At 35.5% G+C, this 72,089-nt stretch overlaps 3 protein-coding genes across 7 annotated transcripts; 1 reads left to right on the top strand and 2 right to left on the bottom strand.

The window, feature by feature from the left end:
- Positions 1-16,716: 16,716 nt before the first annotated feature.
- Positions 16,717-34,984, top strand: LOC114370295 (titin-like). 4 transcript variants are annotated; one of them, XM_028327599.1, is made up of 5 exons: positions 16,717-16,960; positions 17,411-17,649; positions 18,787-18,878; positions 20,093-22,283; positions 34,116-34,984. In XM_028327599.1, the coding sequence occupies exons 2-5, from the start codon at positions 17,622-17,624 to the stop codon at positions 34,667-34,669; spliced, it is 2,865 nt and encodes a 954-aa protein (XP_028183400.1). In that variant the 5' UTR covers positions 16,717-16,960; positions 17,411-17,621; the 3' UTR covers positions 34,670-34,984. The 4 variants fall into 4 exon arrangements, with proteins under 4 accessions (XP_028183400.1, XP_028183401.1, XP_028183403.1 ...); XM_028327600.1 differs by having other exon boundaries at positions 18,790-18,878; XM_028327602.1 differs by lacking the exon at positions 17,411-17,649.
- On the bottom strand, positions 27,429-28,001 carry LOC114370050 (coatomer subunit zeta-2-like). Its single transcript, XM_028327341.1, has one exon. The coding sequence runs from the start codon at positions 27,936-27,938 to the stop codon at positions 27,429-27,431; it is 510 nt and encodes a 169-aa protein (XP_028183142.1). The 5' UTR covers positions 27,939-28,001.
- A 1,677-nt stretch (positions 34,985-36,661) lies between the features above and the next one.
- Positions 36,662-41,524, bottom strand: LOC114372651 (transcription factor PIF3-like). 2 transcript variants are annotated; one of them, XM_028330333.1, is made up of 9 exons: positions 40,956-41,524; positions 40,453-40,654; positions 39,113-40,334; positions 38,913-39,017; positions 38,719-38,784; positions 38,269-38,334; positions 37,746-38,168; positions 37,076-37,196; positions 36,965-36,994 (listed from the first exon to the last, which is right to left on the bottom strand). In XM_028330333.1, exons 2-8 carry the CDS (start codon positions 40,536-40,538, stop codon positions 37,089-37,091), a joined length of 2,076 nt encoding a protein of 691 aa, XP_028186134.1. In that variant the 5' UTR covers positions 40,539-40,654; positions 40,956-41,524; the 3' UTR covers positions 36,965-36,994; positions 37,076-37,088. The 2 variants fall into 2 exon arrangements, with proteins under 2 accessions (XP_028186133.1, XP_028186134.1); XM_028330332.1 differs by having other exon boundaries at positions 36,662-36,994; positions 40,453-41,524.
- Positions 41,525-72,089: the final 30,565 nt, after the last annotated feature.

The raw sequence follows: 72,089 nt of genomic DNA on the forward strand, positions 1-72,089 counted from the left end.
CACCCTAGAAACTTCTCTTCCACCATCCACGACCACCGATGGCCACAACGAGTCGCCGTTGCTTGCCGTTAAACCACCACACGGAGAGGAAACGTCTTAATTGAAGCAGAATCCTCAAAATCCACCTCAAGGATTTGATATAGAAACAAGCTCTCAATCATCTCTTTTGTAGTTTCTTTGAGGTAATCTTGAATTCTATGTCTTTCTCCTAGTTATTTTGAGCTTCTCTTTGTATATATTGTGTTTTAGGTATCGTAATAGGATATTTTTACACTTCATTTGAAAAAGCCTTGAAAATGAGACTTGTAAAAGTTATCTTTTTATAAAATTGATGTTATTTTCATGACCATTGTCGAACCCTATCACATTAGCATGATCGAAATTTCAAAATGACACCTTCTTGTAGTAGAACCCAAAACACCATTTAGCCCCTTTTATTTTGACTGGGGTATTTGACCTTGAATGTTATTATTAATCTTATTTTTGAAATCTATACTAAATTTTCTTCAATTTGGTATATAGAACTCTGTGTTTGGACCAACAAACGTGAACGAGAGAGGTCTGACAGAGAGCTTACGATAGGTGAGAGAAGTTTATTTTGGTTTACCGCTTTGATAGCGTAGTTGGGGTCAGGGAACCCAACTACGAGGATGTATGGTTGTCCCTGTTGCATGAAGGTTTTCAAGAAGAAAAAAAATTTGACTAATGGAATGTGATATATTTGTTATTGATGAATGAAATTGTGAATGATGTTGTTGTGTAACGATTGAATTTTTTGGGAAAAGTCTTAATTACAAAGGAGACTCTGTCCAAAATTTTATATTTGTCCTTCTATTTACTTCTTTATTAAACTTTAAATGGGCATACGAGTTTGTTTTGTAAACCATAGTTCTCCTCTTCAATTTTGAATTTTCCCTAAAATACCAGTCTCATAATATTATGGATTGTTGTTGTGTTAGACTTATGTTGTTTGAAGACCTGGGAAGTGTGAATCTCAAGCATGAAATTTATATGTATGTATTTGTGGGATGTGATTACTGATGATGTTGTTATCAATGATAATGTTTATATGAGGTGATGTTGTTATTGATGATAATATTGATAAAGAATGATATTGTTATTGGTGATAATATTGATATGAAAATGTTGTTGTTATTGATGATAATGTGACATGAGGTGATGTTATTATTGATAATAATATAGAAATGATATGATGTTGATGTTGGTAATGTCATTGAGATGAGATGATGTTGAAAATGACATTAAGATAAGATAATGTTGATGTTGATAATGACATTGAGATGAGAAGTTGTTGATGTTGAAAATGTCATTATGATTATGTATGTTGTGTATGTATATGGGGGGTGCAATGGCCATAATGAATATCCCTGGTGGGGGAAATAGAGTGGTTTTAAGTATCTCTAGAGGGGGATGACTTAGAATCTTTAATTATCTACAGTCAGTGCATTGATGGTGCCCATATTTCATACTTCATATTTCATGAAAATAGTATAAACATTGTCAATAAGTACTTGTAGTTTTTCATGAGGGAAAATACTTGTACTTGGGGGCATGTCACTCAGTTTGAAACTCCCTTAAGACTCAGGCTGATCACCATTAGGGGGGAGCTATCTATGCACAACAGGATGACCTTGACACTTACTGCCTAGTTTTCCTAAGTGAGAGTGTCGTGTGGACATGCGTAGGCTATTTTCTGACGAATGATACTACATTGCATTTGAGAATTGAGGTCAGGTGCATGCATCATATTGAACATGATTGATTGGAACTATGGAAAAGTTGGTGGATGGTTATTACGTGTATGTTGTATTGATCAATAATTGTGTATAAGCATAGTACTTGTTATTGTTTCTCTTGCTAATTATGGTTATTTGATCATTGTTGGTTTCTTTTGTAACAAACTCACCCTTGCAATTTTTGTACTGTGTGGTTGGTATCTGTGATGATCGTAAACCTTCGTTCATCGAGTAAATGGACAACAGTAAATTATATGGAGTGAGACTTTTTTGTTAAAGCCGCCAAGTCGATGTGATGATGTTGGGATCATTTTGGGAGAGAGTTGTGCTTTGTTAATCAATTCCTCTGTAGTTGGTTCTATAATTCTTTTGAATTAAGGATGTAAATTACAGATTTAATTATATGTATGAACTAGTTAAGTTGCAGCTCGGACCATACCCAGGCAGTAAATTAAATTGCTGAAAATTAAATCAAACAAGAAAAAGAATTAAACATGAATTTTAATTAATTAATTAAAGACAAAAAAGATGACAAAATCCAATAATATTGTAGAAGGAAATTCAAAAGATGAGAATGTTGAGAACGTAGCCTACCAGAGCTACTCTTTGATGTAATGTTAATGATTTTTCTCTATTTATAATTATTTCAATTTACACCTGCATCTACTAGTATACTCTAACTTTGGTCTCACGTACGAAAGATCTTAATTTATCTATTTTCTCTCCCAAATCCCTTTGTAGAGCTAAAATAGTAAATTGCATTAAGAACAAAGATGTATAACAGGCTAAACAAATATCAACCTATCCTTGATGATGACTTTATTTTGATACCCTTTTCCCAGTTCTATTAGAAAATAACGTTTCTCAACACTACCCCTAAAACCTACCATGCAAATGGGTGATCAAGCCACAAACAATAATATTAAGCACAATAAAGGATAATGCAAATGTAATATTATAAATAGATAGGAAGAAAAATTACATCAAGAGTAGTTGGCTGCCAAGTTCCCAACAAAGGGGGTTTACCCTCTCATTGTCATGGAAACTTTACAATTACAAGAGGGGAATATTTAGTCAAGGGGGCAAAGATAAGAAAGGGAAGGGAGGGAATGAATGACTCTCATTGCTTGCTTCTCCTTCTTCTAGTCTTTGCCTTCTATAAGGAATTGTATTCTCATGGAATTTATGTGTGTCTTCTCCTTCTTCTCTCTTCTTCTTTTATAGGTGCAGATTAACGGGCTTCTAAATTAATCTGATTTCCTTAATTAGTCATTCTTTTCTTAATTAGCCTCATTTGCTTAATTATTTTGCTTTCCTTAATTAGTCTTCTTTCCTTAATTAGTCATTCTTTCTTCAATTAGTTTTCTTTCCTTAATTAGCCATTCTTTTCTCAATTAGCTTGCTTTCCTTAATTATTCTTGCATATCTGGGCTTTATTTTACTCACTAAGCTTCATAAATCCATCACTTTTAATATTATCTACACTAAACTTAAATTATGTTAATTTAACCCCAAAATATACTCATAATTAGCAGTTATCAAACTCCCCCAAATTTAAATCTTTGCTTGTCCTTAAGCAAAAGGAAAAAGTTCAGAGTTTACCGATCACAGTCATAAGATAATTTCATACATTCCAAAAAGCTTCATTGGCCAATTCTCAAGTTCACAGTTGTCATAAGTTCATGAAAGGAGCAGAACAAGATGCACTTCAAATGAAATAGTTAGTAAGAATGACAGATCATAAGGAATAATCACCAAACTTTAGTTCTCGCAAGGCTAGTGTTTCTCTCAATCCCACAAGTATCTCGGTAAAAGTGTTTGAATTATAACAATTGAATAGTAAAATTCCCAACTTTGCACATCATCTCAGTCAATGCTATCATACATGCATAATGTGGATCGCTAAGGACTTTATTAGGCTTGTAACGTGGCTGGGCTAACAAAGAAATCATGGTTTTTCTAGGAATGAAAGCTTAGGATCTAAGAGAGCATTCATTCCCCCAAATTATTTACAAACCACAACTTAGATTTTTTCACAACACCAACCTTATTGCTTTGCTACTCTTTTCAACACCTTTATTTTCTTTGATGATGGTTTACCCCAACTTTTATTCTTTAAAATAACAGAACTTTTTTTTTTCTTTTTTTTTTGCAAATGTAAAAAATTCATACTGGGCTGGAGTAATACCATATTTTGTAACTCAATTTCACTTGTGTTGTATATTTATTTTCTTGCAATAGAAAATCATCCAAAAACATTTCCCCAAATTTGGAACAAATTTTTATGGATCCATGAGTACTCTCATACAACCTAAGAAAGGGTAGTTACTAAATATCACATTTTGTGCTTGGGTTCCAATGACAAAAAATTTACATTAGGCTCAAAAAGGGTGCAAGGGATGCATTCATTCACAAGATGACTTTTTGGCTAAGTAACTGAATAAAATAAGAAACAAGGTCTTGATCATCTCCACATCATACATGCATTTCAAGCAATCCAAGCATCATGCAAAATCATGAAATTAAAACCAGTCATTCTATCACAGTTGAAATTTCACACAACTTATCGGTTTTCATTGAAGTATGAAGGTTCTCATTACATGCTTTTCTATCAAAAATACTAACATTTTCACTCTTGTATTGTTAGTTCACACTCTATCACTTACACTGATGCCTGCTATCACTAGAATAAACCATTCACAAAAGTACTCATTAGTACACAGTTAGTCTCACTCATGCAATCAGTTCACTCAAAATGTGTTGCAACCAATCAATAAGTATCTATTTTTCTATCATGCATCAAACTAAACTAAAACTATTAAATGATTGAATTTAAACTACTGAAATTAAACTATCCTAAATGAAAGAATTTAAAATGATAATAAAAGAAAAAGAAACCAAAACAAAATAAATAAAGACAAATAAAGAGAATTAAAGAAAAATCTTGATCAAAATGAGTCTCAATCATGTGTGGGCCCTGGATCCCAAACTTCCTGTACAACAGTGATGCCCACAATGTAATCATCATCAACTCCATTGTTACCCCCGCCAAAGGTGTCACCTTCCTCTACAGAAGAGGGTTGGACTCTTAGCCAGGCAATCTACTGTAGAAAAGCGTCTGGCGTCATTAGTGGAGTCTCCATAGAAAGGTGAATGGATAGCTGGTGTAGGTTCTAGATGACGAGGCGATGGCCATGATGGAGGCTCTACATCATCTGGACTAGATGCTCTTACTGGGAAGAGGAGGAAAAAGGCTTGCCGGCTGTAGAAGAGGTGGTTGGAGGAGGGATTACCGGAGGTGGAGCTGGTGAAGCGTCTGGAATGGTTCAGGCCTTGACTCGCCTTGGCCCCGGGAGGAGAATGGAAGAGGCTGCTTGATTCACAACTGGCTTGACTTCATCTTTTTCTAGAAACATAAACTTTAGGTGCCGCCCAACAAGGTCAGCTTCTTGCTCAATTGCCTTCACCTTAAAGCAGGTCTTGTTATCACTAGGATGCTTTATTGCCTCAAACAAGTTGAAAGTGACTTTCAGGTCCTCTACACTCATCTCCAAGTTGTCATTCCCCATGCCCACAACACATTTTGTAGTAAGCATGAATGGACGGTCCAATATTAAAGGAATATTCAAATCCTCTTCTATATCCATTATCACAAAGTCCAACGGAAAAGTAAATTGGCGAACCTTGATAAAGACGTCTTCAACTACACCATATGGTCTGTTGATCGAACGCTCTACTAGCTAAAGCGTCATTCTGGTGGGAGCAATCTTCAGATTCTCAATTCTCTAGCACATAGATAAGGGCATTAGATTGATGCTTGCCCCCAAATCAAGGAGAACTTTACCCACTGACACATCCCCAATAGAGCATGTGATTGTTACACTTCCTAGGTATTTGAATTTCTATGGTGAGTTCTTCTGGATCACAACACTGCAATTTCCTTCCACCGAGATGCTCTCATTATTGATATATTTCCCTTTCTTTGTGAAGAGGTTCTTCAGAAATTTGGTATACAGAGGCATTTATTGTAAGGCCTCTCTAAAGGGAATGGTGATCTCCAACTTATTAAAGATGTTTAGAAACCAAGCAAAATATCACTACTTGTCTTTCTTTGATGGCACCAAAGGATATGGGATGTCCTCACTAGGATTGAAGGTATCTCTTTTCTAGTCTCCCTTGCTAAATGACTCTTGGTCTTAGTGGGTAAGACCTTTTCACCCTTTTCCTTGCTCTATTTTTTCTCTTCATCACCCTCTTCTCTCTTATTATTCTCTCCTTCCTCATTACTCACATCCTCCAATACTCCCTCAGCTTTCTTTTCTTTCTCTACATTCTCCCTCCTCTGACTCCTAGTGAAAATTACATTGCACTCCTCCTTGGGATTCTTCTCCGTGTTGGCCCCAAAATTGTTCGTGGACATTTCAGCCAATTGCTTGGCTAATTGGCCCACTTGTACCTCTAGATTTCTGATGGCAGACTCAGTGCTCTTATGATTTGATAGAGAAACCTACATAAACTGATTCAAAGTGTCTTCTAGCTTAGTGGTTATCTCATATAAATCAGGCCCTTGATTGGGAGGCTGATTAGATGAAACTCCATGATTTTTGTTGAAGCTATTCCCGGGGTGGGATCTCCAACCTTGGCCCTGAGAGAATTTTCCCCCCTGATTGTATCCTGGAGGTCGTCCTTGATGGAACCCTTGATGGTGTGGAATGATCATACAGTTGACTTCTTTGGATACATCATCTTGGACCATGCACATGCTTGACTCATGGGCCTCACCACAGATATTGCATCCCTCAATGTGCATGACTAAAAAATGGGTAGGTTGCACTACCTGCAATTGTTGAGGAAGCTTGCTTAACGTCTCTGTGAGGGTCTCTAGTGGTTAGGCTAGAAGCTTATTCTAGGCTAGTAGTGCATCTTGTGATGTGAGCTCGAGAAGACTCTTCTTTGTAGAGGCATCAAGTAACTGCTTTGATTGGGTCGGAAGCCATCAATGAAGATATTGAGTTGAACCGGCTCATTGATCCCGTGGGTGAGAGTCTTTCGGAGTAAACCATGGAAGCGGTCAAGATCTTCACTCAGTGATTCATTGGGAAATTGGTGGAATAAAGAGATCTCCACCTTTCCCTCAGCAGTCTTGGACTCTAGAAAATATTTCTTCAAAAATTTCTCCACCACCTCCTCCCATGTCCGCAAGCTATTTCCTTTGAACAAGTGCAACCATCTTTTTGCTTCACCAACCAAGGAGAAGGAAAACAGGTTGAGGCAGATGGCATTTTCAGGAACTCCTGCCATCTTCACCATGTTGCAAATCTCTATGTATGTAGAAAGATGGGCATATGGATCTTCATTGGGTAGCCCATGAAAGAGTGCCTTGAATCAACTGGAAGAGAGAATGTGGATAAGTGATGTTGGCAGCTTGAACTTTGGGTCGAGCTATGCTTGTGAAGTATTGAGGTATAGAGGTACTAGAGTAGTCCTCTAGAGTGGTCCTCTGTGGCCAGTCCTCTGCCATGATGTGTTCTTCAAAGTTAGGATGTGAAAAGAAGATGATATTGAGGATAATGGTTCTTGATTCCCTTGTTGTTATCTGTTTCTTCTTGCAACGTTATTTCTTCTACACGTTGCATCAATCTATATATCCAATGGAACAAGATTGTTTCCTCGCATACAAGAAAGAAAAACAGTACTGTGTATGTTATCACAGAAAAATAAAGATTAAAATTAAGAGTGAAAAAAAATTGAAAATTGAATTTTTATTTTATTTTTTTGAAAAGTTAAGGAAAAATAAAAATTAAAAATAGAATATCCAAAATACCAATTACAAAGAACAAAGTCCCCGGCAGCAACGCCAAAAACTTGTTGATGGATTGACAAGTACACCAATTCGTTCAAAGTAGTAAAGTTAAAACGGAAGTCCGAGTGTCAAATTCACAAGAACTTTGTTTGTACTTAGGTAGATGAATATTTAATTAAGAAAAAGATTTGGAAAGGTTGTAGAAGACAGTAAATTAAATTTCTGAAAATTAAATCAAACAAGAAAAAGAATTAAACATGAATTTAAATTAATTAATTAAAGACAGAAAAGATGAGAAAATCCAATAATATTGTAGAAAAAAATTCAGAATATAAGAATGTTAGGAACTTATCCTACCAGAGCTATTCTTTGATGTAATGTTAATGATTTTTCTCTATTTATAATTATTCTAATTTACTCAAGAAAGGACTAATTATCAACTTATCCCTAGTGATGACTTTATTTTGATATCCTTTTCCAGTTTTATTAGAAAATAACATTTCCCAACGCTATCCCTAAAACTTACCATGCAAATGGGTGATCAAGCCACAAGCAATAATATTAAGCACAAGAAAGAATAATGCAAATGTAATATTATAAATAGATAGGAAGAGAAATTACATCAAGAGTAGTTGGTTGCCAAGTTCCCAACATAGGAGGTTTAGCCTTTCATTGTCATGGAAACTTTACAATTGCAAGAGGGGAATATTTAGTAAAGGAGGAAAAGATAATAAAGGGAATGGGGGAAAGGAATGACTCCCATTGTTTGCTTTTCCTTCTTCTAGCCTTTGCCTTCTATAAGGAATTATATTCTCTTAGAATTTATGTGTGTCTTCCCCTTCTTCTCTCTTCTTTTATAGGTGCAGATTAGCAAACTTCTCAATTAGTTTGATTTCCTTAATTAGTTATTCTTTTCTTAATTAGCCTCATTTCCTTAATTAGTCATTCTTTCCTTAATTAGCCATTCTTTCCTCAATTAGCTTGCTTTCCTTAATTATTATTGCATTTCTGGGCTTTGTTTTACTCACTAAGTTTCATAAATGCATCACTTTTAATATTCTCTACACAAAACTTAAATAATATTAATTTAACAATTATTTGCTCAAAAAGGAAAAATTAGAAGAGAAAAATTATAAATTCTTATATAATTTAACCCCAAAATATACTCATTATCAAAAGAAGAAGAACAAATTGTCATAATTACAAGGCCTATGCGGCCAAAATCCAACAACGAAGAAAAGAAGAAAATAAACAAAGGAAGCCTAAATGGTGGCATCATTGCCTTGCTCCTCAGCACCCTGCTCCTCGCCAGCCTCCTCCTCAGCAGCAATATCTTCCTCGTCAAGCAGAACACCATCCTTGAATGGGTGAAAAAGACCCAAGTCAAGGTCCTTGACAAAGAATCTGACCTGCCTGATGACCTTGTTGAAGCCCTTTTCATGCTACTCCATAACCTCCTTCTTGTACATCAGAAGCTCCTCTTCAACATCCTTGTCGGCCTCCCTCTCCATAGCCGCCCACAACTCAAACTCCTCCAGCATGGACTTTGACACTTTTAATCACCCTTCAGGTTTGCCACCACCTTAGCAAGCTCGTTCATCTTCCCCGCAATGCCCTCCACCTTGCCAGCCAAGTCTTTTTTCTCTTCCTGCAAAACCTTGCAGTGTTCGAACAATTCATAACCATCCAACATGGTAAGCAGTAACTTGGCAAGGGCACTGCCACCCGAGGTCTTTTGCTTTGCCTTGTAACTTGCACCCTATTGTGAATCAGCATCACTGGAGGTGTACAAGTGGTTCAAAGAAATATGAGGACGAAATAACGAGAAAGGCAATGCCACCGCCAACACAATAGAGGGTGGAAATGGTGGAGTAGAAGAAGGAGGCAGCATCACAGGAGCACTGGTGGTCGCCACACCAGCACTCAACAAGGGTGTAGGGACGATGGACTAAGGCGCCACAACAGGACCGGTTGAAGTGGTCAGAGCACTAACTTCAACAGTAGTAGGAGCGGCCTCCTAAACAGGCATAGCAGGAGGAGGAGGAGCAGGAGTAACAGTAACAATAGCAGTAGGAGTAGAAGCCTCGATGGTTGACGGAGCCGAAGGCTAATCTTGCAAACTCGAAGGGCGACCCGAACCAGGCATCAACCCTGCAGCTTGCCTCAATGCACGAAGGCTCAAAAGGGCCTTCGACTTCTTGCGGCCCAATGTCCCAACACCATCATCTCGCTTCCTCTTAGTCAAAATAGAGGAAGGGGCACTGGAAGCAATCTTAGCAGCACCAATAATAAGGCCAACCTCAACAATAGGTTGATCCTCTTCTTTAGTAGTAGGAGCAGTAGCAGCAGCAGACGGTGGCACAGTCCCACTAGTAGGTTCGATCTAGTTCAGAAGTGGCCTCCAAGGGAAGCCACCCATAATTCCTGCAAAACAAGAAACAATAGCACAATAAATGTCAATTCAAGTCACAATACAGTTCAGACACAAAGAAGGAAGACAAAACAAGATAAAATGTTTACCATCTAAGACAACAAGAGGATCACTGGCCTGTCGAGGGAAAAGACAGAATGGCCCGCATGTTCGACGAGGCCGACAGCTGCTCTAAAATAGCTTTGTCGACCTTCTCCACAAGGGTCAACAAATCCTCATCAAACAACTTGAACCTGATGGGATCAGACTGCCAATAGAACGAGAAGCGGGGCTCCCCGTCCCTATTAAACATTAGTGGCAAATCATTAGCCGTGACATCAGTAGCCAAGACCTTGAAGAAACGGTCCTTGAAGCGGTGAAAGACATTTTAGTCAAACTCAAACAACTTCTTAGACACGTTGTTCAAGGAGACCCAAATAATTTTGCCAATTAGCTTCATCTAGAAGGAAAAACAAGAAGATCGGCACACCAGGCCGGATGTTGAAGAAATGGCACAAAATTTCAAAGGCCCTCACCATGGCCCAACTGTTTGGGTGGAGTTGGAAAGAGGTCATGTTCAAGTTCTCAAGAAGAGCACATTGGAAAGTGTTCAAGGGGAGAACGAGACCCCTGACCTCAAACAGACACCACTACATAAAAAAGAAGGGTGGACTGCTCGACACTGCCCTCAAGAAAAGGAAGTTGTCACTCCCGCAAGCCTGGACGACTATCTTGCAGGAGTCCTCAGGATTTGCCAGCTTCACCTGGTGTTATAGAGCAGCGACACTCACTGCAAAGGTGAGAGAGGACTTATATTTCAGAACATCATCCCTCACCCACTCATAGCCAACAATGACAAGTGAGGATGATGGTGACCCACCGCTATGGCTACATCGCATGCAGGGAAACGCCCTAACCTCCCCACCACTTCTCCTTGCTCCCCCAGAAGCAGAAGAGGGGATGATCACAGTGACTGGGATAGGCTCCCTAGCTGGGGAAGCAGGGAAAGGCTACGTCAGCCTGTGAATGTATGTATACATGATTTTGATGATGTCAAAGAAGAATCTAACAAGGCTGCTTCAAATGATAAGCATTTGCTTCAAGAATAATTCAAGATTGCTTCAACAAACAAAGCCTTGTTTCAAGATTCACTAAAGACCAAGCCTTGCCTTAAAACAAAGTGCTTTCAAGACATGCAAGGCTCTGGTAATCGATTACTAGGAAGTGTAATCGATTACCAGAAGACAGGGTTGAGAAATAGCTGTTGAAAAAGGTTTTGAATTTGAATTTTCAACATGTAATCGATTACCATATGTTTGTAATCGATTACCAGCAATGAAACTTTGGAAATTCAAATTCAAAAGTCATAACCCTTCAAATTATAACTGTGTAATCGATTACACAAACATTGTAATCGATTACCAGTGGAAAGTTTTCAGAAAATCTGCCAACAGTCACATCTTTTCATTAGATTTGTCAATGGTCGTCAAAGGCCTATAAATAGGTGACTTGGGCACGAATTTTATGCAGAGAGAGAGTTTTGCTGGTCCAAAATGTCTTATCCTCTCAAAAGAAAATGAGAGAGATTCCAAGAGAACTTCATTGTCAAATGCTCTCTCAAAGAACTCTTGGGCAAACACTTGCAAATCCATTAAGAGTTCATCCATGGATCTTCATTGTAATATTCTTCTCTTGAAGAGAGAATTCTTCTTCCATTCTTCTTATTCAATGAGATTGGTTAAGAGACTGTGAGTCTCTTGTTGTAAAGGATTCCTGAACACAAGGGATGGGTTGTCCCTGTGTGGTTCAGACTTTGTAATGGATTTTACAAAGATAGTGGAAATCTCAAGTGGGTTGCTTGAGTACTGGACGTAGGCACGGGTTGTGGCCGAACCAGTATAAAACTGTGTTTGCATTCTCTCTTCCCTTATCTCATTTATGTTATTGCAATCAATTTTTCCTTTCATGTTTAAAGAAAATTATTAAATTGATTGTTGTTGCTTCTTCTACATTCTAAGCCTATCCCTCTTATGTTATTGAGGCCACAAGGTCCAACACAGCCTATGGAAACAAGAGGTGTCTCCACTAGCACTACGTGAAACCCTCAACCTCTTTGAGGAAGAGAATTCGTAGTCGGAGGCAACATGGCAAGTATCATCCGAGGAGGAACCACCAATGGAAATGACCTCCTGGTTCATGAGGGGTTGTTGAATCGAACCCCCATAATCACTGCCACCCATGTCGATGACGAAGTCAAACATAAACGAAGACATTGTCAAAAGAAGGAATGCCTTGAAGAATGAAAAAGAAAAGGAATCACAAGCACGAAAGCAAAAAAGATTTAGGAGGCAAGAAATCAAAGTGACGATGACTTGAAATCAAAAGTCCCTTCCATTTTAAGAGGGGACAGATTCTTCGATAACTAGTGGGAGCCGAAGTGGTGCCCTAATTTTTTGCACCACAATGCAACCCCACTCACCCACACATCACGTCTCAAGTACGTGCCCACTCCACGAGTGACATGTACGCAAGAGTATTGTGTGTGCGCCACACACACCTGTAGCATCAGAAAGAACATAACACTTGTCTTCAATTCACTTTCCAACGGTTAAAAAAGGGTAAAGTTGTCAAATACAGAGACTTCCCTCATGTAACATGTCAGACCTCGCCTGCAAAACCAAAAGCATGTCCACCCCAGACAACCTAACAGAAGCAGCCCAAACATCACTTGTCCAGGCTCGAGGCCTTGACAAGCTTAATAAACCTGCAATTCTCACATCGATCGAGGATACCACTCTCGACACCGAACAATACTTGTCCATGCTCGGGGGCTTGACAAACTCATCACCCCCCTACTTGTCAAGGCTACTACCCCGAATATCAGACAATCTTCAACACTGGATAACCTCTTTCACCTTCAATCTAGCTCAGAGCTTGGGGGGCTTATGTACTGTCCAGGGTCCGCAAAATACATGTAGCATCCTACATGGCACTCTGAAACTTGTGTCATCCCTCCATGTCAACCCAGGAACAGGAGCACTAACATTCGATCCTTATTAGCTAGGCTCCCCCAACCAACAGGTTATCCCTAACCTCTTAATATTTGAATATATTGTTACCATTTTATCTCTTAGCAGGTATTCAATTATTTACAACACTACACATTATTTGTAAGTAACAATTATCTACTAGCTTTTATCTCTAAGCTATACATTATCTTTAACTTTATTTATAAGCTACTGGTGATTATCTGCAAGGGTTATAACATCCCTTACAAACAAGGACCCATAGTTCCCACTCACTCCTATAAGTACCAGGTTCTCTCATACTCTCGACACTCGAACACACTACGCACACCTGCTTGCATACCCTATTATACATTCTTGCTTATTCTCCAAACTCATATACTTACTTGAGCGTCGAAATCCTTTATTTTGCAAGTCTCCTCTCTTGTCCTCTTAACAAAAGTCACTCTCAGTTCGACATGTGAAGTTCAGGAGTCCACCTTAACCATGTTCACCTTGATGTATGTCAGCTCCGAATTTTGGTAAGTACAATTCTAAAACACAATTTTGTTTTAAGTAAAGAAGAATCTAATACACGAACTTTGTTAGTTTGAATTTTTATACATATAAAATCCAAGTTTGAGACCGTACTGAAAAAATAAGTAGTTAAGTATTCGCTAATAAAATTCATTTATAAATTATTATATGAAATATTGTGAGTTTAAATTAAATGTACAAAAATATATAACTTGAATAAAATTAAATTCAAAATATTAAAAATTTATTTAAAAGTTTCAAAAAATATAATCATATAAAAAATATTAAAAATTATCGAATCATCATTAATTTTATTTATATTAGAAAGAATTAGAAAAAAATTAACATTAAAACTAAGGATCCATCTGAAGTAGTTTTATATATTTTAAATTTTAAAAAATTATAACTATTTTTTAGTCTATAGTTTCAGTTATTTTTGTTTTTAGTTTTAAAAATATGTTATCAATCTATATATTTTCATTAAAAAAATCTACTAAAAAATGCAAGATTCTTCACACAAGATTATGATGAATGGGAATGGAATGAGACTTGGAGCATAATAGAAAAGATTCAATTTTTTTAACGATTTTGCATGGCAAAGTCCAAATCATGCCATGATTGAATTACATTAAAAAGATTCAAACTAAATTTGTGTTTGAAATTTAAAGTTGAAATCCAACATTTCATTGGGTGGGTTTGGGTAGGACAAATCAGAGGATCGATGCAGGTTGTGATTAGTTATAAAAGATTGGATAAAATAATAATCCATAATTAATTTAGACTTCTAAAATGAAATCCAATGAAACATTAATTTGTATCAGCGTTTTGTAGGTTAAGGTTGGATTCAATTTGTGCTTAAAGCTTAGAGCCTAAGTCCTGCTTTTCATAGAGTTAGTTATGAATGGCTTGTGTCAATTGCAAGCCAAATGTAGATTGTAAGTCAAGAAAATTCAAAATCAATTTAGACTTTTAAAATGAAGTTCAAGGCTACTAAAAGGCCTCGTTTGCATGAGATTTTACTGGCTACGGTAATATCAAGCTAAAAAGACTCAATTTAATTTGTGCTAAAATTTTAAAGTTCAAATCCAACATTTTATCAAGAGGATTATGGGTGGGACAAATCACAAGCTCAATGTAGATTGAGACAAAAAAAAAAAACTAAAATTTAATTTTAACTTCTAAAATGAGGTACAAGTTCAATAAAAGCCTAATTTGTACAAACTTTTGTGGACTAAGCATAGATTAGGACTTGATTGGATTGGACTAAAATGCTCAAATTTTAAAGTCTAAATCCTACATTTTAGCAAGCCAGTTTATATTTGTTTAGTTGTGGGCTATAAACTATAAGAGGTTAAGCCCAAAAAACTTAAATTTATTTCAATTTTCTAAAATAAGACCCGAGCTCAAAGAAAACTAAATTTTGTATAAATTTTTGTTATTGTCTAAGTCCAAATCGAAACACAATTGAATTACTCTAAAAAAGAGGTGTAGACTTAACTTATGCTTAAAATTAAAGCTCAAGTTCAGATTTTATTCGAAGTGGAGTTTGTATATATTTATGATAAAACTTCAATTCTAATTGAAGAATAATATAAAAAACATCTAAATCTAAATTTTGTCCTAAAATAAAACTTAACATACATTGTAACATGAACTTAACAACTTGTACCATTAACAATGATGGTCAAAATGACCATACCACGTCCTTCAAACTCCACAAATAACCACATGGACCCAAACTCAAACCTCTCCATAGGTTTTGGAAGGAAAAAAAGAAAGATATGAATTAAAACGAATGGCAAACGACAGAAGACCAAGTTGGGGGCAATAATACAAAAAGCAGTGGTTTGTGTTTGGAGTTGGAGCAAGAATATGATTTAATGCGGCCTTATCGGTGTTGTACGTAGCTGACATCATGCAAAATTGTAATGGACTGCGCAAGAAGACAAAGGTGCAGGTGCGGCAAATTCATCATTCTTCTGTGTGCAGAAATATGTTGTGTAAGCACTCACATGCATGTAACTTATCTTATACAATTTTTTTAAAAAAATAATATAAGAAAGAAAATGAAAATAAAAATAAAGTAATGTATTTTCTTTTTAATAATTATCAGTGAAAATAGACTTTAATATACAAACATCACGAAAACATGATTTTTCTGCTGAGATTAATTTTTAATAAAATTAGTAAATATTTTACATTAATATCATAATATCCCGCACCACCCATTGCCTATACTCCATTAGTTACCACTAACATTGACAAGCCATTAGTTTCTTTAACTAAATATTATCTTGAATGCTGGAGCACATGACACAACCTTTTTCAGCAAATTAAAGAAGGATCTACTTCTTCAGCTGTCTCACAAAGCTGTGGATCCAAGTGAACCTTTCCAAGTAAGAGTGACCCCATTTCGTTGCACATCTTCACTTCTCCACCACACTTATCAAATAATTTACTGCAAACAATTTGATCTCTCATCTATGCCCTAACTAATTTTGAACATCGTTTTCGTTCTGCTCCACCTTTATCTGTCAACTTCGCGTACAAAACTGAAATCGATCTATGAGGGATTGTCACAAGCCACTCATACTCATATAGAATCAAATTGAGCTAGTCCAAAAGGAAAAAGGGAAAGAAAATGTACATACACATACGCTCGTTGGCATTCTGGGGGATCATATGTCCATTCTCCATGGAAAAAGATCTTTTGTGTTGAAGAAAAAAGAGAAAAGTTTAATTGTTTGAGGGAAGCAAGATGAGAGGTGGTGGGGGAAGGTTTTAGTTTTAGTGTTGACGAACACCAAACTTGTGATGACATGCAAAGAGTACACTAACATCATAAAATCAAAGCTAGCTAACACATGTTATAGTTCAAGTGATCATAGATTAGCCAACTTAATTAGTTTTCCCTAACTAAGATCTTGTGAATGGAAAAATAAAAAATAAGGAGTATTTTATCCTCATAAATGAGTCTACCCTATTCAACTTAGATTAACAAAAATAAAATAAATAAATAAAAAATAGATTAATTAATTGTGGCTTCTAGATGCCGAAAATATCAAAACGAAAAAACATTATACTATACTCGAAGGAAAGGCCAAACACCAAACTTCTCTCTACTTTAAAGCATGGAAGAGGTATTTTTCTTTTGGAGACAACTAATGGTCAAGTTGGGTCTATATATAAATTTCCAACTAATCAATACCTTTCAAGCATGAATGTTCAAGCCCATAGTGTCCTCTATATACTAGGACAAAGAAAAAACAGCATCCTTCACTATAAGAAAGCATTTTTTTTCCTCTCTTCTTATTTAAGAAAATTACAGGCTTAAGTATTGAAGGACCACCTTGAATCTTACACAGCTTGAGTTCACCAATGGGGTTGATGGAAGATTCCAAAGATGAGGGGACATGTGAAGGGTGAACCAACTCAATAAATAAAGAAGGTGGGCTTCTTTGCATTTTTGTGCTAATGAGACGTCATAATTTTTCAACAAATCTCAGTGTACACTAGTCTTTTATCTTTAAAAAGAGAGCTGTGGCAGCTGTCATGACTATTGACTCATGATACTTGAGAATACTCATTTTCCTTTAGGGATTTAAAAGATGATTAGGTTAAGGCTTAAAGAACGAAAAACAGATCATGGAAAGGTTGAACTCGTTGGCTAAAAGTTTTAAAATGTTAAACAAACAAAACGGACAGTATTTTATGGTTTTCAGCTTCATAACATTGATCAAGCCCGAAAAGTATTGCATTGTTGTTGTTTTTTTGTTAAGAAAAAAAGTATTGCATTGTTAATCCAAAACAATTTGTTTAGTTTAAAATGCATTTAGCCTTGTTATGCATTTTTCTTTCAATTTTTTGTCTTCTTAATTCTCAATATTTTTCTTGGCAGGGAATGTTGCTCAATCTGCATTTATTGGATATAATGTAACAATTAATACATCATGCCATCGGAAAGTAGCGTAACATCACACGCATAAAGTTAATCAAAATTATTTAATATTTTTATACCAAAATAAAAAAAGGGGAGAAAAATTCGAACAAAAAGAGGGGGGAGGGGGGGTACCCTATTATGCCCAAAATGCGAACATCAATAAAGTGACATGAGGCAGCATCATTTTCATCGAAGTGGTATGTCTTAATCCAAGTTTGAAAACTCAAACAAATTCTATCATCCTACCGTGGAAAAAAACACCACCTTCAAATCATAAACTTATCTATTTTATCTTTTTTTAAGTGAATTATAATAATTTTCCTAACCGTTGATCTTGGTACAGATATAAAAACTCCAATAATAATAATGACCAAAGTGAACATAATTATTTAGCAAATATCATTATATTTGTATGTTACAATATATATATATATATTCATGATATTTGTATATTATATATTTGTCTATGTCACTCTAATTTTTGTATGATTTTATTTTCTTTACAAGATCCCTTACAAGTCTGTAGATCTTAGACAGAAATTAAATATGATATATAATATTTTGTGTATAAAAATGACGTAATAACTAAGAAATAATTAATGTGTAGAATATAATTTCTCGCACAATAATTATGATAATTTCTGGACTTTTTAGTTACAACAAGCAAATGATGTACACAATTATGAATAATTAAGAAATTGGCTCAACAAAACTGACAAAAAAGAAAGTTTAATTTAAAAGAAACAAGTTGCATAATATTATAAATTACTACAAGTGGAAGATACCTTAGTTTTTGCCTACTAGATATATCAGCATTCATTTATTGTTTCCATATATAATTTGGCGAGATGATGAAATTTAATTAGAATTATTAATTATAAGCTTAATGACGTAGAGGAATCTTATGAACCGCAAGGTTAGATATAGAAGAGGAGAGGGCCCAAACAATTTCAACCGTTAAATGTATGAGTTTCTTGCCGCTGATCGATGATCTGGTCCCCAATAAAGCTAGTCACTTTGCCACAGTTCACAGCTATACACATGATCAACTTTTTTTTTTTAATTTTTATTACATACTTTTTTGTTTTTAATGGGAAAACTTTAGTGGCACCTTAATCCTAATAATAATCCTCCTAAATCATTGAGACCACCATACCAGCTCATGTGATACAGTCTGTCAAACATCTATGTTTCTGCTTTTTTGTGTGGAAAACTAGTTGTTCTGATCTTCCTAAAAGTTGAACTGGCTTTTCTTCTTTTCCTGGAGTTGTTGCCAACCAAATTATTCCTCTCTTCACTTACTACTACTTTCTTCTTTCTTTCTCCACCTGAAGTAGTTCTCCACAACTTGGAAGGTGATCATCTCCAATTTTCCATCATGGCTACTGAGACTTCTGCATCTGATCATGCTTCTACTACTGATGAGGTTTGTTCATTTTAATTTCCCCACTTTCAAAGCTCTTGTATATGATCTTTAATTTCTTTCTGTAGTATGTGTGTGAGTGTGACTGTGTGCTCAATTCTATGCAAGTTTTTTTTATGTTTCTTTCTTGGAATCAAGCTTACCTATCTTTACCCAGTGGATAAGTATGAACATATTACCTATCTTTATTTAATTTGATAAAAAAAAAATCATGAATATAGAAAAAAGTAAAAAAAAAAAAAATTGTTCTGTTTTGTCACTTCATTTTTCAACTTTTTTTTCATCACCAACCATAATTGGTTATTAAGAATTCGTAATAACTTTGTGTAATCAATAAAATTACTCATTTATTTTTCTTTTTTAATTTGGAGAGGACCTAGTGAGGATACATATATTCAAATATTGTAAAAATGATAAATGAGATGAATTTGATCATCATCGGTCCTCTTCAAGAAAAATATACCTGTAGTCTACTAAAGACGGATCTAGAAAATAAGTACTGTGAGGCCAAAATAAATAATTAAAAATTATTTATTTATTCTTAATTTGATTTTCCTCAATTAAATGTATAACTCTGTTAGTAATTTATTGCTATGTATAAAAGATTTAGAATTCTTACGTAAAACTAAACAAGTTTGAGACCAAAATGTCATAAAGTTGCGTGTTAATAATGTTTCCTTAGTAATAAGTCTCACAAATAATAATAAGTTAATCTTGCACTTATTATTTTTTTAAAATCTTGCACTTCTTAAATAATGCAAAAGTTTTGTTAATTTATAGTATAACCTAGAGGGACAAACTGGATTCAAAATTTTATTTTTGTATATAAAAAATTGTCAATCCAACACATTCTTTATCTATATGAAAAAATGTAAGGGGAAGATAAGAAAAAATGAAGAGTATCAAACCTAAATCAAATAAAATTTGGTCTGCTATAAAAGAAAATCTGCAACGTGTCTCCCCCTCTTTTTCCGTCAATGCCTGTAGTAGAGTGTTATGCAAGATAAATAGATACCCTTTTGATAAGGAGATGCAAGATCAAGGTACCCCCACTGTTTTCATTGCATTTGTGACAGAAAAAGTTGTGATTTCTGTGCTTTAGTCTTGCCATGTCTTTCCAACGTACCCTACTAGTTTCAAATTCTACCGTGTTTCGTACTTTGTTTTTTGTTCTTACATTCATTGTTTGTTAATGTTCTTTCGTCTTTAATATATAGCATTATGTGAAGAAGGAAAAGGACGAGTCCATTGCACAAAAGATCGCTTCTTTAGCAAATGAAGATGAAGTCAAACATGACAATACTCCTTCATCTAAGACAGAAGAAGATGTGGTGAAGGCAGAGCTTGCTGCAGCTGAGGTCGAAAAATCCGACGATTCTCTGGCGTTAGAGGCTTCTGCTGAAGATAGTGTGAAACATGACAGGGTTGAGGAAGCACAAAGTGCAACACCACCCCCAACAGAAGGAGATGATCACAAGGTTGAGCCTGCTGTTGCAGTAGAAAAGATTGAAGATTCTGTGCCATCAGATGAATCTGTCGTTGCAGTTGAAGATAGTGTAAAGGAGGAGAAGGAAGTGGTTCCTGACTCACACACTATCAGTGACATTGAACCAGTTCATCAGGCACCATCCACAGAACAAGCTGTGGAGAAAACACTATCACAGGAGCTAGAAAAGGAACCTGTGGAAACAGATGAAGAGAAACAAGTACAACCGAAGGCAGAAGACGTTCCAGAAGCATCGGCTTCAGCCGTTGAAAAACCAAGCAACACAGATGAGACTAGTCCTCTGACAGAATCAGAAGGAGAGGTGGTGAAAGAGGCTCAAGTTTTGGAAACAAGTGCCCAAGTGGAAGAGCAGCCTGAGACTGAGGCTGCACCAGTGCAGGAAAAACCAGAAAAAGAGCAACCGAGCACGGTTGTTGCGGTATCTGAGCCGGTGGCTACAGAAGTAGAGGAAAAAACAGAAGAACCAGAAAAAGAATTGCAAGAAGCTGAGAAACCAAGCATAGTTGCAGTTCCTGAGCCTGTGGTTACATTAGTTGAGGAAAAAACAGAAGAACCAGAAAAAGAATCGCAAGAGGCTGAGAAACCGACCACAGTTGCGGTTCCTGAGCCTGTGGCTACACAAGTGGAGGAAATAACAGAAGAATCAAGTGCAGTTGGGGTTCCTGAACCATCAGCTGAAAAGAAATCGAGTGATACCATAGAGGAAAAAGCAACAGGACCCTCAGAAGATGTGGTGGAAGAGACCAAGAACAGTGAAACAGGGCCTTTGGAAACAGTGGAAGCAGAACATGTGGTTCCTGAAGTTGATGAAAGCCAGACAGAACCAGAAAAGCAATCATTGGAACAAAAGGAAGAAGAGGAGAAACAAGACACATCTGCAGTTCCTGAATCCTCAGAAGAAAGTGGTGATGCCATAGAGGTAAAAACAAGAGAACTAGAATTTGAGGCAGAGGTATTGAAAGAGACTAACAACTCTCAAACAGAGAAAGCAGAACCTGTGGAAGCTAAAGTTGATGAAAACCAGAGTCAAACAGAGAAAGCAGAGCCCGTGGCCGCCAAAGTTGATGAGAACCAAAGTGTAATAGAGAAAACAGAGCTTGTGGCTGCTAAAGTTGATGAAAACCAAAGTGAACCAGAAAAACAAGAGGAAGAAGAGCAGCCTAAGACAGTTGTTCCTGAAATTGAAGCTGAAAGTGAAGAGCAACTAGAAAATATAGTGGAGGCTTACCCTCCCAAAGACTCAGTGATTGAGGAGGTAAAAGACACAGACAATGGCAACTCAGAGCCCAAAGCAGTTCCTGAAAAAACAGAGAAACCAGTACTTCTGTCAACTGAAGTGGAGGAAAAGCCAAGAGAGCAACTACAAGTAGATGAGGAAGTAGCAGAAGCTGGTAAGGAAGTGGAGACTAAGCAAGAAATTGTGCTTGAGACTGCCAAGAGTGAAGAAACTTCGGCTGGCACGGTCACAGAAGAGAAAACTGATAAAGACGAGGAAACTAGCCTCACTGAAAATGCTGAGCAAGTTTTATCAAATGTGGAACCTCAACAAAATCCTGGGGAAACTTCTCCAGAAGTTGTGCTTGAGACTTCCAAGAGTGAAGAAACTTCAGCTGACACGGTCACAGAAGAGGAAACTAGTTTGACTGTAAATGCTGCACAATTTTCATCAAATGAGGAACCTCAAGCAAGTATTGTGGAACCTTCTCCTGAAGCAGCAGAAAAGGTTGTTGAAGAGGTTGATGACAAGAAAGAATCAAGCATCACTGACGTGATTGAAGCAGTATTAAACGAAGCGGCTGACATCAAGAAAACTCCAGAACAAGCCTCCATTGATGAGGAAGCCAAAACTGAGCTAAAAGAAGAAAGAGAGATTTCTGTTCCTGCTGCTGTGGAGGAAAAGGTTGTTGTTGAGTTGGTTAGGATTCAGTTACAGAGGAGAGAAAAATAGAGAATGAAGATGAAAGAAGAAAAAAATATTATGATTGATTTGTAAAGTGTGTGTTACAAAGTATTTATATTCTCAGATACAAGCTACTACTAAACAAGACTACAACTAACTAGTTATAATCTCAACACCCTCCCTCAAGCTTATCATGGTAGATGTTGATCATGCTAAGCTTGGAGACAAAATCATGAAATTTGGGTGGTGCCAATGCTTTGGTGAGAAAATCTGCCACTTGATCACTTGTTGAAACTGGTAGTAGCTTTAGAGTGCCCTTCAAAAGCTTCTCTCGCACAAGATGGCAATCAATTTCCAAGTGTTTTGTGCGTTCGTGAAAAACCGGATTTGAGGCAATGTGGACTGCGCTTTGGTTGTCACAGTAAAGAGTTGGAGTTCTGGTAAGCTGAACTCTCAAATCTGCAAAAAGATACAACAGCCATTGCAACTCACAAGCAGCTGAAGACAGAGCCCTGTACTCTGCTTCTGAAGATGATCTGGACACAGTTGCTTGCTTTTTAGCACGCCATGACACTAAAGATTTGCCTATGAAGAAACAATATCCAGATATGGATTTTCTAGAATCCATACAGCCTGCCCAATCAGCATCTGAATAACCTATAAGTTGCATTTCTGAAGTTCTGCTAAAGAAAATACCTTGGCCTGGGTTGTTCTTCAAATACCTCAATACTCTACATGCTGCATTGAAATGAACATTTGTGGGTGCTTGCATGAACTGGCTAAGTTGTTGTGTTGCAAAAGCAATGTCTGGCCTAGTTGTGTTTAAATACAACAACTTCCCAACTATGCGCCTGTAACCTGAAATATCAGCATAAGGAGTGCCTGCAGCACTGTGCAACTTTATGGATGTGTCAAGAGGTGTGCTAGCAGGTTTGCACCCAAGTAATCCTGAATCCTTAAGCAGATCCAGACAATATTTCCTCTGTGAGATGGTAATACCCAGTCTAGAATGAGCAACTTCAAGCCCAAGAAAGTATTTCAACTTACCCAGATTTTTAATTTTGAAAGCTAAATCAAGAACATTCTTGATCCTGTCAAATTCATCAATTGAATCACCTGCAAGAATGATGTCATCTACATATACCAACAGTGCAGTGAAAGTATTTCCTTTGGTGAGAGTAAATAGGGAGTAATCTGAAATTGATTGTATGTAACCTTCTTTGAGAAGCAAATTAGTCAGCTTTTCATACCACTTCCTACTTGCTTGCTTCAACCCATACAAGCTCTTTTGTAGCTTGCAAACAGAATTAGGCTTGGCACAAGTTACCCCATCTGGTATTTTCATGTAAACATCTTCTTGAAGATCTCCATGAAGAAAAGCATTATTGACATCCAGTTGATGAAGGTGCCAATTCTTTATGGCAGCTACTGCCAAAAGAGTCCTAACAGTGGTAATCTTAGCCACAGGGGAGAAGGTCTCAAAATAGTCAATCCCTTCTACTTGATTGTAGCCTTTGGCTACTAATCTGGCTTTGTATCTCTCTATTTGGCCATTTGCTTTGTGTTTGACTTTATAAACCCATTTACATCCTATGGGTTTAGTATGAGGTGGGAGTTCAACAATTTTCCAGGTACAATTTTTAGCCAAAGCATTTAATTCTTCCTTCATGGCTGTTACCCAGTGTTCATGCTTACTAGCTTCCTCATAAGATTGAGGCTCAGTGCAGTGTGTGATTGACATACTAAATGCCTTGTGTGAAGGAGACAAAAGTGTAAGTGAATGAAAAGAAGACAAGGGATATTTAGACTTTGTACCTATTAGGAGATAAAGATGAGTGTTGAGGTAGAGGTGTCAGAAATGACAGTGTCATTTGAAATATTAGGAGATAAAGATGAGTTGAAAACCTCTCTCTTCTAATCTTTTCTCTGTAATTCCTATGGCGACGTCCTCGTTCAACATCAATGAACTGGTAGCCTCCCACGGCGATAAAGGACTACTCGCGACCGCCCTCGTTGATAAGACAGCTCATGAGCAGCTCGAGGAGCAATTACAGCATCAACGTAGAGGCCGTAAGGTCTACATTCGGAATGTTCTGAGTGTAAAGGATTCCGAGATCATTCGGAATCGGTATGGAGGAAAGTACGACCTCCATCTTACCCAGCAGGAGTTTGCTCCCCACGGCCTAGCTGGTGCCCTCCGCTTGTGTGAAACTCTCGATTGTCTGGACTCTTTCCCTTCTTCAGGTCTGCGGCAGGACCTCGTCTTAGACTTCGGAGGAAGTTGGGTCACACATTACCTCCGCGGACATAACGTACACTGTTGTTCCCCTTGTTTGGGTATCCGTGATAAAATGCGCCACGCGGAACGTTTAATGAACATGCGCAAGATCATCTTGAACGATCCACAACAGTTCGATGGTCGGCAGCCGGATTTCTGCACTCAATCCGCTGCGGATTGCAAAGTACAAGCCCACTTTGCTATATCCATTCATGGAGGTTATGATATGGGCTTCAGAGGATTATGTGAAGCAATGAACGCTCATGGAACCACTTTTTTGAAGGGAACGATGATGTTCGATGGTGCGATGATGTTTGACGACCAAGGCGTAATACCTGAACTTAATTGCCAGTGGAGGAAGATTAGGAGTGCTTTCTCCGAAACTGAAGACGTCACACCGGTGTCTGGTAAGCTTAACACCGTATTCTCTCATGTTCGTAAGTTTAAGACTATGGTAGCTTTCGATTTTATCAACGAGTCTACCATGTCTTATGTTCATGATTGGGAGAATATAAAATCTTTTCTTACCGACCAGACTTATTCTTATAAAGGAATGACCTACGGCATCGAACGTTGTGTCATTAATGCCGGTATTATGACGTATAAGATCATCGGTGTGCCTGGGATGTGTCCACCCGAACTCATTCGACATTGTATTTGGTTCCCCTCGATTAAAGACTATGTTGGTCTAAAGATTCCCACGTCGCAGGACTTGGTTGAGTGGAAAACAGTGCGTATTTTAACGTCAACATTGCGTGAAACTGAAGAGATTGCCATGAGATGTTACAATGATAAGAAGGCGTGGATGGAACAATTTAAGGTTATCTTAGGTGTTCTATCTGCTAAATCATCTACCATTGTTATCAATGGTATGTCCATGCAATCTGGTGAACGGATAGATATCAACGACTATCATTACATTGGTTTCGCCATTCTTCTTCACACAAAAATGAAGTACGAACACCTAGGGAAAATGTATGATATGTGGAACGCTTCGAGCATCTCGAAGTGGTTTGCAGCGTTGACTCGTCCGCTGCGTGTGTTTTTCTCTGGTGTTGTTCGTGTGCTGTTCCCGACTTTAAGACCCCGCGAGGAAAAAGAATTTTTGATTAAACTCTCCACCTTTGTGACTTTCAATGAAGAGTGCTCATTTGACGGTGGAGAGGAATGGGACGTGATATCATCCGCTGCATTCGTTGCTACGCAGGCTGTTACTGATGGGAAGATTTTGGCTGCGCAGAAAGCCGAGAAGCTCGCTGAGAAGCTTGCACAACCCGTGAGTGAGGTATCAGACAGCTCTGAGGCGTCATCTACAACGCCTGATGATACTGCTGATGTTTGTGGAGAGGAGCAAGAGATTTCGGAACTTGACTCCTTATCAGCTCAGACACGTTCCCCCATCACTAGAGTTGCTGAAAGGGCTACTGCTATGCTAGAGTATGCCGCTTATGAGAAACAATTACATGACACTACGGTGTCTAATTTGAAACGTATCTGGAATATGGCGGGTGGTGATGACAAGAGAAATTCTCTCGAAGGTAATTTGAAATTTGTTTTCGATACGTATTTTACCGTTGATCCCATGGTGAATATTCATTTCTCCACGGGTCGGTGGATGCGTCCTGTACCCGAGGGAATTACCTATTCTGTTGGTTATAACGAACGCGGTTTGGGTCCGAAGTCTGATGGAGAGCTTTACATTGTCAATAGCGAGTGCGTGATTTGTAACAGTGAATCACTATCTACCGTTACGCGCTCGCTTCAAGCTCCAACCGGAACCATTAGTCAGGTCGACGGAGTCGCTGGTTGTGGGAAAACCACAGCAATTAAATCCATTTTTGAACCGTCCACTGACATGATTGTTACCGCGAACAAGAAATCCGCCCAAGATGTACGTATGGCACTTTTCAAATCGTCAGATTCCAAAGAAGCCTGCACTTTCGTTCGAACAGCTGATTCCGTCCTACTTAATGAATGTCCGACTGTTAGTAGGGTTTTGGTTGATGAGGTTGTATTGCTGCACTTTGGTCAATTATGTGCCGTCATGTCTAAGCTGAAGGCTGTGCGAGCTATATGTTTTGGGGATTCGGAGCAAATTGCTTTTTCTTCTCGAGATGCCTCGTTTGACATGCGTTTCTCTAAGATCATTCCTGATGAGACTAGTGATGCGGACACTACATTCCGTAGCCCACAAGACGTTGTGCCGCTTGTGCGTTTAATGGCTACGAAGGCCCTTCCGAAAGGAACCCATTCAAAATACATGAAATGGGTTTCTCAATCTAAAGTGAAGAGATCTGTTACATCTCGTGCTATCGCTAGTGTAACATTGGTCGATTTGGATCCGACTAGGTTTTACATTACGATGACCCAAGCTGATAAGGCTTCACTGATTTCAAGGGCGAAAGAGATGAATCTACCAAAGACTTTCTGGAACGAAAGGATCAAAACTGTGCATGAGTCTCAAGGCATTTCTGAGGACCATGTTACTTTGGTAAGATTAAAGAGCACAAAGTGTGACCTGTTTAAACAGTTTTCTTATTGTCTTGTTGCTTTGACTAGACACAAGGTCACCTTCCGCTACGAGTATTGTGGTATATTGAACGGCGATTTAATCGCCGAATGTATTGCTCGTGCTTAGCGGTTTCCCACCTTTGAGCGGGATCTGAGTTGGCAGTATTGCTATAAACTGCCTGAAGTCACTAAACGTTTTACGGTGAACGGGTTGTCCATCCAGCTTACGGCTAAAATGGTCAGTCGTGGAGAGATCCACGCCGGAGATTTACAAATCTCTGAGGCGCCTTTGAAACCATCTCCTAGGTTTCTTCGGAAGGACTTCGGTCCGTGTACTTCTAGCACAAGATGCTAGTTTTAGAGTACGGGTGCCCCCCCCACTCTGTGGGGGGCCTCCAAAAGGAGACCAGAATCTATACTATTACTAGCAACTTTCCCAGCTATAACATTTGGATCAGTTTCAAGTATGATACCGCCATCAACAATTTCATCAATGCACAATAGAATGAGATCCAAGTTCTCTAGTGCTTCCTTCTTGTCTACATTGCCTCTGAGCAGAAGGCCCACAGAATCAAAAAATGCCTGCAGAACTGTGGCTAAGATAAGCTCATTTTCATAATCACCACCGGTAACAAAGAAGTGAAGATCTTGGACAAACTTGTAAAGAACAATGTTATTCTCAAACATTGCTATTTCTGCTTCCGTGCGGGCATTGGTTTTCTGAGTCTTGTTGAATACAACTTTCTCAAAATTTTCCTTGGCACTATTTGTCGGCCAGTCTTCAGAGAAGTATTTGACCGCAACACGTTTCCCATCGGAATCCAAAAGAAGGACATTCTTTACAGAAGGGCATGTCTCATGAGACATGGTAGCGGAACAAAGACAAGCCTCTCACTCAACCAAAATTTTCAACTTCTGTCAACTCAACCAAAATTTTCCACGCTCACCGTAAAACGTTTAGTGACTTCAGGCAGTTTATAGCAATACTGCCAACTCAGATCCCGCTCAAAGGTGGGAAACCGCTAAGCACGAGCAATACATTCGGCGATTAAATCGCCGTTCAATATACCACAATACTCGTAGCGGAAGGTGACCTTGTGTCTAGTCAAAGCAACAAGACAATAAGAAAACTGTTTAAACAGGTCACACTTTGTGCTCTTTAATCTTACCAAAGTAACATGGTCCTCAGAAATGCCTTGAGACTCATGCACAGTTTTGATCCTTTCGTTCCAGAAAGTCTTTGGTAGATTCATCTCTTTCGCCCTTGAAATCAGTGAAGCCTTATCAGCTTGGGTCATCGTAATGTAAAACCTAGTCGGATCCAAATCGACCAATGTTACACTAGCGATAGCACGAGATGTAACAGATCTCTTCACTTTAGATTGAGAAACCCATTTCATGTATTTTGAATGGGTTCCTTTCGGAAGGGCCTTCGTAGCCATTAAACGCACAAGCGGCACAACGTCTTGTGGGCTACGGAATGTAGTGTCCGCATCACTAGTCTCATCAGGAATGATCTTAGAGAAACGCATGTCAAACGAGGCATCTCGAGAAGAAAAAGCAATTTGCTCCGAATCCCCAAAACATATAGCTCGCACAGCCTTCAGCTTAGACATGACGGCACATAATTGACCAAAGTGCAGCAATACAACCTCATCAACCAAAACCCTACTAACAGTCGGACATTCATTAAGTAGGACGGAATCAGCTGTTCGAACGAAAGTGCAGGCTTCTTTGGAATCTGACGATTTGAAAAGTGCCATACGTACATCTTGGGCGGATTTCTTGTTCGCGGTAACAATCATGTCAGTGGACGGTTCAAAAATGGATTTAATTGCTGTGGTTTTCCCACAACCAGCGACTCCGTCGACCTGACTAATGGTTCCGGTTGGAGCTTGAAGCGAGCGCGTAACGGTAGATAGTGATTCACTGTTACAAATCACGCACTCGCTATTGACAATGTAAAGCTCTCCATCAGACTTCGGACCCAAACCGCGTTCGTTATAACCAACAGAATAGGTAATTCCCTCGGGTACAGGACGCATCCACCGACCCGTGGAGAAATGAATATTCACCATGGGATCAACGGTAAAATACGTATCGAAAACAAATTTCAAATTACCTTCGAGAGAATTTCTCTTGTCATCACCACCCGCCATATTCCAGATACGTTTCAAATTAGACACCGTAGTGTCATGTAATTGTTTCTCATAAGCGGCATACTCTAGCATAGCAGTAGCCCTTTCAGCAACTCTAGTGATGGGGGAACGTGTCTGAGCTGATAAGGAGTCAAGTTCCGAAATCTCTTGCTCCTCTCCACAAACATCAGCAGTATCATCAGGCGTTGTAGATGACGCCTCAGAGCTGTCTGATACCTCACTCACGGGTTGTGCAAGCTTCTCAGCGAGCTTCTCGGCTTTCTGCGCAGCCAAAATCTTCCCATCAGTAACAGCCTGCGTAGCAACGAATGCAGCGGATGATATCACGTCCCATTCCTCTCCACCGTCAAATGAGCACTCTTCATTGAAAGTCACAAAGGTGGAGAGTTTAATCAAAAATTCTTTTTCCTCGCGGGGTCTTAAAGTCGGGAACAGCACACGAACAACACCAGAGAAAAACACACGCAGCGGACGAGTCAACGCTGCAAACCACTTCGAGATGCTCGAAGCGTTCCACATATCATACATTTTCCCTAGGTGTTCGTACTTCATTTTTGTGTGAAGAAGAATGGCGAAACCAATGTAATGATAGTCGTTGATATCTATCCGTTCACCAGATTGCATGGACATACCATTGATAACAATGGTAGATGATTTAGCAGATAGAACACCTAAGATAACCTTAAATTGTTCCATCCACGCCTTCTTATCATTGTAACATCTCATGGCAATCTCTTCAGTTTCACGCAATGTTGACGTTAAAATACGCACTGTTTTCCACTCAACCAAGTCCTGCGACGTGGGAATCTTTAGACCAACATAGTCTTTAATCGAGGGGAACCAAATACAATGTCGAATGAGTTCGGGTGGACACATCCCAGGCACACCGATGATCTTATACGTCATAATACCGGCATTAATGACACAACGTTCGATGCCGTAGGTCATTCCTTTATAAGAATAAGTCTGGTCGGTAAGAAAAGATTTTATATTCTCCCAATCATGAACATAAGACATGGTAGACTCGTTGATAAAATCGAAAGCTACCATAGTCTTAAACTTACGAACATGAGAGAATACGGTGTTAAGCTTACCAGACACCGGTGTGACGTCTTCAGTTTCGGAGAAAGCACTCCTAATCTTCCTCCACTGGCAATTAAGTTCAGGTATTACGCCTTGGTCGTCAAACATCATCGCACCATCGAACATCATCGTTCCCTTCAAAAAAGTGGTTCCATGAGCGTTCATTGCTTCACATAATCCTCTGAAGCCCATATCATAACCTCCATGAATGGATATAGCAAAGTGGGCTTGTACTTTGCAATCCGCAGCGGATTGAGTGCAGAAATCCGGCTGCCGACCATCGAACTGTTGTGGATCGTTCAAGATGATCTTGCGCATGTTCATTAAACGTTCCGCGTGGCGCATTTTATCACGGATACCCAAACAAGGGGAACAACAGTGTACGTTATGTCCGCGGAGGTAATGTGTGACCCAACTTCCTCCGAAGTCTAAGACGAGGTCCTGCCGCAGACCTGAAGAAGGGAAAGAGTCCAGACAATCGAGAGTTTCACACAAGCGGAGGGCACCAGCTAGGCCGTGGGGAGCAAACTCCTGCTGGGTAAGATGGAGGTCGTACTTTCCTCCATACCGATTCCGAATGATCTCGGAATCCTTTACACTCAGAACATTCCGAATGTAGACCTTACGGCCTCTACGTTGATGCTGTAATTGCTCCTCGAGCTGCTCATGAGCTGTCTTATCAACGAGGGCGGTCGCGAGTAGTCCTTTATCGCCGTGGGAGGCTACCAGTTCATTGATGTTGAACGAGGACGTCGCCATAGGAATTACAGAGAAAAGATTAGAAGAGAGAGGTTTTCAAAGGGTTAATTTCACAGGGGAGGCAGGGATTGGTGATGAAGACAAGGGAGGGTGTTGAGGTAGAGGTATCAGAAATGACAGTGGGGTGGTGATGAAGACAAGGGAGGGTTAATTTCAAAGGGTTAATTTCACAGTGGGGTGGTGATGAAGACAAGGGAGGGTGTTGAGGTAGAGGTATCAGAAATGACAGTGTCATTTGAAATATTAGGAGATAAAGATGAGTGGGGTGGTGATGGTGACTGCTCAGCATTAATGTCTAAGGAAATGTCACTATCTAAGGTAATGTCACTGTCATTTGGAGTAGGACTGATGGAATGATACTCCCAAGGAGTCTTGGGAGATGAGGACTGATAGGGAAAAATGTGTTCATGGTGAGTCACATCCCTAGACAAGAATATGGAATTATTTAATAGATCAAGGAGTACAACTCCTTTCACACCAGATTTATATCCTAGAAAAACACATTTTCTAGCTCTAAGGTCTAACTTGGTTCTATGTGATTGTAAAGTAGATGCAAAAACTAGAGAACCAAACACTTTGAGAGTATCAAAATCAGGGGCAGTATTATACAATAAAGTATAAGGAGATTTGTTTTGTAAATTTGGTGCAGGGACTCTATTCATGATGTATACAGCATGGGAAACAGCATAACACCAAAAAGACTTGGGGAGATTAGACTGAACAAGAAGAGCTCTACCTATGTTTAGAATTTGCTGATGTTTTCTCTCAACCCTGCCATTTTGCTGGGGAGAGTCAACACAGCTAGTCTGGTGTAATATACCTTTGGAGGCATAGAAATCTGGCATAAGGAACTCAGGACCATTGTCTGTACGAATGGATTTAACAGAATGATTATATTGGGTTTTAATAAAATGAATAAAGTTTTGAACATGAAGTCTAGCTTCAGATTTATTTTTCATTAGGGTTATCCAAGTATATCTAGAATGGTCATCAACAGCAGTAAGAAAATAAGCATGATTATGAACAGATTTAATAGAGATGGGACCCCATATGTCAAAATGAATCAAATCAAAACATTTTATTGCTTTATGATAACTGTGTACAAAAGGTAATTTTCTGTGTTTAGCAAAGTGACAGATGTCACACACAGAACTAGAATCATTTACAATAAAGGGGAATTGAGAGTGTAAAAGAGCAATTCTAGAACTAGACAGGTGACCTAACCTGAAATGCCAAATTGCATTTTCAGGTATATGGACATTATTTGCTGAGGAAAAAATGGAAGAAATGTTGTAGTTGGAAGAAGCACATTCCTTATTTGTCTGAGTCAAGTAGTACAAGCCATCTCTGCTTTCACCCAAACCAATCATCTTCAGTGATTTCTGCTCCTGTATGGAACAAATAGTGTCAGTGAAATTGAGTGTATAAGGTGTATGGTGACATAATTGAGAGACAGAAATCAAATTGACTGTAAAGGTAGGAACATATAGGACATTGGTGATACTAAAAGAAGAGGAAAACACAACTGTGCCTGCATATTTAGTGGTGACATGATTACCATTTGGTAATTTTATAATCATGGGATTGATTTCACTATAAGAGTGAAACCAGTGCAGTGAGGCACATATGTGATGACTAGCACCTGAATCTATGATCCAGGTATCAAGAGCAATATTATTACAAATAGAAGAATAAAAAAAATGAGATATTTTCATACCCTTCGTATCTGCTGATGAAGGACCAGCAGTGTTGAATGAGCAAACCTGTTTAGAAGTAGAAGCATTACAATGGTTAACAGAAGGAGGTTGAATTAACTGCAGAAGCTTATCTAATTGTTCCTGAGTAAGTGAAGGAGTCATGGTGACACTTGTGGTGTTCTGAGATGCAGTTGAAGATTCAACACGTTCTCCCCCATCAACTGCAGAATGATGAGCAGAACCAGAGTGATTTTTCATCATGTGAGGAGGAACACCATGCTTTTGAAAGCAATTCTCAACAAAGTGATTCGTCTTATGACAATAGGTACAGTAGCGCTTGGAACCAGAATTAGATCTTCCATTAGCAGAACCTTGAGACTTACTAGTTGAAGCATTAACAAGAGCCTTTGAATCATCAAGATTAGGAACACAATTTTGACGTTCAAATTGAATCACCATAGAAAAGATCTTGGTGATAGAAGGTAGAGGTTCAATCAGAAGAATCTGAGATTTAACCGCATTGAATTCATCGTTTAAACCAGTCAAGAAACGCATAACATGAAGCGTATGATGATGACGACGAGCAAGACGCATCGCATCACAAGAACAACGATGATGACATGTGCAATTTGGAATCGGCATGTAAATTTCAAGTTCTTCCCAAAGCGCTTTCAGATCAGAATAGAAAGTAGTTACAGATCGAGTACCTTGAGTGAGAGCGTAAATCTCTTGTTGAATTTCTGAAACACGAACCAAATCACCTTGTGAGAAACGCTCTTTCAGATCGAGCCACACATCGGAAGCGTTATCCATGAAAACGATGGATCGGGAAATGGAAGGTTCAACGGAGTTGAGAATCCAGCTATGAATCAACATATTGCAGCGATTCCAAGCTCGGAACGACGGATCGAAGGCATCAACCGGCATCGGAATTGTTCCGTCAAGAAATTCGAACTTGAGTTTGGCTCCGAGAGCGCGTCGCAGAGACCTCGCCCAAGAATGGTAGTTGGAACCATCGAGGAGTGGTGTGACCTTGACGGAGGAGGGACCGTCGCTAGGATGAACAAAGAACGGACTAGTAGGATCAGTAGAGGGATCCGCCGGTGGCGGTGGTGCTATACGCGGTGGCATAGTGGCGGAAGCAAAAGGAATGGATCGTTAGGTCGATGATACCATGTTGAGTTGGTTAGGATTCAGTTACAGAGGAGAGAAAAATAGAGAATGAAGATGAAAGAAGAAAAAAATATTATGATTGATTTGTAAAGTGTGTGTTACAAAGTATTTATATTCTCAGATACAAGCTACTACTAAACAAGACTACAACTAACTAGTTATAATCTCAACAGTTGTTGTTGCTGCAATTGATGATGTTGACAAGAAGGAACCTGAAGCACCTAATGTTTCCCCTGAATCCTCACAAGAACAAGAGTTTGAAAGCAAAAGGGTTGAGGAACAGAATGAGGCAAAGGCAGCTACAACTGAAACAGTAGAGAGTGTGAAAGTTGATAATGATAGCTCAATAGTTGATGACAAGAAGGAAGAGAAAACTGACTCAAAGGTGGAAGAAATCTCTAGAGCTATTAATGAGCCTGTTAGAGAAACATTGGCATCTAAATTTGAAGAGGAAACTGTTGAACCTGGAGCGGATAAGGTAGAGAAAGAACAAACTGTGGAGCCTGAGAAAACTGAGGAGGTTCAAGCCACCAAGGAAAGTGATGCAACAAAAACATCCAAGGACCTTCCAAAAGAAACTCCAGCAAAACCAGCTCAAAAGCAATCAAATAACATCATATCAAAGGTTAAGCAGTCACTAGTGAAAGCAAAGAAAGCTATCACTGGGAAATCTCCATCCTCCAAAAACCTTTCCTCGGATGCTAAGGGCGATATTAAAGTCAAATAATGGAACTGAGTGAACAAGTTTGCAGCATTTACGTATTTGCTTTCTTTCTTTTTTTCGTTGTCGTGGTGCATAGCATTATAGCATATTTGTTGGTTTTTATACATTGTAATTTTTCTCTTGAATTTGTTTGAATGCAAAAGGGTGTGCAGAGTGTAGTGTATATAGAAGATGAACTAGGCCATGCATTAGGCAGTGCTGTAAAATTTGATTGTTTTGTTCTGTTTTATTCTTTTGGATAATATGCATTGTGCTTTTTGTTTGTTGTTGATAAACGAGAAAGGCAATTTTAACTTGTGTATAGTTTACTTGTTTGAACGTTCTGTAAAAAGACCTCATAATGATCTAGTATTGATTGTTTACTACAAAACTGTTTCAATCCTTATGCATCCATTTTTCTGAAGAGCTTTCGCTAATCATGATCAGATCCTCCTTCGATTATAGATTCTTAATATATGTTTCTCAACCCTTGTGGTAACTGGTATGGTAGGTAGTTAATGAATATGATCGAGACCAACCAATCTACATAGATAACTTTTCTGGAATTTCTAGGGACACCCAGTGTTTTGCTGGTACACCCAGAAAGATGAGAAATTTTAATTTTACCCTTTCATAAGTTTGATACGGATTATGGATTGACAATCTGTACCCGTACGTGACCCATAGGATTTTTAAAAAAAAATCAAAAATATAATTTATGACTTAATTTAAAATTAATGGTTCAAGTAAGAATCGAATTTCTGTCTCCCGCATTATTAATAGAACACTGAAACCAACTAAGTTAATAGACACATTATGTTATAAATAAATAGTATTGTTATATATAATACTAAAATTTCTAATTTATATTTAATGTACATGTACATTTACATAATAAATTTTGTGATGATTATTTTTATCTAATAATTAATTTGTTTACATTTATAAATTATAAATAAAAATCATAGGTTTAATAAGTAGTTACATATGTAAAAAAATATCAAATTTATTTAATTACCAATTGCTATAAAAATATCTAAATACATCATTCAATTAAACATCATACTTATTTAATTTTTAATTATTATAATAAACATCTAAATTCATCATTCAATTAAATATCAAATTTATTTAATTATCAAATTTTATAAATAAATAAATAAATTTAAAAAAATAATTTAAAAAAATTAAAACATACAGATTGACAATCCATATTACTATACGGATTGACAATCCATATGACTCATAGGGATCAATAATCTGTATGAGTCAAAAAAAAGTTCATGCAGATCGATAATCGGTATAAATTTTTTTAAAAAATATATTTTATTTTTTATTATTTTAAAAAAAAAACTCATATGGATCGTCGATCCATATGAATCATACAGATCACCCATCTATACAAAAGGTGAAGGGTATTTTAACCCTTTTATTGTATTAGTGGTGTTCCTAAAAATTTTCTAACCTTTCTAACAATTCCATTCGAATTGCTGAATTACAACAATAAGCCTCATCTTAGAAATTCTAGAGTACCCATTTTCATTAATTTTGCGGGACTAGGAGGGTGACAAAATAAATAGCTATGGGCAAAGAAAAACAAAAACTATTATTTCATTTCACGAAATGTCACAAATGCATTCTCTAACACACTTCATCCTATTAATTGAAATTTATTAAAAATTACAAAATTTTATCGATCTCACATCTTATTTAATATTTTTCTCTCTTAATTTTGTAGTTTTTCATGAATTTTGACAAATAGAGAATAATGTGTTTCATGGAGTTTGTAGAGTATGTGATACTATCATTCCTCATTTCGTTAATCCAAAGAATCACTATGAAAGATCTGATCAAGCATTTGAATACATATTTGTAAGAATAGTAGTGTTAGTAGTGCAACGAACGAAACATTGATAAGCATTACAAATATTTTATTAATATCTTAGGCCTTAGCAAGCATTTGATGATTTGAAGTAGATATGAGATAGGGTATCTTAGTGCTTCTAGATAGCCATGGACAAAGAGAAAAAGACTATTATTTCATTCATCCAAAGAATCACTATGAAAAATCTGATCAAACATTTGAATACATATTTGTAGGGATATATAAAATTTCTACGCCAATAGATTGAACAGTTAACTAAGTGGATGTACAAATGAGTTGCACCGCTCAAGATACCAAAATCCGTGCAATGTCCAGATCCCGGAAATTAGGATTCAGTAGTTACTGTGATGGGGTTAACCTCAATAACTCTGAAATATATCCTGTGTGGCAGGTAATCTGCAATGCAAGAGACTTTGGACTCATTTTTTAAAACTTCCATTAGGCACGGTTTTATCGATCGTAACCTGCAAGTAGAACTCAACAATTAGTCTTATGAGGCTTTGTGCACATACATGCGCTTAGAGATACATAGTCAGAAGATTTACCAATCACAAAATGTTATCTGCCAGTTCCAGGATTAACAGATCCATTGTCATTAGCCTTGGTTGCATGACCGTTATTATGAGCCAAAGTAGATTGCTCAAATCCAACAGCTGCTGCTTCACACTAACATAACAAAAAAATGGAGAACACATACATCAAGATTATGACTAGCGGAATGGAAACAAAATGTTCTCATTAATATGAAATGAAAATTGATCGTGGGGACCAGCATGCACCAATACTAGTGCCAAAAGATCACATAATCACTTTTGATTTCAACTTTTATCTTATGTTCTTACATGTTCCTTTCAGTTTCTAAAATTGAAAATGTTCAATCAAACCATAAAATCTATACTTATCAAAGTTGACCACTGGTACACCTTCTAGGAGTAATATCAATTAAATAACTAGAATAGTTTAGTAGTTGAGAATCGTGATTTTGGGTGACCTAGAATGACTAGTAAAACACAATGCACAAAGGCAGAAATAGAGAACAATGGACTTTTCACTTTTTAACTCTGTCGAGGGCAACGAGTGAATAAGACGAAGCAGAATATTTTGAATAATTTAACAATATTTGCAACTACATATATAACATGTCAGGGCTGAACCTATATGCTGCTACTGAGATACATTTATATAAAAAGTCAAGAAATATGTCAGTTAACATACCTGGGTAGGCATCTGACTAGTTGAGTCACGGCCACCAGTGCTTTGCTTAACTTGTGGGTCAACATTTGGCATTTGTCCTCCTGAAAAAGGAAACATAGGAGCTCGCGGCATTGGCATGGGATGTCCTTGTCCAGGAAGCCCAAACCCTGGAGGATTTGCTCTGGCCATCCCATGAAAAGCTGTAGATCCAGACATATGTGCAACAGGGATATGAGTTCCTTGCATTTGGGGCACCTGAATCATAGGGAATCTTGAAGATCCACCATTCATGTCAGGCATTCCCATCCCATAACCCATACCATATCCCATATGCATGCCAACACCCATAGGTGAAAATGGAGCCATATGTGGTGCAGGCATGTGCTGCATTCCTGCAGGTAACATCATTGGAGGCATATATAAACCAGCTCCCATTGACATAATCTGCATAAGAAAATAGGAAATTAGGAATCAATCTCACACTTCAGGTATATCATTTATGATCAGAAAATTTTAACCAAAGCCAGAGGGGGAGAGAGATTACTTGAACTTGGAGCTGAAGTGTTTTAAGATACTCAATTGCCTCATCCAGCATTGAAGCTTTATCCACCTTATATATACAAAGTCAGACAAACCAATATAAATGAGGAATCAAGTAAATATGAATATACAACACAAGTACAGAGTATTTTAATAGTTCAAGTTGAACTTCTACTTTTATTGCCAATATACTTAATGAAAGATTATGTTTATATTCAAGTTGAGGATTTAAACCCTGCAAACAAAATGCTTAACTTCAGGTTTGAATCAATAGATTTTAGTTGTAACTTCTGATGATTTGATAAACCTTCCACATTCCATTAGAACAAAACTTCAATAACTGTCTGTTTTCAAGTTCAAATTATTAGAGGTAACCACTAACCATCATTCCATAATCTTACAAAGTTTTTCAGGTGTGTCTAACAAAAGCAAAAGCAGATAAAGCCAAGCTAACCTTATTGCAATTTGGTATGAGTTCTTGTAATGCACGCATCTTCTCATTGATCCTATCTCTTCGCTTCTGTATGCATAAATTATAATTAGATAAACCAGAAATCACATAAACTCAAGATTCAAGGGGAAATGTGTTGCGTTTTCTAATTGTAACTAATAATTAATACTACACAAATAGAAGATGGCCTTGCTCACCCTTTCAGATAGATTATGCACTTCAGCTGCACGGCTTCTCTTGGAACCTGCACCTCCTCGCCCACCAGCTGTCTTTTTAGCACCAGCTGATTCTTCCTCAACATCCTTCATGTAAAATGTTTTCTTGGTTAATGGAGGGAAACTATAAAATAGGTAAGGAAATGATTAAACAGATAAAACCCCATAAATCTAAGACATACTTCACTATGGCACTCAGAGTCGTCAGTGTCTTTTCTTTTTCGCTTCAAATTTTGATTTGGCTCTTCTGAACCTTGGTCTGTACCATTGCCAGAGCAAACAGAGGAAGAGGCTACTGCTGGCTCCTTACTTTTTTCAGCAGCTGTCTGTCCTTTAGTGCCATTGTCACCAGGAACTTGATTGGGAATTAGATCAATCTTAGCGGCACTCTCTTTACCAGCAGGCTCTGACTGCTTAGAAGGCACAGCATTCTGTTCAACAGATTTTGGCAGCAAAGAGTTCACATCAGCCTTGGATTGCTCCACAACCTGCTGGCATTGTATGATCGGTTCCTTTAAACATTCAACACTTGAATCAACAAGAATTGATTCAGGAGGATTGCTGCTAGTTGCAGCAGCACCTTTATTCTTCATTTCCATACTGTCTGATCTTGATGAAGACAAACCAGACTTCAGGCCAACGCTATGAAGATTAGCTCTTACCATAGCAGCAGGCCTTGCAAAATGGGAGAAATTCATTATGGTGGAACTGGAACCATTGCTATTCATAGGTGGATCACACTTCTGCACCTTTGCGTTAGAAAAATCACTTGAGGAAGATAGAATATGAGTAATTTTGCCATAAGACGCATCCTGGTTTGCATTACTCGTATTGTTATTTTCAGTTATATCTGATGCTCTGGATCTAGACGAAACAAAAGATGTTTGACACTGATGCAATGATGGGGGGAATAACTGACTGGTGCTACTAGCTTTAGGTCTGGCAGTCTCAACCTGTCCAGCTGAAGAACCCTTGAAAACATTCCCTTGTTCTTCAGAAGTTTTCTGAGAATCCCTAAACGCCATATTGCCATTACTTTTTTTATCCAATAGAGTAAAACTGTTTGAGGCGGGAAGGAAATCAGAACCATACTCTTGTTGCAAAGAACCATCTATTGATGGATAATCCAACCAAGGTAACACATCTTCATCTTGACAGAAATCCACTTCACTGGATGGCACCGACATTGGAATTTCATTTAATCCAGAGTCTAAATCCCCAAATTTCCCCAACCTTGTGTAGCTACCATATCCTACATCTTTATCCCTAGCCTTTGGACTGTGAGATGGTAAGCAGTGAGATGGCAAACTCTTGCAAGAGGGGCTCCTTCTAACTCTACTGGACTGACCCTGGCTCGAAATCTGACCGTTCTCCCAAACCAGCTCAAAAAAATCATTCTCTGGCCTGCACATCATATTTCAAACCCAAAAAAGCATTAAGAAATAAATAAACAAAAGAATACAATTCAAAATTCAAACACATATATGAAAAAGCTTACAACAGGTTATGCTAATGAACTTACGAGGAACATTGATCAGGAGCACGTGTGCTGGTAGTTTCTTTACCAAGCTTCTCTCTGGCCAGCCGGTATAACTCATATAAAGGCATGGTGATGAATCAATCGATCCACGGAACCGAAAAACTCAGAAAGGCCTCAAATCAAACTAAGGTACTTAGCCACCTAATGTTGCTTCCTACATACTCTACTATATTAACTGGGAAACCTTTGGAATCCAAATGAAGTAGAAAGACATAGAAGAAAACCTGACGTAAGTCGCAGTACTCATCATACTACGGTATGATTATAAAAGGAGAAGAAAACAAGCTTACATTAACATTACATCACAGCAATAATTTACAAAAAAAAAACAAAAAAAAAACTTTATATTTAATATCACAAGTCCTTATCAGGGAGAAACAATACTTTGATGCATAATTAAATAATTAAACTAATAAAACAGCATCAGTCAAACAAACAAATACTTTAATGGCTTATAAGTATACGTATGTATGTCATGCACAAACCTTGCAAGGTATAGTAAGGGGTTTTAAAAGATTCAATCTTATTTTTATTCTTTTCTTTCTTTCTTTTTTGTTTTTCCCTAATCAGCAGCATTCAGGTTGGCACACACAACACAACCACCCCAGTTGAGTTCCATCGACAATAGTGACACCGATTCTCGGCTGAGATCAAGGGAAACCCATGTAACTCCAATAATTTCAGGCTGAAACCCAGTGATCTCTTCTCAAATGGGTACCCAAAAAGATACGGAATTTTTGGAAACCCTTGGGGCTCCTCGAGAATCGTGACCAACGAGGTTTTCCTAATCCAAATGCAGCAACACTACTATTTGAGTGGGGGTGATCATTTCCCAGTTCACAGAAACCACTGGGAAGTTATCAAAAAGCAATCTTTTAAGAGAGCGTGTCTAAGCTCGGAGAAAGAGAAGACCCAAAATGTCAGAAGACCGAAATGGACGCAGAAAGCGGCGAAAGAATTGCAGAGAAGCAATGCGGAAGAAAGAAGTGTCTAGCAGTGACACAAAAGAGACAGACAGGAACAGAAAAGAGTGAGAAATTCAGGGGTTTCTACTTTCTAAGTTCTAACCATGGTTTAGTCAAAAGTTGTCGTGGTTTAAGTTTTTCAGACCCTTCCAGAATCAAACGCTCACCCTCCTCTTAAGCGAGTGGACCACACGCTCCTTTTGTTTGGGGTTTTTAGCCCTTGAAAGATAAAAAAAAAAAAAAACATATATATGCAATTTCTTTTGGTGTTATTTTTTTAAAACTAAAATTGAAGTGTCACCATATAATCAATGATGATATTTAGTGTAAATTTGTAAACAAATATTGATTCAATTGGCTAAAAAATAGACTCATTTCATAAAAATGTGGATATAATTTTTATTGTGGATGCGAGAATTAATTTAAAAATATATTCGTAAGTGTTTATTGAATTTTAATATTCCTGATATTATGAGTTTCCTATATCCAACTCAATTAAAACTGTTTTAATCAATTAAATATTTCATGTAAATTTTTATTAGAAGGATTGTCAAAATGAAATTTTTAAAGAACAATAACAAAAACACATAAAAAAATTACATCTAAGTTTTATTTTAAGAATACGTTTTTTGAATACACGTTTTATTATTTTCTAAAATTTATCAAAAATTATAAAATTATATAGGCCTTACTTCTTATTAAATAAAACTTACTTATGTGATTTTGTAGTTTAATAAATTCTAATTAATAAAAAATATAATTTAAATAAAATGGGTTAGAGAATATATTATTTTCAATACTCTTGAGTCTTGCCCTTAATGGATGGGTAGGTTGGCCATATTGTGGACACCACATTAGGATAGGAAGAGTATGTGTCTGTCTCCGTGTCCCAATTCTGTGTACTTAGGAAGGAAGGGATCATCTTTCGAGTTTTGTTCTTTGTATATATTATCTTAGCAAAATTGGGTAAGTGTGTATCTGTATGAGTGCATCCATAATTCAACCAACAAAATCATATCCGTATCATTATAACCTGTTTGGACAATGACACCCTTTGGAGCAGATAATCTTAAAAAATAATACTCGAATTTCTGCCTTGTAAATTGAGGGTTAAAAGACTAATAAAGTCATTGACTTGATGATCGCTTTTTAAAAATTTCTTAATTAAAAAAAAAAGAGCAATCTTCTTCCCTTCGTTGTTGGAAAGACTATGGTTTAATTGAGCGTTGTGGGTTCTGATATTTGGCAAATTGTCACTGCAATCATGCCAGAAGAGGACTGGTGTCCTTTTCCTGGTTTTCTATGTTTCACTTCTTTGAGTTTTGGATTTGTTGTTATTATTATAAGGAAAGGGTTTAGAATAATCATTTGAAATTATAAGAAAGGATTTAATTGATTAAAGACAAGTGCTTTAATCAATTGTCATCAGGTAGAATCTAAGAAATTGCTAAGCCTTTAGTTCGTTTTAATACATGTGGTCCCCTTATTTAAATGTCACTTGGATCTCCCTCGTGCCCTTTGTTTTAAGCAAAGATAACATTATGGTACGGAGGTCATTGTCGCCATTTTCCAAGGATGCATTTTAATTTAGTTTAGATAACTTGATTAGTATCAACTTTGAACTAATTAGATTGAGTGTAGGGACCACCAGCTAAACAGCTTATAAAATTGATTTGAGATTTTTATTTTTAATAAACAAACAGAGAGAGGCCCCGAAAAAGTGGGAATTAATAGAAAACAGGATTAGGGAACGGATTAGTTATGGGTCAACGAGATAATCGGCAAGGGATTGGATGTCTGCCTGTCTTTTGAAAAGAGAGCAAAATAGTGTAGCCCCGTTTGTCTAAGTAATGATGTCCGAACCAATATTTCTTTTTGTAGTTCTTTACATAAATTAACGAAAGAAAATTAATTTCAGAGAAGCTTTTTAGGGTTAGAGAAGTTGTTTTTACTAATATTTTATAGATTATTTGATTTTTTTTCTTAAAAGATATACCAAACATGACCTAAACATTACTTAATTTTTAATTACTTGAGATTATTTTTTAATTTTTCCACTCATTTTTAAGCATCTTTTTTTACTACATTATAGCGTCATAAAATGTATAAATAAATTCAGTCATTTATAAAGTATTATTTAAGTTGAAGAAGATATTTATCATCAACCTTATAAAAAATTGTTTAAATGAATAAAGCTAAATTTTTGTTTTCTTATTAAAAACTAATAAAAATAGCTCGAGTTGTTTCCATCTTGATAAAAATAGAAAAAAGACAATTTGTAAATAGGAACCAGTGGAGTAATTGGGGCCCATCAGACGGTATGGACTATGGAACAAGGAGTATATAGTGTCATCAGACTCAATATATTTTATTTGATGGACCCCAACATGGCCAGACATGGGAAATGAGCAACGTCCACTTGGCCCCTTCCTGACCTGGTTGGGGATTTGGCTCCATCCATGTGGACCTTCCTATCTTTTTCTGGTGCATTGCATGTTAAATTAACAGAAGAATGAATATTAATATGTGAGACTGAGACAGTTTTGATTGTTTTATTGTGAGTAGAAGGTATTCAGGTTTTTTTCATCACACATTTAATGAATTATTCCTCTACTCAATTAGTCCATTTTAGAGTAAAGTATAATCTTCGAATCAAATGATCAAATATAAATTATTACAGATCAGTTAATTCTCTTTTTCTTATGAATTAAAAGATTAAGAAAAAAAAACCTACAATTATAATTTTATGTACAAACTAAAAATTAAACCTTTTTTTTTATTAAAAGATCCAACTATCAAACCACTTATACCAATAATATTTTGGTTGGATGAGAGTTAATTTGTTGTGCACACAAGCACGTATGTACATTATTATTTGGAATTGGAGGTCCTGAACTTGACCAAACATAGTGATTATCCGAAGAAAGAACAGTAACGCTGACCAGTGCAAGTGGGTTTCACGTGCGTGGGTGAAATTCACGAGACATACACGTTGTTTCTTACTTTTGCAGTTTTTGGAAGTCACATATCATATGCTGTGACTCGTTCGTTCGAAAAGTGGACACATTATTGGTCCTCTGCGAACTGCAATAACCACCTTAAATTGAGTAATGCGTTTCATATGTCATTACTCATTGCAGGTCTGCTCTGCAATTCGCCGCCATATATTTGTGTCGTTACAACTTGGATATATATTTCTTCCTTTTCCTAGCCGAGAACAAACTTCAGAATCTTTTTATCAGGATGCTTTGATTCTTTTTTGTGCAGCAGGAGAATATGCGAATTATCATGAAATGTTTTGGAACCATTATGCACCAACATTTACAATCCTTGGGGATAGAATTGTAATCAAATTAAAAACAACTTATGTTAAGTATGTTTGGACACACATTCGATACTATAGGAGAAAATTACATTCAAATGATGATAAAAGCGTAAAGTCATTAAGGGTTGAAAATTAATTTTTTTTAATCATCGTATTGATACAGAATATTTATAATTTTATTAATAATTAATCTCCTAACATTCAATGTTTAATATATTCTTTCCTCCCATAAATATTTTTACAAAGCTTAAATTTAACTCTTTTCTTAAAGTTAAAGGACTTAAACTCATTCGAACTAACATGTTGGTAAATTTTCTCCTCTCTCACCCACCGCAGAGAACCTTAATCCAGAAATTTTGTACACTAAATTAATTAAATGGTTCAAAACTAAACAAGTGCAGACTAATAATGAAGCCACAAACAACCATGATATTAATTTGATAATTAGATAAATAGTTTTTTATATTTAGACAATCTAAAAAAAAATTTACAATGACTAAATTAATGTTACTGGATGATAAAAAAATTATTTGAAAACTAATTTGGTATCACTAATTAATGTTTTAAAAATCAAATTTAAACTTCTAAATTTTTTCCAAAATAATAGGTTATCCTTTTTGTATGCATGTTCTTCGGGGATCCGTAGCATAAATCTTAGACTGATCGATGCTTGTTAGAAATAAAGAAATTCCATTCTCTGATGCCAGAATACGTGAACCAAAACAGAGGATAATGTTAATAAATGGTTACCTAAATGATTAAAGAAAAGGCCGTACCCAGGGACGGATCTATTTGAGGGGTGAGGAGCTATCTGCCCTCCACTATTTTAAGATTTATAGAATTTCTTTATCACTTTAGTTTTATGAAAATAATTGTTTTTTGAAAAATATATACAAATATTTTTTTAAAAATGAGTAAGTCAATTAAGTAAACCCTGAATAAACATAAATTAATATGCGTCTGAATTATTTTATTTGAAAATGTTTTTATAACTTTTTAATAATTAAGTTTTAAAAGTAATCGTTTTTAATTTAATTTATTATCATATTCATTTAATCGTGTATATTAAATAAAGTGTACATAATTATGTAAAACAAAATTAAGCATGTTCTTATTAAATTAAAATATGAATATATTTAATATATTTAAAAATTGTGAGTAAATTAATTTAAATTAGTTTATTATGTATAAATAGCATTTTAACATTTTAAAAACTTACAAAGATATCTTAGAAAATCTATGTTAGTACAAAATAAAATAATTTATAAAAATGTATATTTATAACATTTTAATGACATAGTAAGATATCTTTAATTTCATATAACGTATCAAGATGAAAATTTAAATTGGGTTAAGTATTAGTTTTGAAAAAAAAATACTTTTTATAGCATAAAATTAAATGCTTAATGCAAGAAAAAATACATAACTTAATGAGAGAAAAAATAACTCATAAAAATCATTTCTATTAAAAATAAAGAGTCATCTTTGTAATATAAAAATTGATATAAAAAAAAGAAGTTGAACAACCATATAATTATTTGGAAGAAAATGATAAATAAAATAGGATATTTGAAAGTAAAAATGTAAAAAGAAATCTTTCGATCATACTAGGCAGGCCAAAATATGAAAAGTGGGTCGGGTAGGGGCAATTTTCATATGTCACTAATTTGACGGCTTGTCTATCATGTCAAAGATAAGGCAAATTAGCATTTTTTTTTTCTTTTTTGTATTAATTTATATATATTATATGAAAATAAATAAATAAATATCAAGCTAAATAGGCCTAGTTGATTAAATAAAATTATTGTTTATTTATGGCTATTTTTGACATCTATAATACTCTTTTTTCTGAGTTTCCTTACGTACGTAGCTTGTCATATACTTGTAGTCTTGGCATTTTAGTATAATAAATTGGACCAAATGCTAGCAAAAAAATAAAATAAATTGGACCAAATTAAGTCATATGCTCCCATCGGCACTGCTAACTGTCCATGCAGGGAAATTATATCTGCTCCCTTGCAGATTGCACATGACGGCTAGACACATATAATTAAAATCCACTCATTTTTGTTGACAATCTTAAATATACTGCATGCGTATGAACATAGACAGAGAGAAGGTATAATACTAAATAATAATCAATACAAAGAATCTAGTTGAATTGATTCATCACATATATAAGTTGTTATAAATTTTTTATATTATTTTTAATTTCTACATATAAAAATAATAATACTTAATATATGTTTGCCTGTAGTTTAATTATAATGTTGTTAGAATATTTTTAATCTTTTTTAATGTAGAATCTAAAGTTCGCATATATATATATATATATATATATATATATATATATATATATATATATATTAGAATAATTCACTGAAATTTCTATTTCTATGATGTACAGTATAATATATGTGATTATTAAGGATTATAATAAAATATATAAATTTATTGTTGATTTCTGATTAAAATATTTTTTGATGATTATTAAATCATAAATAACTTACTAATAATATAGTCAATTTTATGGTTCTTCTTCAATTAAAGTATCTTTATTTTACAATAGGATATCTTTAACCTAACTTTTAAGATGGGATAAGAGAAATTATGTACAACAACTCTAATATATTAAGAATTATAATCTTATAATATGTTAATGTTAATCTAATAAGATTGTTGTGAACACACAAGCTGGTTTTCGAGGTACCAAGGCCTCCAGTAAAATAGAATGAAGGAAGAGGAAGGAGACAACTAAGAAGGAAGGTAAATTGTAATTTCATTCGTGATCCTTGCTTGTTATTTACACTCCTATATATAATACTCCTAATGACAGAATGATTCTAGGAGAATATTGCGATAACCGATTCGATCATGTTGTCCCCTGTTAGCAGACCACGATCAAGCTAAGGATCTTCTAGAAGCTGGCCTCACCAATCCTTCCTCACACGTAGTCGTTGAGGTAAGTTGGTTTTGTGATTTTTCTTTTGGGTTTCTTTTCTTCCTGCACCCCCTGTTTTGCTATTCTGTTTACTGCCTCCTCTATTGTTTGCACATTCGTATCATCCCTTGGCGCTTGCAAAGTCACCTTGTCCTCAAGGTGGTAGTTTTGGCATAGATCCTTCCAGCTCTCCCATGAAGTATCATCAGGAGAAAGTCCACTCCATTGAACCAGCACCTCCCAGGGATCTTCTCAATAAGCTCTTCGATAATCCAGGATGGCTAAGGGATACACAAGTGGTTGGTCATTGAAACAATCAATGGGCAATTCGATCCCTGCCATGTTATCCGGTGACCCCTTGAATGGTTTCATCTTAGAGCAATGAAACACAGGGTGTATTTTCACTCATTCTGGAAATTGCAGCTTATAGGCCACTAGGCCCAAACGCTCTGTGACTTGGAAGGGCTCATAGTATCGCTGGGCTAATTTTCCGGTTAACACCTTCAATCCCTTAACTGTCGTATGCCGGCGGGGTCGCAGTTTTAGAAGGACCCAATCACCAATCTCATATTGCATCTCTCTCCGTTTTCCATCAGCCTGCTTTTTCATATTTTCTTGTGCCTTTAGGAGCTTGTTTCTAATGGCTTGGAAGGTGTCATCCCGATCAGTCAGCATTTCTTCTATCGCCGTAATGTTAGAAGATCCTGCAATGTACTCCGGAAAATTAAAGGGTTTCCGACCGAAGGTGACTTCGTACGGAGTTGCTCCAGTGCCAGCATTCCAAGATGTATTATGAGACCACTCGACCCACGGTAGAAGCTTGCCCCATAAGCTTGGTCAACAGTGAACAAAGGCCCTCAAGTAGTGTTCTACCACGCGATTCAAAACTTCTGTCTACCCATCACTTTGTGGGTGATATGAAGAGCTCATGTGCAGCAAGGTTCCACTCGCATGAAAGAGTTCCTGCCAAAAGCGACTAATGAACAGGGGGTCTCTATCGGAGACCAAGCTCCTAGGAATCCCATGGAGTTTGACTACGATGTTGACGAATAAGGAAGCAGGCATGTGTGCCATATGTGCAGTTGGAAGGATGCCCAAGTGAATTCCCTTGGAAAAATGATCAACAGCCACCAGAATGGTAATGTTGCCTTGATATGGCGGAAGCTCGACGATGAAGTCTAATGACAAGTCCTCCCACGGACGGCAAGGCACCGACAAGGGACATAACAACCCCGCCATCTTCTGAGCTTCATACTTAGTAACCTGGCAATCCATACAGTTTGCCACAAACCTTTTAATATCTTCACACAAACCTGTCCAATAAAAGTTTTCTGATATGCGTGCCAGGGTTTTAGTGACTTCGGCGTGGCCCCCTGTCGAAGTGGTATGGTATTCAGCAAGCAATATAGAAGCAATTGGGATATCCCTTGGTAACCAAATTCGACCAGAGTGAAGCACCAAATCCTAAAAGAGGGTGAATTCGGGTGTTGCTGGGGATTTTCTCGAAGGGAATGACGCAGAGTTCGATACTCTGGGTTGTCTTCCAACTGGTGACGAAGTTCCTCCAGAAAAATCAAGGATGGAACTGATAGGATCATGGACAGGAATGACTCAGATTCTGGTAGGCGAGACAGGGCATCAACCGCTTGGTTGTGACTACCGGAGCGGTATTGAATTTCATAGTCGTAACCCAATAATCTGGTCAAATACATATGTTGCTCAGGTGTTTGGATTACCCGAGTCAACAACTCTTTAAGGCTTCTATGGTCGGTGATGATGACAAAATGATGGCCAAGCAGGTACTGCCTCCACTTTTTCACGGCGGTGGTGATGGCACATAATCCGCGAACATAGGCTAAGGCACCCAAGAGCTTGGAGGTGAACGAATTGCTAAAGAAGGCGATGAGGTGTCCTTTCTGGGATAAGACTGCACCCATCCCTACTCCTGAGGCATCGGTCTCGATGGTGAAAGGCATAGTGAAGTCTGGAAATGCTAAGACAGGGGTAGTTGATAGGGCTTGTTTGAGGTTTTCAAAAGCTGTTTGAGCTTGAGGAGACCATTGGAAGGACTCGAGGGTGGTGACTGCTACCAATGGTGTCGCAATTGTCGCATACCCTCAAATGAATTTCCTGTAAAATCCGACGAGCCCGAGGAAGCTTCTAATTGCCTTGGTGGAACGTGGAGGAGGCCATTGTTGAATGGCGGCAATCTTCGAAGCGACCGGTTCCACCCCATGACCAGAGACCATGTGACCAAGGTACTCCACCTGAGGCTTCGCAAAGGAACATTTGGTTAATTTTAAAGCAAATTGATTGTCCAGTAACACCTAAAAATCTATTTGTAGATGTTGTAAGTAAGCCTCGAAGGAGGGGCTGTAGATCAAAATATCGTCGAAGAAAACGATAATGAACTACTGGAGATACGGTCTGAAGAGCATGTTCATGGTGGCTGGGAACGAAGAGGGCGCATTGTACAATCCAAACGACATTACTTTAAACTCGTAATGATCGTGGTGTTTCCTGAAAGCGGTCTTAGGAATGTCATCTTGCTTCATTCTTATTTGATGGTACCCCTGCAACAAATCAAGCTTCGAAAAGCATTGGGCGCCCCCTAATTCATTAAGCAATTCATCGATGGTGGGGATGGGAAATCGATCCCAGACTGTGACCGCGTTCAAAGCACGATAATCCACGCAGAACCGCCATGTGCCATCGGATTTACGAACAAGCAACACCAGCGACGAGAATGGGCTCATGCTGGATTGGATGAGGCCTTTTTGTAGCATAGAGTCCACCTGAGCCTCTATCTCTTGCTTTTGATAGTGAGGGTAATGATAAGGAAGGACATTCACCGGCAATGAATGAGGAAGAAGATGAATATGGTGGTCCGTTGTTCTCGCCAGAGGTAAGGTTTGGGGCTGGCGGAAGAGGAGCTCGAACTTACTGAGAAGGTGTTGAATCTCTTGTGGTGGTTCGGAGTTGGTGGTGCTTGGCACAGGTTCAATCAACATCGTTATGTGGAAGTACGATGTGTCTGACTGGTGAAGGAAAATCCGGCAAAATTGATGTTGGGTAAGGAGGCCTGAATGTGTTTCATGCTCACCCTGTAGCACCACGAGGCGGTCCTGATAAAAGAACTGCATGGATAAGGTATTATAATTGGTAAGCACGGGACCCAGCGTTTTAAGCCACTGCACACCGAAAACAATATTAGTGCCGAAAATTGGAAGAATGTATAAATGGAGGGTAAAAGAATTGTCCTGAATATCGATAGAGACGGCCTCACATAGACTGGTGCATTCCAAGTATTGGTCGTTGCCAACCATTATCCGCAGGGGTGTCTCGATTTACCGGTGAGGTAAGCCCAATTGTGTCGCAACCTGGGGTTGAACAAAGTTATGGGTACTCCCCCCGTCAACGAGAACAGTGACGCGGTGGTCGGAGATGAGTCCCGTCAATCGCAATGCTTCTGGGGCCAAATGGCCCGAAAGGGAGTTCAGGCTAATTTGGGCCTGATATTGGGATGGGCTATCGGGCGGGTCAGGAGCCGGGTTCGGGTCGCTTGGCTCTATATTAACCCATGAGGGTTCGTCTTCTTCCGCGACAAGCCTCGCTCCCGGCGCGAGGTCAACTCTTCAGGTGTCAGGCGCACTGGTGGTGGTTGGGAACGGGGAGGTGACGGCAAAAGTGGTGGTAACATGGAGGGACGCACTGGAAAAGGGGAAAGTGGTGGAGGACGTGGCCGAGAAGGCGAATGATAGTCCAAGAGCTTCTCCTCCTGGAGACGAGCCAAGCCGGTGGCCTGAACCAGCGTGAGAGGCTGATGCACCTGTACTTCGCGACGGATCTCTGCGGACAGGCCCAAAATGAAACAAGCCAAGAGGAAGGGCGAAGGCAAGCTGATGATCTTGTTTGCCAAGTCCTCGAACTCCGACAAGTATTCCGCTATTGTTCCCTTCTAAGTTAGTTTAAACAATGTGCCTGTTGGATCATCATACTGAGATGGCACAAACCTCGTTTGCAAGGCTTGCAAAAATGCCAGCCATGATGTAAATTGAGTGTTGCTTGTCATGTACTGGAACCAAGCAAGAGCTCGGCCTTCTATGTAAAAAGAGGCTATGGTGAGACGATCCTTTTCCGGTGTATTATGATATTCAAAATACTGGTTGATCTTAAAGATCCAACCAAGTGTTTCTGTGCCATCAAACCTTGGAATGTCGAGTTTCATTTTATGTGTGGTTATAGGTACAGGGTTGTGGTCGGAAGGAATGGGTATGGGATTGGCTATGGAAGGGGAAACATGGGTAAGGAGTGTCAGTATGTCCTCCAGTTTCAGAGACATGTTGTGCATGGTGTCTCCTAAACGGGCGAGGACATCAATGAGGAGGGGAGGGTTGGGTGAATCAGCCATGGAAAGGGGAATCAACGAGAGCACCAATTGTTGTGAACACACAAGCTGGTTTTCGAGGAACCAGGGCCTCCAACAAAATAGAACAAAGGAAGAGGGAGGAGACAACTAAGAAGGAAGGTAAATTGTAATTTCATTCATGATCCTTGCTTATTATTTACACTACTACATATAATAGTCCTAATGACAGAATGATTCTAGGAGAATATTGCGATAACGGATTTGATCATGATGTCCCCTGCTAACAAACCACGATCAAGCCAATGATCTTTTAGAAGTTGGCCTCACCAATCCTTCCTCACATGTAGTCGTTGAGGTAAGTTGGTTTTGTGATTTTTCTTTTGGGCTTCTTTTCTTCCTGCACCCCCTGTTTTGCTATTATGTGTTCTGTCTCCTTTGTTGTTTGCACATTCGTATCAAAGATTCTCATTATATCTAAATGACTTACCAGCGACATTTGTAATTTAAGTCTATAACACTTTAGGTAATAATGTAACGGACTGATTTAATTTAATCACATAAAATAAAATCAATAAATAATTATTATAATTATTTCAAATATTAACAACAGCATGTGTTACGAACAATTTATTGATCCCGCCATAACAAGACTAATGGCCTTCGATCTATATCATGTTCGTTAATAAAACAAAATTACAGTTATTAGACAGAGATTCAATTACCATGTTTTAGGATAAATTGTATTGATAACACGTTTTCAGTTCACCAAAGAATGTCTAAGATAATAAGATTATAGAAGCACTTTAGAAAATTATAATATATTATTCTTTACAACCATTATCCTAATGCATGATGATGATATGCGCTTCAAATAACACGCACCAGAGGAAAGAAGAACATCAGGAGCCGCCATTGTGTTAAGAAAGAAAATGCTCAAAGTGTCATTTTCCAAATTATGTACGTCTAACTTGCTCATGTTATTGTATGTTTGGATCAAATAAAATAAATTTGGAATGAAATTAATTTAATTAAAATTATTTTTGGAGTGATGTGATTTATATTTAATTTTTCAATTATAAAATTAAGTTATAAATAAAATTTAATATAAAATTTTAAATTTAATGCATAAGTTATTTAAAGTTATTTTTAATTTAAAATTCATTCTAAATCCAAAATTAATTTGGACTATTTTTCTAATGTAAAATAAACATACAAAAATACATCCAAAATCAATTTTAGAACTCAATTAATTCTCTAATATTAAACCAAGGACACATTTATTATACTATGAATCCATGATCCTTTAGGGTTCGTTTGAGATTAAAAGTTATACATCTCAACTCAACAGGACAGATCTTCCTCTGCCAATACAACTGGAAAGTATCAACACCAAGAGGCAAATTTCCCCATTTGGGGTAATTTTACAAACTATTTTCCTAGATGGGGTTGTTTTAAAATATTTTCTAGATGGGGGGCTCTTTTGTACGTGTTTTGCATGCATGCAGCACCCAAACCGCCAGAACCACTGACGAGTTTGGTCTCCGTGAACAAATCACCATTTCCACTGGCGATATATGCATGCATAGGGAACCTCCAGTTTGACTGGCGAGTTCCACTAGCTAGGCGCAGGAGGTAGCTTTGCAGGCCATGCTTCAGCTTTTGCAAGGGCGCGTGGGACAAGGAAATCGCCACTCCTATGGGTGATTTAGCCTAAATTGGAGTTGCCAATGGTATTGGGGAGTTAGGCGTGGGAGGTGCCAGCTCCATTGGCGATTTCAGTGTGTATATATTCTCCTCCTCATGTTGCAGTTTCATTGTGTGTTCCAATTTTTTTAAAGCTCTCTCAAAATTTCCTCCTTCTCACGTTTACTTTCTGCCATAAGTTTTCCAAATTTGGTGATTCAGGTTTAATTTGTAGCATCAATATTTTCAGTCAAGTAATTTTTTTTGAATGTGAAGTTTTGAATAAATTTTTAATAAAATTAGCTTTATATTTCATATGGTTGTTGGTGTGTGTTTAAAATAAAAGAAATTTGTACCATCATCTTTATTTGAAGAAAAAATTTTGAGTCCAAAAATTGTATTTTGAATTTCAAGTTTTTATTATATTTTTAATTAGATTAGGTTGGTGTTGATGTTTTGTTATTGTGTTAAAAATTGATCAAGTGTATACTTTTAAAAGTTTTTAAAACTAAAAAATTTTGTACCATCATATTTATTTGAAGTATTTTGAGTGTGGAATTTTTTTTAATATGAGGTTGTAGTAATATTTTTTTAAAATTACTTTAGGTTGATTTTAATGATTTGTTGGTATGTGATAAAAATTTATAAGCGTTGAACTTGAATGGTATTTTAAATTTTAATATGAAGTGTGTAGTATGTAATTAATATGTGTATTTTTAAAGTGTTGTTTAGTTCAACATTTTTAAATTTATACTTTTAAGTTTATGGCGTCATTTTTATTTTAATGTATTTGTAGTAATTTTGTAATTATGTTTATTTATTTAGAAGTTATTATTGTTAACATTAATTATTTATAATACTAACTTTGGTTATGGTTTATTTTGCCTTTAAAATTAGTTCGTTGGAATCGTTTATATTTTTTAAGTATGTACCATTATATTTATTTAAAGTTAATATTTTTTTATAGAATAAAATTATAATGTGAAGTTCCAGTAAAGGGACTTTTTGTAATTTCATTTTATTATTTTGAATTTATTATGGTTAATTATTTAAAATATTGTTTTTGTAGGTACATCATGAATTCGGTTATAACAGTATTATATTTCAATGGAAGGGTATATGAAGATAATGATGGTGTAATATTTGAAGGCAGTAAAAAAGCGATTCAGATTAAACGTGAAATTAGTTTCAATTCTTTGAAGAAAAAAATTGGAGATAAGGTAAAGTTACAAAATAATGAAATTATTTCTGCTATCAGTTGTAGATTTTTAGTGTCAGGAAAATATATTGCCATGCAAATTTGTGATGACGAAGATGTTGAAACGATGCTGGAAAGTTTTAAACAACAAGAACAAATGTCAGTTCTGGAATTGTACATAGAAAAGGATGTGGCTGGTGGTTCAATGTTTCATTCTGCAAATTCGCTTACATCATGTGAAAATTATTTATCTAATGATGAGACACAACCGCCAACAAATATGAGCAATTTACATGTTGACGAAGATGATGATGATGATGATTATCTTGTGTCTAACTCATACGTTGAAGAGTCTTTAGACGAAGATGACAGTGTTGACGGTATATCTGATACAGACGATGAAGTCACCGACATCATTCAACCAGTAAGAATTGTTCACCCAGCAGAAGGTATAATTTCCTTAAAAAAAAATAGGTGAATGCATTTATTATTTGACCACAATTATATTTAATTTCAATTATTTTATTTGGACTATTAGGTGTACAAGGAATTCAAAATCCATTTTGGAATGATGCTTTGCATTATAATAATATCAACTGGAGTCATCCTGATGAAGAGGACATTTGTGGTTTGGAGATGCCATCCAGTTTTAATGTTGGTCAAGAATTATATGTTGACATGGATTTTGATAGTAAAGATGCAGTCAAGAATGCAGTCAAACAATATGTTATGAAGGTGCATCAAAGTTTCAAAGTAGTTGAAAGCAAATGGGACAAGTATGTCGTTTGTTGCTTGAATAAAAATGCAGATTGTTCTTGCCCTTTCTATATGAGGGTAATTTTATCGAAAAAAACTTATTCATGGAAAGTCACTCAATGGGGGTGGACCACACACATGTCTCAATATGACCATGACCCAAGATCACGAGAAGCTTGATTCAAATTTAATTGCCACTTGTGTAGTAGGTACGTATTTTATGTTCATATTATGTTATTCTTTAGCGTTAATTGTCGTTTAAATTTTGTTATTCTATTGACAGACATGATCAGAGAAGATCTATCAATAAAAGTTTCTTTGATTCAAGAGAGGATTAACAGTGAATTTGCGTACAAGGTGTCGTACAAAAAAGCTTGGTTGACGAAACAAAAAGCCATTGCAATAGAATATGGAGATTGGGAAGAGTCATATGCGAAACTGTCATCGTGGCTAACACACATGCAAAATCATTCTCTTGGATCATATTTTCAAATACTACATGACGATTTTATCGTTGGGAATACGGTTAATCGCCAACATCGTCAGTTTCATAGAATGTTTTGGACTTTTGGTCAATGTAAAGAGGCTTTCAAGTATTGTAAGCCAATCATACAAGTTGATGGCACACATTTGTACGATAAATACCGTGGGACCTTCTTAATGGCCACATCACAAGATGGAAATGGTGGTGTCCTTCCTCGAGCATTCACGGTGGTCGAAGGTGAGACGTTGACAGCGTGGTCATGGTTTTTGGCACACTTGCATGAACATGTCACAGATAAAAATGGTATTTGTCTGATATCTGATCGACACGCGAGTATAAAGTCCGCTGTCACTAACGAAGCACTTGGTTGGCAACCTCCCCACGGTTATCATGTCTACTGCGTGCGACACATAGCAAGCAACTTCAATCGAAAATTCAATAATGCCAAACAAAAAGAAATGTTGAAGAAATTGGGTAAGATTTCATATTTGATGGTAACATTTATTTAACTTTCATATATACTTAAAATTGTTATTCATAACTAATTTTATGCAGCCTACACTCCTTGCAAGCACTTTTTTTTTTATCAAAATTTAGAAACATTTCGTCAACTGAGTCCAGCCATAGCAACATGGATTGATCGCATTTCAAAGGAAAAATGGACGATGGCTTATGATAGAGAAGGACATCGATATGGCCACATGGCAACCAACCTCTCAGAATGTATCAATAAGGTTTTAAAGGATTGTCGCAACATTCCCATAACAGCATTGGTGAATCAATGTACAGTAGGTGTCGAAAGTACTTTGTTGAGCGTGGCCGCCAAGCCCAAAGACAGTTAAATGAAGGACATGTATATTGTTCAAAGCTTGTTAAAGAACTGAGGAAAAATCAAGAACAAGCTTGTACGCACATCGTTCTCGTGTATGATATCAACTCCACAAGGTTTGAAGTAGAGGAGAGCTTCAACCCTATAACGCAACGTGGCGGACAAAAGTGGGCAGTTAACTTGAATGGTCATCATTGTCAATGCGGAAGGTATTCTGCGCTTCACTATCCATGTTCACACATTATTGCAGCTGGTGGTTACGTGAGCATGAACTACTACCAATATATAGATGTTGTTTATACAAATGAGCACATCTTAAAAGCTTACTCCGCACAATGGTGGCCTCCTGGGAATGAAGCGGTTATTCCTCCTTCTGATGACGCATGGACACTTACCCCTGACCTAACTACAATTCGTGCGAAAGGTCGGCCAAAATCAACAAGGATAAGAAATGAGATGGATTGGGTCGAACCATTTGAGCACCGACAAAAATGTAGTAGATGTGGAGCCGAAGGGCATAACAGGCGTCGCTGTCCAATGCAATCTGAGCGTGGGAGTTGTTCAAATCGTTGATTTATGTATGTTAGTCAAGTGACTTGTATTTGTTTAAGTTCTGTTCAATGTATTGAATTTCTGGGGTTCAATGAATTCGGTAGTTAATAACATTTTGGTTTCTGTACATTACATATTCGTGGGGTTCAATGAATTCGTTAGTTAAAAACATAAACATAAACCCTAACCCTAAACCTAAACCAAAACCCTAAACATTAACCATAAACCTAAACCCTAAACCCCAAACCCAAACCCTTAACCCTAAACCGTAAACCCATAACCCTAACCCCTAAACCCTAAACATTAAACCCTAAACCCTAAGGCAATTGATGAACTAACGGGTATTCAAACGATGTCCAATGTTGTAGTTAAGGGTATTCAAATTGTTACTAAAGGAGAACCATCTACAATGATGAACTATGGACTTAGTTAAAAACATAAACATAAACCCAAACCCTAAACCTTAACCCCAAACCCTAAACCCTAAGCCCTAAACCTAACTCCTAAACCCTAAGTCCTAAACCTAAACCATAAACCCTAACCACTAACCCTAAGCCTTAAACACTAAACCCTACACCCTAAGGCAATTGATGAACTAACGGGTATTCAAATGATGCCCAATGTTGTAGTTAAGGGTATTCAAATTGATACTAAAGGAGAACTATCTACAATGATGAACTATGGACTTAGTTAAAAACATAAACATAAACCCAAACCCTAAACCCTAACCCTATACCGTAACCCCTAAACCTAAACCCCAAACCCTAAACACTAAATCCTAACTCCTCACCCCTAAGCCCTAAACCTAAACCTTAAACCCTACCCACTAGCCCTAAACCCTAAGCCCTAAACCTAACTCATAAACCTAAACCCTAACCCCTAAACCGTAATCCCTAAACCTAAACCCTAAACCATAAACCCTAAACTCTAAACCCTAAACCTAACTCATAAACCTAACCCATAACCCCTAAACCCTAAGCCCTAAACTTAAACCCTAAGCCCTAAACCTAAACCCTAACCACTAACCCTAAACCCTAAGCCCTAAACCTAACTCCTAACCCCTAAACCCTAAACCTAAACCATTACTTAGTTTGATGCGCGACATAAAAATAGTCATTATGGTTAGTACCATTACTTATTTTCATTTGTCTACTTTAATTTTTCATTTAGAAGTTGAAATTGGTGTTTGTCGTTAGTTAGTACCATTACTTATTTTCATTTGTCTACTTTAATTTTTCTTTATGACTTTATTTATTATTCTAGTTTGATGCGCGACATAAAAATAGTCATTATGGTGTCCGTGATGGTGATTCCATAACAAATAGTCATTGAAAACAAAATTCCATAACAAGTAGTATGAGATACCATAAATTAAGTCTGAAATTCAAATTACAAAGATACAACACAAGTTTTAAATAGAGACATCAAAATCAGTCATTATGGTGTCCGTGATGGCGTGAGGATGTGCCACATGGTCGATCCCACCTTCGGGCTTGACGATCTGGATTTCTTCTTGCGCGTTGTCTCCACCCTTGTTGCTCAGCCTCTACAGAAAACTCATGACGCAAATCAACACCTAATAAGTCACCCATATCAGGTATTGCTCCGGGCACATCCCATTGCGTCGACCCAAAACTCAACTCGATTATTCCACTGACTGATAATTGGGGCCAACAGTTGGAACCAATTTTCATCTTGTTTGCCTTTCAGCGTTAGCCCATGGATATTCTATGGTTGCGAAGTAGACTCCGGAATAGGTTGTTGCATTCCAAATTGTCGCAACACTCTATCGGGTTGGTGCCACTCTACAACATGGAAACAAATGAGTGGCACTACTGCGCACCACGCCACACTACCAACCAAACAAATGGGAGACAACATCGACATAACAGTTGCTGTGTAAGGCTCCCACAGAAACTGCATACAATAACACAATTGTTAATTTTGACTTAAACATGACATTTTATTTATTATTTAACGAATACATAATGATCTTTTTACCTCATGTCGTTTCATGATATCCAATTTGCGACGGAAAACTATTAGATCATCATTGCCAATATGTTGGTTTCCACGTCGCAGCCACCTACAAAAAAAATATGAAATAATTAGTGGCGACGCGCTACATTATTCATTATTTTCAAATGATTTTTTTGAAAAACAACTAACCTGTGTTCGAGTGGTTTATTTTCTATTACAGGAAGAGTTCTCTTTGGAGCCAAAGTAGAGCAGCGTTCCCATGCCCACATTTGGATTAAGATGCACATACTTCCGATTGATTTTATTTTTTAATCGGTGGCGCTGCACATCTCTCTGTATAAATAAGCAAGCACGGCAGGTCCCCATGCATACGTCCTACACTGTTCAAAGTCCCGTAAAAATTGGAGGTACCTTAGGGAAACTTTACTATTGCTTTTGTCCACAAATAGAACACCTCCTATGAATCTGAGGATCCATGCACGGGTAAACCTTTGTAATTGTTCTACATTACCGTCATGGATATTTATTTGTGAAAAATGGTGAGTCAGCCAACTTAATTTGACCACACTGCCTTGAAGTTCACCTTCCTATGGTCTGACTCCCAACAATTCTTCACACAATTCAGCCCAATCAAGATTAGTCTGACCAATTAATGGTGCCCCGTCAGTACGAAGACCTAACAAAACTGACACATCTTGAAGAGTAATCGTAGTCTCTCCGCATCTCAAGTGAAACGTGTGTGTCTCGGGCCTCTATCTTTCAATCAAGGTTGTAATTAATGACGAATTTATTTTTAGGTACCCCATCTTCATTATCCAATAAAATCCAGATTGTCGAAGCAGAGGAATAATTTCCTCTGGTATTTCTTCTTGTCCTTGATAGATGGGGACAGCTCGTTTGATATGTAATTTTCTGTCTGGTTCCTCATTCCAAACATGTTCTGAAACATGTTTAGGTTGCATCTATAAAACATCTCCATCTATTGGACCAGACTTAATGTGTATACTAGATGAAGATGACGACGAAGATGTCATTGATATTGTAAAGTAAAATATAATACAAAAAATTGACAACAAAAATTTTACATTAAAAAAATTAACTACACTTTGAAAAAATCAATTAAATATACATACCACATAATTAAAATATGAATAAATAACAAAATACATCAATTTGAACAAATAACAAAATTAAAAATAACAATACGTACACAAATTTAAATAAATGTTTTAAAATACTCTACAAATAACAAAATTAAAAATTAAATAGCTACACAAATTTAAATAAATGACCAAATTAAAATACATAACAAAATTAAAAATTGTTACACGTACATAAATTTAACACAAAAAAACTTAAAACACTACCTAAAATACTCTCCAAATAAAAAAATTAAAAATTACATACCTACACAAATTTAAATAAATGACCAAATTAAAATACATAAAAAAAATTAAAAATTTAAACATGTACATAAATTTAATACAAAAAAACTTAAAATACTACCTAAAATAGTCTACAAATAACAAAATTAAAAATTAAAGAGCTACATAAATTTAAATAAATGACCAAATTAAAATACATAACACAAAATTAAAAATTTAAACACCTACATAAATTTTACAAAAATAAAATTAAAATATTACCCAAAATAGTCTACAAATAACAAAATTAAAAATTAAATAGCTACACAAATTTAAATAAATGACCAAATTAAAATACATAATAAAATTAAAAATTTAAACACGTACATAAATTTTACACAAATAAACTTTAAATACTACCTAAAATAGTCTACAAATAACAAAATTAAAAATTAAATACCTACACAAATTTAAATAAATGACCAAATTAAAATACATAACAAAATTAAAAATTTAAACACGTACATAAATTTTACACAAAAAAACTTAAAATACTACCTAAAATACTCTACAAATAACAAAATTAAAAATTAACATAGCAACATAAATTTAAATAAATGACCAAATTAAAATACGTACATAACAAAATTATAAAATAAAACAGGTACATAAATTTAACACAACAAAACTTAATTTATTAACTAAAATACTCTACACATAACAAAATTAAATATTAAAATACCTACATAAATTTAAATAAATAACCATATTTTTTCCAATTATTAAAATTTAAATTAAATAACATATATTATACACAAAAAATGGTATTAAATCAAAAAATTATCATGGAATAAAAAATTTAAACAACGTATATATATAAAATTAATAAAATATCATATATTTCAATAAAAACTATAAATAAGTCAATTAAATAATATTCACATTCTAACTAAACCTAAAATATCATATATAAAATATAAATAATATCATACAAACCTAATAAATCTAAACCAAATAATAATGACATAACAACTAAAATTAACGTACAAATAATTTTATCACAAATAATAACATACAAATTTAAATTTTTTTAACAAAATCATATTAATAAATCAACTACAACTAACGTACAAATCATAATATACCAACTCAAATTAGTAACAAATACATATAACACAAATAATATTAATATTTCAATGTACTACTTAAAATTTAAAAATTCCATCTAACATCAACAAACGTAGCATATGTATATATAAAACAATTAATACCATAGTAATTTACAAAATTTAAAGAAAATAATATTATCAATTTAACTATAACTAACCTAACATATATCTATATATATAACACAACTAATAACATATAATTTATAAAATCTAACTTAAATAATATTAACATATCAACTAAAGTTACCAAGTTAAGAAATACTTACCAAACACAGAAATCACGTAACATGAAGAGGAGAGAAACCACGCACAAGGAGCGAAACCACGTAAAGAACAAAGCACAACCCTACAAACATAAACAAAATAATTTTCATATATCAACTAAAATTAAGTTAACATATATATATATATATATATATATATATATATATATATATATATATATATATATATATATATATAACACAACAAATATTTACCATTCAAAAATACTTACCAAAAACAAAAGACAGGAACAAAATAAGAAGAACGCAATGTAATGGGGGAACTTATGAAGAAGAAAAACAAAGCAATGGAAGGAACACGCAGTTGTGCACTCTCGGGAGCTTTTTCTTTTATAATGGAAGGAGAGGGGAAAATTTCAAATAAAGCAAACCGCCAGCCACACTGGCGATTCCTGTGAAACGCAAACCGCCAATATGGATGACGATTTGCTCTGCTGACCCTGAACCTGCACTGCACGGCCTGATCTCCTGCGCACCTAGCCCTGCACCCTCAGTCTAGTGGAACTCGCCAATCAAACTGGCGGTTCCCTATGCATGCATATATCGCCAGTGGAAATGGCGATTTGTTCATAGAGACCAAACTCGCCAGTGGTTCTGGCGGTTTGGGTGCTGCATGCATGCAAAACACGTACAAAAGAGCCTCCATCTGGAAAATGTTTTAAAACAACCCCATCTGGGAAAATAGTTTGTAAAACTACCCCCAAATGGGGAAATTTGCCACACCAAGAAAGTACCATGCGCGTATCATCTCACAGTGCAATAAAAAAATTATATTCCTGATTACATACATACATACACACACACACACACACACACACACACACACACACACACACACACACACACACACACACACACACACACACATATATATATATATATATATTGACAACAAACTAATACGAAAAGAATAAAAAGAAGTAAAAAATGTAATAAAATAGAAAAACAATAGGGTAAAAAAATTAAGCAAGTATATGAATATCTTTATTGTTGGAATTTTAGAGGATCATTATAAAATACCAATAACTATCTATCAGAAGTACATTACATTAGATTTTTAAGAAGAGTTTTAAGAATACTTGAATCCACAATGATTGATCAAACAAATGCAGTGAAATTTGAATTTATAGATGATTTGTGATCTATGTGCTCTTCTTAGGATTTGTTACGAAATGTTGTAGAGACAACAGATAACCGGCTAATAGCATAACCAATGATTTCATGGTTCTTCCTCAACCGAAACCTCTTCAAATCGGGAGAAGAGAAACAATGTGTGACGGCTCGGTATATTGGGGACCATAACCTTCTTATAGCGTGTTAATCTAATAGGATTTTCATTATCCCTTAATGAGCCAACACTTATATATGCTCATTTAAATCCACATCATCTAATTTAGTTATCTAACAGACTCACTTAATTTGATCACATAAAATAAAACTCACTAATGATAAATAACTAATATAATTATTTTATAATATTAGCCTACATCAATTATTGAAATATAAAATTCCAACAATCTTCCATTTGGGCTACATATTGTAATGATTATGTCGAAATCCTTAAGCGTACATCCGTACGCTATTTACCTTTAGACTTCCACCTTAACAACCTGATTCATCTCATGTATCAACAATGGAATCACCGTGACTTTCGTCACTACAACAAATGTAACTAGACCCAATGACCATCACATCAATACACTCAATGACATAGGTCAACATGGATAAGCATCATGGAAACTACATGCAATGTGATCTCAATCATGCATATTTCCAATTGGTCCAAACTTTATTCTTTTTAGAGATTAATCCAAACACAACATAAATATTGCAAATAAAACAAGCTTATAATGAAATGATAAACTTCAACTTTATTTTTGCAGAAAATCCAAACAACAAAATGTTTGTAAACCATAAGATGTAGAACATAAGCAAGACTCCCACTAAACTAAGGTACTATCAGGAATTACACATATATAAGCAATGTGCTAATGAAAAACTTTAAGTGTCAAACCTTTAGTAAGTGGGTCAGCTAGTATGAAATGAGTTCTTATATGTTCTATACAAATCTGTATTTTCTGAATTCTTTATTTAACAACCAAATACTATGTCAACAAACTTTTACTTAATTGAATCCTTAATAAGACCGTTAAGATATTGTCTCAATAAACACCCGATGGCTTATTAATGTTGGCAACAACATGCAAGTTATTACAATAATTTAGCAGTCATAAATACTAGTATGATGTCTCATGGCAAAAAATATTAACTCCACGAATATGGTTAAATATAGATCCTTATGTGGAGTGATTTCTATTAAGATATTCCGTAAAAATTGAAGTCAGAATATCCAATGATCTCTAAACTTTTAGACTTTTGATATTAAAACATGTAGTTTCTTGTTTTCTTCGATTAGCGCATTATACACTTTACTACTTTCTAGTGTTACATACCAAGATTACTCGCCTTAGAACTCTCACTTAAAACATATTTCAAAACAATAAAAAATAAACTTATGCATACATGATAAATTGCAATATAACTATTTTGTAACAATAAACCGTATGATGCTAGTAGAATGTCATCAACATATAATACCAAAATAATAAATTTACTCTCACTGAACTTTTAGTATACACAATCATCAACCAAATTTACCTCAACACTATAAGAGATAATCTTGATGAATTTTGTAATATCATAGAAGAGAGACTTGTGTAAAAGCATAAATGGATTTATTTAATTTGCATACCATAGACTTTGGATCATCTTAAACAAGGTTTTATGGTTGCACTGTATAATTTTTTTCATCAATGTTTCTATTTAGAAATGTGATCTTTACATCCATCTATGCAAAACAATCATCAAAATGATCTACAATGTCATTATAGACCTAAGAGAGTCTTTCTAAGAAATCAGAAAGAAAGTCTCTTTTTGTGATCAATGTTTTTCTTCTTGTAAAAATTTTGATGACAAGACAAACTTTATATATCTCAATATTACTCAATGAATCCCTTTCGACTATAGATATTTATCTACAACTTATGGGTTTCATATTTTGAGGCAATTTGGCGATATCTCAAATGTCATATTCTACCATCATTTATGGCATCAATCCTCTTAAGAGATAGACCACAACATGACATAACTAAAGTTGATTAGACCTTCTCAATCAACTTAATGTCATATTCATGTTCTTAAAGAAATATAACCTAATCATTCAAATTACATTTTTTTCCTTTCTCTTGAGGATCTTCTTAATGACACTTCTTGAGGCTATTGAGTTTCAACTTTAGATGGTGCTTGAGAGGAAATCTTAGTGTTGTCTTGTCTTTTAATAATGTTAAGAGTAACATAATTATTTAATTATCATATCTGTTTCTTGAATAATTGTAAGTACAAAGACTTATCTATTGTCAATAACATATTATTCTTTAAAGACAATATTCCTTATGTTTCTTTCCCCTCCAAACTCAATTTCCTCAAGGAATCTTGCATTCCCTTCTCAAACATGATCTTAAAGTGGGATTATAAAACTTATACATGATAGAGTTTTAAATGTAACAAAAAAATTGTAATTAATTATCTTTAAGCCTGCTTACCTTTATTCAACCTATAAGGCATTGTTTCGGTTTGACATCCCCAAATGTGCATATGCCTAATGTTGGGATTTTCCTGGCTCACACCTATAGGGGTTATTTGTGATTACTTTAATTGGTACCCTAACAAGATATAAATTGCATTCTTTAATGTCTTTCCCCAAAGTGACTTTGGCAGAGAAGAATCAAACTTCTTATCATATATGTACAAGTCTAGTTTCATCATTCTATAACTTTGTTCATGTTAGGTTTGCCTAACATTATATGTTGTAAAACAATTTCACAATTATTGAAGAAAACACATGGGAGCCTCCAAACGTTGCACCTTATGACATATCTACCATAGTATTTCCCACGGTCAGATTTGACAACCTAAATTTTGTTTCCTAGTTGAAGTTCAACTTTAGCTTTGAAAGACTAAATGTCTAAAGGCCAAAACTTCTCATAATTTAAATAAAGAGGAATCATTTATGAACATAATAAAATACATTTGTTCATTCCATGAATCCATAAGGAATAAAACACTAATATATGTATCTATTAGTTCTAAGACATCTTTAGTTCTTTCAGCACCTAAATTCCATTTTGTTTGTTGATTTTTCCATTATATACTTAATGTAGACTATAAGGTTCAACCAATATAAAGGATCCAAAATTTTCTATAACATAAGCATCCAAATTTTCTATTAAGAGATATGACTTAAGCATTTATGTTATAAAGTGACGAAATTCTCAATTAATTTTTAAGTTTTGTACCACCCAAAATTGTTTGCAATAAGAACACTCAAATATCCATAAAAGAACTCATAACTTTCAACATTTAAATCACAAGAGAGACTAACTTTATCATTTCTAATTGAACAAGAATAACTAAATTTGTCCAAATTAGAAATAAATTTTGGTTTAATAAACAACTCAATATATGTCTCAACCAAATTCAAATAAAATTAAGTCTTTTAACAACAACTTTATGTCATTGTCCACATAGATAAATCTTTCATTATCACTTGGCGAATGACTTCATAGGTAAACATCGTATAGACATGTTTACATGAGTAGTAGAACTAAAAGTTACCCACTAGCGACCTTCGGTACAAAACTAAATTAATTTTAAAACAAATAAAAATGAAAAGTTTATCATTCTTCGCATACTAAATAATGTAATTGGGATTTTTTTTAATATATGTCTCATCCTACAAAAGCAACAAGGAAATTCCTTATCTTGTTCTCTTGTTTCTTCTCTAGAAAAAAATTATGCAATATCCTTAACTTTCAAATGACTCCCTTCAAACTCTAAATTTTATACATACAGTTTTGGGATTCAAATAATATGAGTAATTTAAACCATAGTAGTAATAACAACAACAATTAAAGAAGATAACAATGAACATACAATGCACAAATAATCTTTATGGTAAATTTCAAGACTCAAACAAGATATTCAACACACCATTAATCCTCAATCTTTGGATTGAAAAAGATTAACTGCAAATGGTACTCTCAACGCATTGATCAAACATTGGTGATAAATCCTGTCAAACAAATGTTGTCTTTGGACACTCCATTGTTCATATGGAAAACTTATATGATGATTACTCCGGTCAAATAATGATTGTATTTGAAATTTTCATTATTCACATGGAAGGTCATACTATTTATAATCACCTCATGTTTACCATTGCAAACATGTAATTATTCTGCTAAATTGTGTCTTTCTTTGGGCCGAACACAATTCGCATAAATAATTTCATGCAACATCTATGTAAATTCCATCAAATCAACTTACGCAACAGAGGTTACTTTGACAACACATTGTTTCAATCAATTTAACCAACAAATACAAGACAATTTAATATAATAAATGAGAGGTCATAAAACTGCATAAATTTCACATATAATTAAGTTATATAAAAATATATATAACAAAACATGCAAATATTTTGTTGAACAGACCCATCACAAGATATCTAACACAACATTAATTCCTAGTCTTTGGACATAGAAATTAATTTGTAATTGGTACTCTAAACACAATGATCAAATATGTATAATAAATTCTGTCAAATAATACCATTTCTTTGGACCGACTATTATTCACATGAAAATACCTTATAATTGTCATACATTTATCATCACATGTACAATATTATTTGGTCAAATTGTGTCTTCCTTTGGGCTGAACACAATTTGTATAAATAATCTCATACAAAATTCTACATAATTTTAATTAAATCAATTTTTACAATAGGGATTACATTGACACTATATTGTGTCAATCAATTTAATTAATAAAAATTACTAGACATACAAATAAATATGAAGAATTTGTTACGGTTAAATTTACACTCAATATGATAGTAGAAAAATATAAAACACTAATTACGACAAGTAAATATCATATCCTTAAATTATATTTAAGGCTATCATTAATTTATACTTGAAATAAGTTGTATCACATCCGAAAATAAAACTATCACAAATTCATGAAAGAAATTAAAAAAAACATCAAACACAAACAATACAATAAACCAAGACATTTCAAAAAACCCATGTCAGTGCTTCTAATCTTTATAGTCTATTCCACTGTATCAATGCAAACAAAAGAATGAAAATTAATGTCATGTATACAACGTGACCATGACATCCAAAGTATTCACAAATTGCACAAAATAACTTTATTAAAGGCATAACCCATGTGGCTTTGAATTCAACGTAAAAAGCATTTTGGAAACCCAAAAAAATGTGGAGAGCTTCCTCAAATATATACCACAAGTGAACAAAAGTTATGCATAAATCCAAAAAGGATGCCGAAAAACAACATAATCGAATTCAAACTAAATATGGAACATTGAAATATTTGAATTTACCGACAATTAATATGTATTGTTCCAAAAAAAATATGGTTCATATAACCAAAGCAATTCAAGTATAATTAGAATCAAATAACTTTAAATCTCAATAATCTAATAGTAATGGTGGCTCTAACACCGCTTGTTAGAATTTTAGGGAATCCTTATAAAATACCAATAACCACCTGAAACACATTATCTTAGATTATTAAGAAGATTTTTAGGTATACATGGATTCATAATGATTAATTAAATAAACGCGCACCATAATCTGTAAGTGATTTTTGATTTATGTGCTCTTCTTAGGATCTATTACGGAATGCAATAGAGACAACAGATAACCAGCTAACTCCATAATCGGTGGATTCATGATTCTTCCTCAATTGAAACTTCTTTATGATTTTTATTATCCCCTAATAGGTCAATATTGATATGCTCATTTAAATTCATATAATTTGATTTAGTTATCTAACATGCTCACTTAATTTGATAACATAAAATAAAGCACACTAATAATAAATAACTAATATAATTATCTTATAATATTAACTCAAATTATTGAAATAAAAAATTATAACAATTATACCAACAACTAAATGTCTAAATGGGTGTATTCTAAATTTTGATTATATGCAATGTAAAAATGTCGAGAAAATATCTAAATAAATTTTAAAGGTGTCAGGGTCACTGAGGCAGCAAGTTGGTGATGGTTAATCCAAGCGTGCCATCTATCCAAGCCTGGCATCTGATAAAAATGAGATAATAATTCATCACAATCAACAAAAATGACAAAACTTTAGTTCTGTATATGCAGACATATATATTGCTGCATGTCTTTACGACAGAAGAAAATCATTCTTCAATGACTCAACATCTGTTGTACTTTTGTGTACAGTCTGTTATATGTTGCGTATACACGACTCATTATAATGATATCTACTGCGAATAATTCAAGGAAAATCTCATTTGATTTTGCCGGTTGCCAATATATATATATATATATATATATATATATATATATATATATATATATATATATATATATAGTTAACAAAAAGAGACCATGTAGTTGACAACACACTCGAGATACGATATCGATTTGCTAGTGTATTAGCATGGCCACTTAATCACATGAAAAGCAGGTCAATAAACGTAGTAAAATAGTAGTTTGTTCGTGCTGCTTATTCATTTTTCAAAAAACTTATGTTCTTTGATCGATTAATAATCCCGTACGTTAAAAGGAATGTAAAAGTTTAACGTGCTGACAGAATGTAGTTATGGAGAGAGACAATTCAATTCAACCTCTTATATTGAATTTGCAAATAAACCATGGTTGTTGCTTCCTCTACCTTTTCCGGAATGTGTTTTTTTTTTTTTTTTTTTTTTAATTTGGAGCATCTTTCTTACCTTTCATGGGTTAGTCCAACTTTGGAGTTCAAACCTAGGACCGGCAAAGATCTAACTAATTTTTATTTTTTTTTTACAAACTAGTTTTTTTTAGCTACAACGGGCCAAATTCAATATTGAAATTTTATTATTGTAATTAATTATTATAAAAGGTTTGAAAATGTATCCATTACATATAATTAATGTATATAAATATCAAATAACCTAGTTAAGTCTTTGAACAAATTTGTAATATATAACTTATCATTCAAACCTGGAATACAATCAAATGAGCTTGCAAAGTAGTCGTGGTTTGATTTATTGATAATAAAATGAGACTCGAGCAAACGAATTAAACTTGAATAACTAAAATTAAATCTAGTTTATTTGTTAAAAAGATTAAACTTAAACCTGTATTTGATTAATTCATTAGCTTTAAAATTGTATTTTTAAATTTAATATTCGTTTAGACAAATATAAATTTTAAGAAAAAAAATACTAAATAGAGGGTGTGTTTTTTTTGTCATCTATTAAATGCTTTAACAGTTTAACACTTTAACTCGACTGGTTGGATTCAGAGTTTTTTTAGTCCAAAAATTCAAACAGTATTTGTTCTTAAGAATAAGTCACGCTTGGGCCAATAAAATAGGTTTACCTTCCTAACGAATCAAGACTCAACGAAGCTTAAAAGGCCCGTTTGTTTAATTTTCTTAAAGTACTTTATAATATTGTTTTGAGTAAGTTGCACAATTTTTTTTATTTATCAAATTACATATAATTCCATCATTTTTTATTTTATTACACTAATTTTCTTTTAAGTTTGAAAATATTATCCCCACACTCTCTTAATACATCATCAAATCTTACACTAACATCTCTTCCAAGAAAGGTGAATGTAATGGTTAAACAAACATAAAATACTTGTATAATTAAATGAAAACTTCAGATAATTTACTCTATTATTTTTTTATGAATTTTATGAAGGCTTTTTATTTTTTAATTCTTAAGAAAGCATTGATGAAACTTCTTTTTTTTTTATGTAAATTGGTTTTGTTTTGAAAAATTTATCTAATTATTATAAGATTTTTTAAATACAAATTCTGATTAAATTTTTTTTACGAAAATGGTGCTATTAAACAAACAGAATTTTACTATCGTTAAATTGAGTTTAAGTTAAACCTAACTCAATTCAGTTCTACCCACGATTTCTACCTTAAAAACTAAATAGCCAAATGGTGGAGTTAATTAATCATTCGGATAGTTTTTACTTTTGAAAATATGAGTGTGTTTTTTTATATAAATTTAAACATATTATTAGTTCTTTTATATATAATATTTATTTTCTATTTTTTTTAAAGAGAAACACGTTAATAAATATCGGAAAAAACATGTTAATACGCATAAAAGAGAAATTTTATAATATATTTTTAACATGACATTTTCAATACAGACTTCATTATTATTTATTTTTTAAAATTATTAAACCATATGTAAAATTTATTGAATAAGGAGTCAAATAAGATTTTTCAAATCAATAGATTTAAAATCAAATAATAATACATAGGAGTCATTTGTTTCACTAAATCATCTTGCATTTATACAAATACAAAGGTTGTGATAATGTTTATTTTTATGCTTGTTAGTAATTTATTAGAGAATATTCTCGGATATCTTTTATTCTTAAAAAAAAATGTATTTTCATGTTAACACAATTTTTATTCCCATACTAATGAAGTGAAAAGTTAGATTCTCATGGAAACATGAGAAATTATTTTCTAATTCCACTATAAAGATTTATAAAGAAACATAATAAGAATTATAGATATTTATAATGAAATACATGAACAAATATAAAAGGAAAAAAGCTTTATAATTAAATGAATATG

The sequence above is a fragment of the Glycine soja genome, chromosome 10 (assembly GCF_004193775.1).
Source record: "Glycine soja cultivar W05 chromosome 10, ASM419377v2, whole genome shotgun sequence".
Lineage (NCBI taxonomy): Eukaryota > Viridiplantae > Streptophyta > Magnoliopsida > Fabales > Fabaceae > Glycine > Glycine soja.

Coding starts and splice junctions, on each gene's coding strand:
- LOC114370295 (XM_028327599.1), top strand. CDS start 17,622: ATGAGGCAGCATCATTTTCATCGAAGTG. Junction 18,879..20,092: donor ATGCTTCTACTACTGATGAG/GTTTGTTCATTT, acceptor TTTAATATATAG/CATTATGTGAAGAAGGAAAA. Junction 22,284..34,115: donor TGCTGCTGTGGAGGAAAAGG/TTGTTGTTGAGT, acceptor TAATCTCAACAG/TTGTTGTTGCTGCAATTGAT.
- LOC114370050 (XM_028327341.1), bottom strand. CDS start 27,938: ATGTCTCATGAGACATGCCCTTCTGTAAAGAATGTCCTTCTTTTGGAT.
- LOC114372651 (XM_028330332.1), bottom strand. CDS start 40,538: ATGCCTTTATATGAGTTATACCGGCTGGCCAGAGAGAAGCTTGGTAAA. Junction 38,335..38,718: donor TCATACCAAATTGCAATAAG/GTTAGCTTGGCT, acceptor TGTATATATAAG/GTGGATAAAGCTTCAATGCT. Junction 37,197..37,745: donor CTAGTCAGATGCCTACCCAG/GTATGTTAACTG, acceptor TTGTTATGTTAG/TGTGAAGCAGCAGCTGTTGG.